Source organism: Impatiens glandulifera, chromosome 6, assembly GCF_907164915.1.
Source record: "Impatiens glandulifera chromosome 6, dImpGla2.1, whole genome shotgun sequence".
Taxonomy (NCBI): Eukaryota; Viridiplantae; Streptophyta; class Magnoliopsida; order Ericales; family Balsaminaceae; genus Impatiens; species Impatiens glandulifera.
In genome coordinates, this window is record NC_061867.1 from 53,186,837 (window position 1) to 53,240,883 (window position 54,047).

The following is a 54,047-nucleotide window of genomic DNA, read 5'->3' on the forward strand; positions in this document are numbered from 1 at the left end:
ATTTTCTTTATCATCTGTTTCTTGATCTTTAACCACATTTTACTATTTGATAATAAGTACCTCTGTTTCATTTTTTCTACATCTTTACTTTCTGGCCTTTATGAATTTTTTATCTTCTTCCTTAGCCAAATCACAATTTGGGCTCGCATGTTGGAAGGTATTGCAAAAAGTGCATTTGTATGGCCTTCACTCATAAGTGATTTCCATGATAGTAGGTTCTCCTTTTCTGTCTACTACTGTCATACTATTCGGTAGTGTGCTTCTAGGATGTACATCAATACAAATTATATCAAATGATATGTGCTCTCCTCCTTCAGTAATTGATTACATGTATAATGGCGTACCCAATAAACCTGCAAAACGACTAAGAGCTTCTACATTATATATGTGTGCAGGGATATTCCAAAGTTTGAATCATATATGAGTTATTTCTTTAGGCTTGCTTAATAGGTTCAAATCTTCATACCATCTTTCCAACTTCATGTAGTTGGATTCAAAATATGTATGCCCATTTTCCAGAATTTCATCTAGATTTGATCACTTCTTAAATTTCAGAAAGTAGAGATCATGTACATTCGCTGAAATTTTATCCAATCTCTTTTTCTCCCATTGCTTCATAAGTGCCTCTTTGGTGACTATGAAGGAAACTTTATTCTTTCCTATGTAGTTTCCCACCACTACATTTTCTCATTCTCAAACACAATTTTTTCTACTATAGCAGACAATTTAAATTCAAAAAGAGAATTTAGTACCTCCACTTTTGTCTATACATTGTCCAAGTAGATTTTTTCTTTGTATGCATGATCCCTGCATTATTTTCCAAAGGCTTTTGGGCAGCAATTGGGTCTTTGCTGATTTTATGCACTTTTTCGTTAATAACTTCTTCAGCTATTTTATTCATTTCCTTCTCTACAGTTTCTTTGACTCCTTTAATAACAAAGTCATGCACTTCTATGGCCTTGACTCCTTTAAGAACAAAATCCTCCACTTCTTTTGCCTTATTGTTTTTCCTTTTACCCATATTCCAATAAGACTTTAGAATAGGGAATTAAAGTTAGAACAACAATTTTGAAATAACCTTATTCAAACCCTAGTTTTTTCCGATGTGTCGAATGTTCCAAATGTACCTATCGTGCCGATCGTTCCAAACGTGCCGACGATCTTTACTCCGACCACGTTTCCCATAACCGACTACCAAATCAACTGAATCACGCGACCGGACAACTGTGTCGAACGTGTCGACCGTGCAGATTGTGCCGATTGTGCCAAACGTGCTGAAGATCTTGATTTTGACGTGATTCTTGATTGAATATGAGAATGTGCACGTATTTGGGGGGAAAATTCAAAATTCCATCGTTAGAAAATTCTCGCCGAAAATCTTCAAAACTTTTCTCTCACTTCTAGTGTGTAATTGCAAAAATGAGATTATAACATTTTTAGAGACTAAAAAAGATTAAAAACTAAATAAATAAAATAAGATATTATGGATAAACCTATAATATATTAAACTTACATTAGGTCTATTCTAAAATAAAAAATAAAAAAACAATTGTAGTGAAATTAAATTAGTTTCATATCTCGTAAAATAAAATATTATAAAATACATATATTAAATAATTTTACGTTATAATTATAATTTGATTTAATTTTTAAAATTTATATTTATATAATCGAATTAACATCAAATATGTTTAAAAGTAAAATAAAAAAATTTAATGTTAAAATGACATAATAAATAAGTTAAAAGTTAAGTCCCAAATATGTTTATAGAATAAAATAAATCAAATTTCTGAAATAAAAAAAATATTATTTATTATTTCAATCGTTAGTATTTATTATTTATAATTATTATTATTATTATTATATATATATATATAATTTATAAATATTATTTTGGTATTTAATATACACTGATATATCAAAATTTTCATATTTTACTGTATAGATCATTTCAATTTCAATACCATACCTTACTAATTTTTTTGTATACTAATATTTTTTCATCAAAATGACATTTACTCTACTAAAATGTGTTTCAATACATAGACAATAACAATTTAATTCAGATTTTAAAAAATATATATTAATTATCATAATTACTAATTCATCACATTACAATCATATTTATTATGAAATAAAAATCATAATAATTTTGTTTACATTTAATATAGACAGAGACACTAACAATAATTCTTTTCTTTTTAAATTAATATATTTTTAACATTTATTTTTATTAGCGTTATTATTTAGAAATGTTAATAAAAATAAATGTTGAAAATATATTAATTAAAATAAAGTAAATTATTGTTAATGCTTCTTAAAATATATAATTTATTTGATTAATACCTTTGAAAATGTAAATTAAGTTTCATTATTTAAAATAATGAATAAAAATAAAATAAAATTATAATATATATATATATATTATTTTTAAAAAATGACATGTCAATCATATGTGTCATCATTTAACGGAAAACTTAATGGATTTGGATGTTTTTGTTCAGCGGTGACATAGATGAACATTAAACTCAACTACAGTGGTATGAACGAACAAAAATTAGTTCAGTGATATCCATGAATATTCCGTTATAGTTCGATGGTAAATTGACATTATTCCCATATTTATTATGAATTAAAAATAATAATAATTTTGTTGACATTTAATATGAAATTTTTGATAAGTTTAGATAAAACTTTAATTAGTGTAAATGAAAAATAAAATAAAATAAATATATGAAAAAAGTATTCTTTTAATTTGTAAATTGTATAGTATTCTTTTACCAAATTTGTAGTATGCCCCTTTTAGATGATAAATTTCTTAACAAAACAATTTCCTTCTTTTATTAACTTTTGACAAAAAAGAATACTAAAATTAATAAAAATAAAATATACATATATAATGATGCTTAAATTTTAAAGTGTTCGGATTGTCGGGTCGAGAGTTATGGTTAATTTGGATATATATATATATATGTAAGAGTAAATGGATACTTAGGTCGGATTGTGGGTTGACCCGCTCATAAACTTAAAACGGTTAAAAATAAAATTAAAAATGTTATAGGTATGTTTTGAACTTGCAATCTAACAAAATAAGTACAACTCTTTAACCAACTAGACTAATAACACCAAATTAGAGAGTATATAATTTTTTTAAAGTAAAATAATATTGATATTTAGTATATTAGTAACCACTTTTTGTTATTTGAGCTAAACAAGTCATGCAAAGTAATAATTTCAATTTCTACATTTAGTTGGACTTATGAATTACTCGAACTCGCTCATTTAGATATCATAAAAAAACTTGTTTACAATTTAAAAGTTTTTATTTTTGTTGTGAACTCGATCTAGACTCGTTAAGACTAACTAATAATATTTTTAGTGAATCAATTTGCGATCAAGTTTGTTCATTTAGGGATTATAAATATTAGACATGGAGTACAACAATGTAACATAAACTCAACTACAATTCAAATATCAGTAAAATAACAGTTTCATTTGAAAAAATAACTCAAAAAGTAAAATTTTGATAGAGAGTTTCTCCTAACAGATTTTGATCTGAACAAATATGCACTTTATGAAATTTAAAAAAATAAAAAACAAAATTCCACTATAGAGGGATGAACGTTGGACCAGTTCCTAAACTAAACTCGTTCAACTTTCAAAAATAGCTTACTTTATTCATTTTCAAACTAACCTACTTTATTCATTCATTTTCAAACTAACCTGTTTTACTATTTAAACTAAGTTTAAGTAAACAAAGTGTTAGTTTGGGAATTCTTCAGTGTGTTGTTTGCAACTCTTAGGACCAAAATGCTCTGAACATTTCTTAACAATACTTTTGCACAAGAAACAATAATGATTCTGGCAAGCCCAACACAAAATATGATTGTTATTTCCATCCTGAAAAAAAAAATCATTAGCTTAAATCATATGTTAATATTTCTTTAACATTATCTAATCTAAATCAATATTCGAAATAAGTTATCTGCTTGTATTCAAGCTCGAAAGATTTCACTCACCTTTACATTTCGTTGACCACAAATAGGGCATACATGGTTACGAGTGGGAGCTTGAGCTAGTGTCGGGCCATGAGCAATTCTAACAAGGTTATTTATTTGACGGATATTCATTTGTCCCTCCCAATCATCAATCATCCTTTGCGGAGAAAGTTCGCATGAACCATATCGAAAGTGATCGTAACCATTGATTTTCTTGTTGCAGCGATAGCAAAAATAGCTCCCGCAATTAGAGCACACCATTTTGTTGCAGCCTCCTGTTCTTGAGATGGCCATTTGACAAACCGGACACTGTTTAGCGTGGCGAAGGATTTCCTTCACGCTAAGGAGTTGATTGATCCTGTCTCGTTCTCGACGCTTTTGTTTGTCATTCAAAACACATGAATCTTGTCTCTCCTATGGAAAAACAAAATCATTTAAATTTATCAGGATCAGATAGTGTTTTCAAATAAATTTATCGACAATTTCTCATTCAAACCAATCTCCAAATTCATTTAAGCATACCTGTAATATGCGGAGTTCCATTTCTGCAGACATACATTGGCCAGTAACGTGACGCTTGTCCCGACAAAGCGTGCAGAAACTAAAGAAACACTTCGAACATTGGGCATCGTTTCGAACCTCATCCAGTATGCAAGGTGTTTCGCATCTCGGACACTCCATTACATCAGACATAGCTTGGAGTGTTTTATATAGCAAGAGCGATTCCCATCGTTCGAATTCCCCGTCATCAAGAAGTTGTTTCAGCAGTCCAGGTTGAATAGCGTCTTTACATTTTGTATCGGGGCATATAAGATTGTTTAATGTTCCTTCCTTTACATGCATACTAGCATAAGTTTTCAAGCATTTCAAACAGAAGAAATGTTGACATGGCAACCTGACAAACTCCGAACCTAAAAAACAAAACAAAAAAACATAAATATTCATCCAAAAACCGATAATTTGTCAAATCATTAGACAAAATCGAAGTAAAACTACCCTCCAAGCATTTATTCAATACCAAAATCCAACAACAAACTACCATTAATCTTCATCCCTAAACCAACAATTTGTCAAATCATTAGAATAAAACAAAAGAAAACTACCTGCAAGTTGACTGAAACAAATATAGCAATCATGCAAGTTTCTATTGAAGATATGAAGAACTCGATCATCGTTGTATCTCTTCAATGCGGGTATATCCCTTTCAGGGGAAATAGAACCTGAAACAGCGCGTTTATCTCCTTCAACATATCCGCCATTATAAGGACCAAGAGTTAACTCTGAATCCAAACAAAGGTGGGAAAGAGTGGAGTTTTGCAGCCAGTCAACCCACTGATATACAATTTCTTGTCCTGCTTGTTCTTTCCATATTGAATCCAGCATTGAACAAAGTTCTGAAATTTTATTCGAGTTCAACCATTGAACAGAAATTATGAAATATGGAGGGTGATTGCTTGGATATGACTTTGGCAATAAGCATGTTAGTATAATCGGTGGAATGTATTCAACTTTGAACGTGTAAGACATATCGTTATTATTCCCAGAATTTGTTGTGAATGTAATTTTTTCAGGCGCTTCAACATGAACACGAATCTGTAGATATGGGTATTGAAAATTCAGGTAATTGATCAAACTGCTTTATATAGTAGTAGTTCTAAACTAATCAGAATCAACTGCTACAATGTGTTCTGAATAAAGATCATCCTAACCTGGAAAGACTTGAGACCACTCGCGCTTTCAAAGATGGAGAAATTGTCATCATAAATGGATTCCATGGCTAGTAGCTGAAGAAAGCATCAAGAAAAATTATAATAAATAAACTTGTGTAATGAGTTACGGATTTAAAATAGAATCCATGAAGTACAAACTTACTTCATCCTCCTGTAATTGATCATTTATACCCAACAATTCTTCTTGCAACTCTCGTTCTTCTACATCTTCAAGCTGCAATGTTCTCAATCTGTCTGCAATATCAACAACATTACTAGCCGAATTCGATCCTTCATCCCTCCCTCCATTAAAGCCTTCATCTGATGAGGGAACCCCCTCTTTCTCAGTATCATCCTTTCTTTCAATACTTGAAGAATTCAATTCACTTGTATCTCCATGTGAATTGATATTAGAACTCTCCCCTTCTTCTTCCACTAATAGTTCGCGATTACCTACCCCTTTCGATAAACCACCTCTGCCATACCGATGAGTATTCCCACGAGGGTGTTTAGAAGGTGAGCTCATGGATTGCGATATGGAATCAAATGCAGATGATGACGAATTGGAGTTTTTCACCTGTGTTGTTTCTAAGGGTTTTCAAACTGTGTTGTTCTTCATGAGATGAGTTAGGATGACAATGAAAATCTTGCTTTTTTCCTCCACTTCTCATTGTTTAGCTGTAATTTAAGAACTCAATTACTAAAGCCAGAAGCTTAAGTTCGAAACATCTTGCGAAAATTGAATCAAACAACACAGGGCATCGTAATACACAATTGACTTGAAACATCAAAAACTAACAGCGTAAAAGTAACCAAACAATCTCAAATCCAATTTATGCAGTATTTAGAACTAACAAAATATACCGTGAATCGAAGAAGTATATTGTTTAATCTTGCTTTTTCCGCCTGCAATAGATGAACAGAGCTGTAATTTAAGAACTCAATTACTAAACAGAAGCTCAATGTCTGTTTCTTCAAAGCCTATCAAACATTGTACAATCGTAATTCTCATGATAACCTTCGAAATTGAATCAAACAACACAGGAAATCGTTCCGAAATCCAATTTTTTCAGTATTTAGAACTAAGAAGATATTAAAACCGTGAAATTACCTTATATCTATCAACTGTGGGGAAGGAAGGAGAATAGATTGGTTTCCGGTTGTAGATCTTGCTGGTTTCTTCTCCAAAACTTCCTGTTGCAGTGTTTCAGAGAGAGAGAATCGAAGAAGTAGAGTTACTCGCCGGAGAAGAAAAGTAGTTCGCCGGAGAAGAAAAGTAGTGCGGAAGGAGTGTAAGGAGAGATCGGCTGATTATTGGGAAGAAGGCGCCAAAGAAATTGGACTGGAAATCTTTCTTTTGTAATAGGAAATAATATTAATTACAATAATATATTATGCTTAATTTAAGCAAATATTAAACTATACAATAATATATTATGCTTAATTTATTTTTAATAAGAAAAATCATTATTATTAATAGGGGTGGAAAAAATTATATGGAAAATATCGTATCGAAATATATCGAAAATATCGATTTTTAAGGTATACCGAAAAAATGTAAAATATGATATCGATTACGGTAAAGATACGAGATTTTTAAAATATTGGCTACGGTAAAGATACGAGATTTTTAAAATATTGGCGAGATATACCGAAATAATATTTATAAGTTAAAATATATATAATATATATATATATATATATATATAAAGAAATAATTAAATAAATTTGATATTAATTTAATTATAGAAATATATTTTTTTTTGAATAATATTCAAATATAATTATATTAAAATATTAATTACTGAAATATTAGTCCATATATGCAGATATAATTATACAGATGAGATTGTTTTTTTAAGTTAATATATTTTTTAGATATCAAAGATATAATACCGATACCGTATTAAAATTAAAGTATATATCGAAATTAAGGTAAGATAAAAGTATAAATTTTTTGTATACCGAAATTAAGGTATATCAAAATCAAGGTATACCAAAATCAAGTTAATGTAAATGTATACATTTTTTGCATACCAAAATTTTCGATAAGGTATAAATTATGAATAAAACATTAAGGTATACCGACTCACCCCTAATTATTACTTTTTTATAATTTATAATTTTGAAAAATAAGATGAACGGATAGCTATCAATAATTTAGGTAATTCATAAAATTAACTTTTTACGTGATTTTATTTTACCAAAATCTCGTTATACCTGCTATCCTGTTATCCGATAATATACTGTTAATATCAAAAAAAAAAAAAAAATAAAGTCATATCATTTCTTCTTAAATTCCCTCTCCAAAATTCTCTCTCAATCATTCTCCAAAAACAATTAACGTCATATATATATATATATACCGGATATATTAAGATTTTGAAAATCTCATATTTTTCCGTATCAATAATTTCAGTTTTAATATCATACCTTACTCATTTTTTTTATATTGAAAAAATCAATATTTTCCGTATACCAAAAACATTGAAAAAATTTCATCGTCCTCAAAATGACATTTACTTTCAATACATAGACAATAACAATTTAATTCAAATTTTAAAAAATATATATTATCATAATTACTAATTCATCACATTACAATCATATTTATTATGAATTAAAAATCATAATAATTTTGTTGACATTTAATATAAATTTTTTGATAAGTTTAAACAAAACTTTAATTAGTGTGAATGAAAAATAAAATAAATGTATGGAAAAAGTATTCTTTTACCAAATTTGTAGATGGTGTAATATTCTTTTACCAAATTTGTAGTATGTCCATTTTAGTTGATAAATTTCTTAACAAATAAATTTCCTTTTTTTTATTAACTTTTGACAAAAATGAATACTAAAATTAATAAAAATAAAAGATATTTATATATATAATGATGCTTAATTTTTAAATTGTTCGGATTGTCGGGTCGAGAGTTGTGGTTAATTTGGATATATATGTGAAAGTAAATGGATACTTTGGTCAGATTATGGGTTGACCCGCACATAAATTTAAAACGATTAAAAATAAAATTAAAAATACCATAGGTATGTTTCAAACTTGCAACATAACAAAATAAGTACAATCATTTAACCAATTAGACTAATAACACCAAATTATATGAACGTGGGACATTTTAACAATATAAATTCAACTTCTTAACTAACTAATATATATATATATATATATATATATATATATATATATATAATGATGTTTAATTTTCAAAGTGTCCGGATTGTCGGGTCGAGAGCTGTGGTTAATTTGGATATATATGTGAGAATAAATGGATACTTAGGTCGGATTGTGAGTTGACCCGCCCATAAACTTAAAATGATAAAAAATAAAATTAAAAATGTTATATGTATGTTTCGAACTTACAAGCTAACAAAATGAGTACAACCCTTTAACCAAGTGTGATTTACCGAGGGATAATAGGTCGGTATCAATTGAAAGTGATTAAAAAATATGAATCAAATATTTGATTGACCAAAGTGTGAGGTCACAATGTCACGATGTTAAATATTAAAAAATATGAATCAAATATTTCATTGACCAAAATGAAAGTGTAAAGTCACGAGATAAGAGGTTCATTCAGAAAAAAAATATTTGATGAGATATGTGAGAAGATAAGTTGTTTATCAAAGTGAATAAAATGTGAAATGAGAGCGTTTTATTTTTATTTTAATATATTATTTATAATTTATTAAAAAATTTAAACATTGAATACATATTATTATTAATTTTTTATTAAATTTATTTTATTTAGATTTTTATCTATGTGCATCGCGCATGAGAATCTCCCAGGTTAACTCAATAGACTAATTCATGTGTTAATCATTTTTAATTAAAAGACTAATCAACTTTGTCATGGAGGCCAGAGATCACTTTAGTAATTTAATTATTTTTTTTTTCTTTTCTTTTTTTACTATTAAATAGAAACGTGATGATTAAAAGATAACTTAAGAATTACTTTGTTTGTTATAAAATAATTCTTTCAAAACTGTAATAAATTTGGTTGAAATTAGGGATTGCTTCTATTAATGTTGCCCAAATATATTTATTGTTAAAGATGATTGATAACAAATTCTTTAAACTTTTCTCTTAATTCAATATAAAATGTTAATATATATACAAAAGAATAAAATATTTAATTATAATACATAAGAAAATTCAAAAAAAAAAATAGTTGACATAAAAGTTATAGTACCAAAAGTTTGACCAGATTTGACAATTTTGAGTTACTATTGAAACTTTATTTATTTATATATATATATATATATATATATATATAATAACTGGACAATTAAATTGATGTGTCATTTTTTTTTTATAATTTTAGTGTTTTATTAAATTTATATTTTACAAGCATTAATTGATTTTTTCTTTTCTAATAATAAATTGTCCTTTGTTTGCCGTTCAAGTAAATATTGCTTAAGAAAATAAGGACAAAGACAAAAATATTAACTAAACAGTTAAAAAAAACAGTTAAACATATTATTTAATCGGACTATACAGATTAGAAATAATTCCATATTACCTCTTATTACATATTAGTAGTATTGATATACTAAATTTGATTAGTTTATTTATTAAATTAATTAATTTTGATTAATTGGAATACTTATTTCAAATTATTATTTTATTGGTGTTATTTTTTAAACAGTATTTATAAAATAATTGAGTAGAAACGTGATGATAGAAAAACAACTTAAGAAACTTTGTTTGTTATAAAATAATTCTCTTTCCAAACTTCAATAATTGATGAATTTGGTTGAAATTATGGTATTAGTTTTAGGGAAGGATTTATGAGTTGGGGGTGGACTTGGAAATTTTTTTATAAATGTTTTAGAAGTTTTTTTGGATAGAAAGTAAGTATAAATGTAAATTTTATCATTTTTTAATAATTACATAAACAAATTATGAATTATATTAATTTTTTTTCATAAATATAAAATTTATTTTCATGATGGAATTCAGTCCACCCAAATCCCTTATAAGCTGTATTGATGTTGCCTTTTTATGATAAATTCTTTCAAACTTTATTGATAAGTAAAAAAAAATTAATATAAAATATGTAAGAAATAAAAAAAAAAATAGTTGACATAATAATACCAAAATTTGACTATATTTGACAATTTTAAGCTACTAATGAACTTTTTTTTATATATAATTACTCATCAATTCATTTGATATGTTTACCTTGTCATGTTTAATCTGTTTTGCTTTTGCTTAATCAAATTCTTATATTTTTTTATATAGATATATCATTTTTTTTAGTATTAATGTTTCTTTAATTTATATTTTATAAGTATTAATTGATTGTCTATTTTTTTTTTATAGAAATTATCCTTTTCATTGGCGTCCAAGTAAATATTGTTTAAAAAAATATTAAATATATTATTAATTGGAATATAGATATCTCCTCTTCTAACCTTTTAACCTAACGGCAACAAAAGTTGGATACTAACTCTAATGTTATCGAGCCCGTTCTACGGCCGTTATCACGTTTAAACGAAATATAGATTATAAATAATTCCATATTAATATATATTAGGGATCCGTTTGGTTGTAGGTATTAAGGGGTATAACACTATTGGTATAGTATAAACTATACCAATAATGTTTTAATATGGTATTTTGTTAAGATTTTAACATTGGTATAAATTATACCAATGTATAATTTATACCTCTATTTGGTATAAAATTGTAACTAGTCCCTTTATACCATACTTTTCTTATATCACTTAATTTTTAATTTATCATTATAATTTTGATTAATATTATATATATAACTTATTATTATATAATATATTAAATATATTTTATTTAGTTTTAATATTATTATTATATTTAATTATTTTTAATATATATATTTTTAAATAGTTTAATATTTTAATTAAAAAACATTTATTTATTTTTATAATGATAATTTTATTAATTATTAATTTATATATTTACTTATATTATTTATAAATAATAATTTTATTTTATTACAATTATTAATAATATTTAAATTAAATAAACATAATTTATAGTTATATTATAATTAATTTTTTATATGTTAATTAAATTTATATTAATTATTAAATAATAGTAAAATAATTTATAATAATAAATAATATTATTTATAATATAAATAAATATAAAATAATAATAATAATTAAAATTTTATATTAATATTTATACAACTTATACTACATTCTTATACTATATACCAAACACAAAACTATAAACTATATATCATTTATATCATTTCTTGTAATTCATACCAAACATTAATAACCTATACAATTTATATTACCCTATATTATTTATATCTTCTTACAATTTATATCTCTATACAACTTATACACTATATAACTTGTATCACGTACCAATTGATAGACTCAATTGTATTAGTTCATTTACTAAATTAATTCATTTTGATTAATTGGAATACTTATTTAAAATTATTATTTTATTACTGTCTTTTACTTAATTTATCTAATTATTTTGAAATTTATTCTCTTTACATTAAATATATGTTCAAGTCATTTAAATTTTAATGGATAAAAAGATATGAATATTAATTTATAAATATATAATATTGAATATTACAAAATATGAATCAACCAAATATTTGGTATCGAATAAGAAAGCTTAACGGGGAGTATAAATCAAAACTATTAAGGCGGGTTGATATTATATGATGCTTAATTTTGAAAGTGTCTGGATTGCCGGGTCGAGAACTGTGCTTAATTTGAATATATATCTGAGAGTAAATTGATATTTAGGTCGGATTCTGGGTTGACCCGCCCATAAATTTAAAACGGTTGAAAATAAAATTAAAATTCTATAGGTATGTTTTAAACTCGCAACCTAACAAAAACAAGTATAACTCTTTAACCAACTAGGCTAATAACACTTTATATTTTAAATTCAACACCAAATTTGATAAACGCGGGACGTTGTAACAATATATTTTTATCTATATGCATCGCACGGAGATCTTCATAGTTTAGTAAAATTCACAAGCCTGGTTTGAAGTAGATTATTTAGAAAAATAGTTAAATTTTTAAATAAAAATTATTTTATACAAAAGTAACTTATTTAAATAATTTAATATAACAAATAAAAAATCATTTTAAACATTATAAAAAATAAAAGTAAGTTAATTTAACTAATCTATATATATATATAATGATGCTTAATTTTTAAAGTGTCCGAATTGTCGGGTCGAGAGCTGTGGTTAATTTGGATACTTGGTTGGATTGTGGGTTGACCCGCCTTTAAATTTAAAACGGTTAAAAATAAAATTAAAAATGCTAGAGGTATGTTTCGAACTTGCAATCTAACAAAACGAGTATAACTCTTTAACCAACTAGGCTACAAAGACTTTATATTTTAAATTCAACACCAAATTTGATAAACGCAGGACATTTTAACATTAATATAAGTTCAACTTTTTAACTAACTAATCTCTCTATATATATATAATGATGCTTAATTTTTAAAATGTCCGGATTGTCGGGTCGAGAGCTGTGGTTAATTTGGATACTTGGGTCGGATTGTGAGTTGACTCGTTTTTAAATTTAAAACGGTTAAAAATAAAATTAAAAATGTAGAGGTATGTTTCGAACTTGCAACGTAACAAAACAAGTACAACTCTTTAACAACTAGGCTACAAAGACTTTATACTTTAAATTCAACACCAAATTTGATAAACGCGGGCCGTTTTAATATTAATATAAGTTCAACTTTTTAACTAACTAATCTATATATATAATGATGCTTAATTTTTAAAGTGTCCGGATTGCCGGGTCGAAAGTTGTGGTTAATTTGGATACTTGGGTCGGATTGTGGGTTGACCCGCTTTTAAATTTAAAACGGTTAAAAATAAAATCAAAAATGTTAGAGGTATGTTTCGATTTGCAACCTAACAAAACAAGTACAAATCTTTAATCAACTAGACTACTAAGACTTTATATTTTAAATTCAACACCAAATTTGATAAACGCGGGACGTTTTAATATTAATATAAGTTCAACTTTTTAACTAACTAATATATAATGATGTTGAGTAAATGGATAATTGGGTCGGATTGTGGGTTGACCCACCCATAAACTTAAAACGGTTAAAAATAAAATTAAAAATATTATCCGCAATTTTTTTTCACGGTTTTTATATTATTACTCGTGCAAATGCACGGGCTAAATGCTAGTTAAAATTAGAGTAATGATATATTGAACGACTCCTCCATTTGCCACTATGGAAATTAAAAAAAATCAATTTTTTTTACAAAAATAGCACATCTTCCTCTTCCTCTTCCTCTTCCTCTTCCTCTTCCTCTTCCTACCAAACCCTAGCCCCTTTATCTCCTTCCCTTTTTTGCCTTCTTTCTATCTCAACTCTTCTTCTTCTTTACCTTCCCCTTCACCACTGACTATCCTATCGTTCTGATTTTCTTCATCTCATCGTTGATTTTCTTGGCCGAATCAATCAAGGATAACTCTTCTTATATGGAGACATTGCCAATAAGAATAACTTCGTCTACCAAATCAGATAGATTGAGATGGAAGACTAGTTTTTTTTCCACATTCAGATCCTCCATTATTATGACATTATTTTCCTGTTTTTTACATAATACATGATTTTATTATCCTTGTCTTGTAAATTGTTTGAGTTTGGACCAATTATTTTATATTCAGGTTGTGGCAAAAATGCATAGAACAAAATGTTACTTACCAATCTTATTAAGAAGAATGCTAAACAAGTATATTTTGTCTCTTGATCAAACGTAAAAAAAAACTATTTTTATAGTTAAGTATATAGTAAAAATAAAACTAATAGGTTTTAGACTAAAATATCCACTTATGTTGTTGTATTGGTGTTAGAGAACTACATGCATACTATTGGTTTATTAACCTATGATATTGGTTAACTTTCTTTTGTTTTGATTTTCCATCTTAATTGTTTCTGTTGGGTGTGAATGCGATTGGAGTTTGGCTCATTCCTCTTGTTTATCGATTTCGTTGCACCACTATCTCACACAAAGGAAGGAATTTGACATCTGTCTCCCACAAAGAGAGTTACTAGAGATTGGACCACAATATTGGGCCAACCAATACCCAACAGTTTCAAACATATATTTTGTTTTGTTGATGATTTTTAAACTGTCATGTCTTATATGAACTAAACTGAAATGTTATATAAAGTGAATTGTAACGATTTTTTTTAAATAAACTATAATCTTATAAACTGAATTGTTTATAAATTGAATTGTAATTAATTATAAACTGAAATGTAAACTCATTTTTGTTGTTGGGTTGTCTCAAAAGAAAATAAAAAGTTTTTGTGAACTGAAAGTATTTTCTGATTCTAAAATTTATTTTTTATAAATTGCTTTAACTTTCAAACCAATGCTCCACATTTATGATTCAGGTTTCTATAGATCTATTGAATACTCTTTTGATTTTATTCTAGTTTCCTATTTCAACTTCAGCCTCAAAATTCGTTTCTTTATCATAGAAGCCTTAAAGATATTTTCGATATCTATTACCTTTAATTTATATGTTTAATTCATAAATGCTAGAGGTATTAAGGTTACATAAAGTCTAAGATTAATAAGGTAAGAAGTGGTATGATTTTGATAAAAACTAACTTTTTATTTAATTATTATGTTTATTTTCCTGAAATATACTAATATAGGTGATGGAGAAGTATTTAAAACAAAGTGTTGACTCATGTAAAAGTTAATGAAGAAATGAATAAAAAAAACATTATTGCGTTAAATTTAACTCGGATAATGTTATTAGTGATACAGCACTACGCAAACCAATTATTGAATTTATCTAAAAAAACTCATATTTTTATTGAAAACATACTAAGTTTAAATAAATATCATAAACTTTTATTAGGTCATAACAATTTATTTTTTTTACAATGTATCATATATATATTTTTTTAAGAGAACTAACATAATACTATCATGATTCATAAATGAAAGCACGAAATATTACATGGAATAACACAATGTAGCATATACTCAATGCTTTATATTTATAGAACAATTCAATATCAGATTTCATTTGAAAAAATAACTCACAAATTTAAATTTTAATAGACAGTTTCTCCAACAGATTTAGATCTGAATAAATATCCACTTTATGAAATTTAAAATAAATATATAAAAAAAAAAAACTAAATTCCACCATAAAGGAGTGAACTTATTCTTCTGTGTGCTGTTTGCAACTCTTAGGACCAAAATGCTCTGAACATCTCTTAACAATACTTTTGCACAAATAACAATAATGATTCTGACAAGCCCAACACAAAATATGATTGTTATTTCCAACCTGAAAAAAACAAAAATCATTTAAATCATATGTTTATATTTCTTTTAACATTATCTAATTTAAATTAATATTCGAATTTAAGCTCGATGTTACAAAAGGATTCACTCACCTTTACATTTCGTTGACCACAAATAGGGCATAGATGGTTAAGTGTGGGAGCTTGAGCTAGTGTCGGGCCATTAGCCATTCTACCACGGTTATTTATTTGACGGAAATTTATTTGACGGATATTCATTTGTCCCTCCCAATCATCAATCATCTCTTGCGGAAAAAGTTCGCATGAACCATCTCCAAAGTGATCGTAACCATCGATTTTCTTGTTGCAGCGATAGCAAAAATAGCTCCCGCAATTAGAGCACACCATTTTGTTGCAGCCTTCTGTTCTTGAGATGGCCAATTGACAAACCGGACACTGTTTAGCGTCGCGAAGGATTTCCTTCACGCTAAGGAGTTCATTGATCATGTCTTGTTCTCGACGCTTTTGTTGGTCCTTCAAAACACCCGAAACTTGTCTCTCCTATGGAAAAACAAAATCATTTGTATGAAATCATGATCATTAGGCTCTGTTTTAGTTTGGACGAGAAAACTTTATGATAATATGTATAACTAAATAACATTGTATCATCTAAATCAACATCAAGATGAAATTCCTCACAAAAAAAGTGTTTTCGAGGAAAATTGGCAATGAGTTGGAATGAGAAAACGTCAAGGAATACACGTATAATTAAGTTATGGTTCAGAACCTTATCTCGTCTAAATAAACATCCGGACGAGATATGTGAAAAAATAAATTCAGGGAAATTTATCGACATTTTCTCGTCCAAACCCTAATCCGGTTCTGTTGGAAACAGCAATTTGATGAATATATGTTTAGTTAAGTTACACAGTTATCTAAATCAATATCCGGATCAGATACTTACAATAGAGAGTGTTTTCAAATAAATTTATCGACGATTTCTCATTCAATCCCATCTCCAAATTCATTTTAAGCATACCTGTAAGATGCGGAGTTTCATTTCTGCAGACATACATTCGACAGCAACGTGACGCTTGTCCCGACAAAGCGTGCAGAAACTATAGAAACACTTCGAGCATTGGGCATCATTTCGAACCTCATCCAGTATGCAAGGTGTTTCGCATCTCGGACACTCCATTACATCAGACATGGCTTGGAGTGTTTTATATAGCAAGAGCGATTCCCATCGTTCGAATTCCCCGTCGTCAAGAAGTTGTTTCAGCAGTCCAGGTTGAATAGTGTCTTTACATTTTGTATCGGGGCATATAAGATTGCTTAATGTTCCTTCCTTTACATGCATACTAGCATAAGTTTTCAAGCATTTCAAACAGAAGAAATGTTGACATGGCAACCTGACAAACTCCGAACCTAAAAAACAAAAACAAAAAAACATAAATCTTCATCCAAATACCGACAATTTGTCAAATCATTAGACAAAATCGAAGTAAAACTACCCTCCAAGCATTTATTCAATACCAAAATCCAACAGCAAACTACCATTAATCTTCATCCCTAAACCAACAATTTGTCAAATCATTAGAATAAAACAAAAGAAAACTACCTGCAAGTTGACTGAAACATATATAGCAATCGTGCAAATTTCTATTGAAGATATGAAGAACTCGATCATCGTTGTATCTCTTCAATGCAGGTATATCCCTTTCAGGGGAAATAGAACCTGAAACAGCGCGTTTATCTCCTCCAACATATCCGCTGTTATAAGGACCAAGAGTTAACTCTGAATTCAAACAAAGGTGGGAAAGAGCGGAGTTTTGCAGCCAGTCAACCCACTGGTATACAATTTCTTGTCCTGCTTGTTCTTTCCATATTGAATCCAGCATTGAACAAAGTTCTGAAATTTTATTCGAGTTCAACCATTGAACAGAAATTATGAAATATGGAGGGTGATTGCTTGGGTATGACTTTGGCAATAAGCATGTTAGTATAATCGGTGGAATGTATTCAACTTTGAACGTGTAAGACATATCGTTATTATTCCCAGAATTTGTTGTGAATGTAATTTTTTCAGGTGCTTCAACATGAACACGAATCTGCAGATATGGGTATTGAAATTCAGGTAATTGATCAAACTGCTTTATATAGTAGTAGTTCTAAACTAATCAGAATCAACTGCTACAATGTGTTCTGAATAAAAAACATCCTAACCTGGAAAGACTTGAGGCCATTCGCGCTTTCAAAGATGGAGAAATTGTCATCATAAATGGATTCCATGGCTAGTAGCTGAAGAAAGCATCAAGAACAACTATAATAAATAAAAGTGTGTAATGAGTTATGGATTTAAAATAGAATACATGAAGTACAAACTTACTTCATCCTCCTGTAATTGATCATTTACACCCAACAATTCTTCTTGCATCTCTCGTTCTTCTTCATCTTCAAGCTGCAACGTTCTCAATCTGTCTGCTATATCAACAACATTACTAGCCGAATTCGATCCTTCAGCCCTCACTCCATTAAATCCCTCATCTGATGAGGGAACCCCCTCTTTCTCGGTATCATCCTTTCTTTCAATACTTGAAGAATTCAATTCACTTGTATCTCCATGTGAATTGATATTAGAACTCTCCCCTTCTTCTTCCACTAGTAGTTCGCGATCACCTACCCCTTTCGAGAAACCACCTCTGCCATACCTATGAGTATTCCCACGAGGGTGTTTAGAAGGTGAGCTCATGGATTGCGATATGGAATCGAAAGCAGATGAGCTTGAAGAAGCATGAGATCTTGATGACGAATTGGAGTTTTCCACCTGTGTTGTTTCTAAGGGTTTTTTAACCCATCTCTGTTCTTCATGAGATGAGCTACTACGATGACAATGAAAATCTTGCTTTCTTCCTCCCCTTCTCATTGTTCAGCTGTAATTTAAGAACTCAATTACTAAAGCAGAAGCTCAAGTTCGAAACATCTTGCGAAATTAAATCAAACAACACAGGCATCATAATACACAATTGACTTGAAACATCAAGAACTAACAGCGTAAAAGTAAGCAAACAGTCTCAAATCCAATTTATGCAGTATTAAGACCGTGAATATTACCTTCTCAGGTTGTAGATCTTGCTGGATTTTGTTTAATCTCTCTTCTCCAAAACTTCCTGTTGAAGATTCAGAGAGAGAGAATCGAAGAAGTAGATTGTTTAATCTTGCTTTTTCTGCCTGCAATGGATGAACAAAGCTGTAATTTAAGAACTCAATTACTAAACAGAAGCTCAATTTCAGTTTCTTCAAAGCCTTTCAAACATTGTGCAATCGTAATTCTCATCATAACTTGCGAAATTGAATCAAACAACACAGGACATCGTAATACACAATTGACTTGAAACATTAAGAATTAACAGCGTAAAAGTAAGCAAACAATCTCAAATCCAGTTTATGCAGTATTTAGAACCAACAAAATATTAATACCGTGAATCGAAGAAGTATATTGTTTAATCTTGCTTTTTCCGCCTGCAATAGATGAACAGAGCTGTAATTTAAGAACTCAATTACTAAACAGAAGCTCAATTTCGGTTTCTTCAAAGCCTATCAAACATTGTACAATCGTAATTCTCATGATAACTTGCAAAATTGAATCAAACAACACAGGACATCGTTCCGAAATCCAATTTTTGCAGTAATTAGAACTAAGAAGATATTAAGACCCTGAAATTACCTTATATCTATCAACTGTCGGGAAGGATGGAGAATAGATTGGTCTCCGGTTGTAGATCTTGCTGGTTTCTTCTCCAAAACTTCCAGTTGTAGAGTTTCTCGCCGGAGAAAGTAGTTCGCCGGAGAAGAAAAGTAGTTCGCCGGAGAAGAAAAGTAGTACGGAAGGAGTCTAAGGAGAGATCGGCTGATTATTGGGAAGAAGGCGCCTAAGAAATTGGACTGGAAATCTTCTTTTTGTAATAAGCAAATATTAAACGGAAATTTGATAATATGATAATAGGGTTATTTCTAAATTTAGCCCAAGACATATAATTTTTTGCAAATGTAATATTTTGTTCATGGAAATAATTTATTTTGCCCCCAAATAAAAACATAACCTTTCTTCCTTTCCTTCTCTTTTCGTTTTTCCTCTCTCTCCTCTTTTCATTTTTCAAAACCCCCAAACCCCTCTCTCCCTCGTATTCTCTCTTCTTCTTCTCTTTGATGACTATTCAAGCCGAGCAAACCAACAAACGAAGGAAGTCGATCGATCATTTCAAGTTTAGGGTGAGTTTTTCTCCGAGGCAACGCCGCATCATTTAAGGTGAGTTTTTCTCGTTTTTCCGTCGTTTACCTTGCATGAATGCTAAAATGAAAGAATGGTTCAGGATTTTAGCGTTTATAGTTTAGGGTTTTATGGGGTGACTGAATAGTTTTGGGTTTTAAATGCATCTGTTGTAGGCGTCGCAGGCGACAATGCATCTGTCGTAGGCGAAAATGCATTTGTCGAATGCGAATATGCATCTGTCGCAGACGAATATGTATTATTCTTCTGCGACATATGCATTTTCGCCTGCGACAGATGCATTTTCGCATGCGACAGATGCATTTTCTCCTGCGACAGATGCATTTTCAAATGCGACAAATGCATTTTCGCATGCGACAGATGTCTTATTTGCTTCTTTAAAAAAGTGGTATTTGTTTTAATTAGTCTGACATAATGTTTTTTTGTAGATGGCACCAACCAAAAGCAAAAGCAAAACAAAATCCATTATTGAGAACTTTCCTGATCGTGTTTCATGGAAATCCACTTGTACCTGTTTGTTAAAGACGAAAGACAAGTTTAATAACCTTGGTTTTATGGATAGGGCTTTGCAGACTCAATTCCAACATCTATTGAAAACCCCGACTGTAATTTTCTCAGGAACAATAATACATCAGATGTTGATGAGGAAAAACAGCTCCAATTCGAAGGGAATAAGTTTTCTGGTCAATAGTCAGGAGCTCTACTAGGGCATGAAGGAATATGCATTGGTGACAGGCCTAAACTTTGGAAGATTTCCTGTGGTCGAAAACTGGCACGTTGAAGAATGTTCATCCCTAGTCCGTAAATATTTTGGGGACAAAACGATTGTTAGAGTGAATGAGGTTCAAACAATTTTTCTTCGATGCTCTGATAAGGAGGATGCATGGAAGATTGAGCTTATAAACCTGATTTACCGGTGTCTTTTTGGATCTGATAATAGGAGGAGGGTAAATTTGAAAATCTTCAGCATGGTGGAGGACATGAAGATGTTCTTTCAATTTCCATGGGGAAAGGTGTCCTTCAGTTCAACCCTGAAAGGTATTGACAAAGACATGAAACATCTCCAGGAGCTATATCTGGCCAAGAAGGAAATCTGCAAGGGGAATTGTGATGTCGCTTATACTATTAGTGGGTTCGCAATAGCCTTCCAAGTTTGGACATATTTGGTTATCAAGACATTTGTTCCCAAATTTGCGGATATGACCGAGGAATAACTTATATGCCCAAGGATATTACTCTTAACATCCTTCATGAGCAACACCAACATTGTCCAAGAGGTATCCACTACCCTCCTAAAGTGCAATGTGTTTAACAAGATTGATGAGTCTGAGGAGGAGAAGAGGAACTACTGTGGGGAAGACTTTGAAGAAATGGGAGGATACATTTATGATGAATTATTTGAAGTGGATGGTAGTAAGAGAAAGAATGAAGATGATAGTACTCCCAAACCGGCGCCCAAGAGGAGAAGACCACTTAAAATCACACTAGCCAAGAAGACCGAGAGGTCATTTAGTGATGAATCTAGCCAAGACATCTCTCGGTCTACTACTCATGAATCTAGCCATGTCCTTCAGCAACGACTCCTCAAACTAACGAAGACAATTCTCCAACTAGCCAAGACAATCGAGTGACTCAAGCCCGGTATGATGTCAAATTTGATGAGATGAGAAAGGATATGAATGAGCTGACAAGGGATGTAAATGAGCTTAAAACTGAAATGAAGCTCATCAAAGAGGATCAACATGTTATGTTCAATCACATAATCAAATTATTGGGTGAAATAAAACAACAGAAGAATGTTGATTCAGATTCAGTGGAGAAGGAGTTGGAGTTCAACAAAGATATTGTTGATGGGTTGAACGATGATGGGTTGAAGTTAAACAAAGATCTTGTTGATGGGTTGGAGATGAACAAAGATGTTGTTGTTGTTGATGATGGGTTGGAGAAGAACATAAATGTTGTTGTTGTTGATGTTGATGATGGATTGAATGATGATGGGTTGAATGATGATGGGTTGAAGATGAATAAAGATGATGTTGATGATGGATTGAATGATGATGGGTTAAATGATGATGGGTTGGACATGAACAAAGATGTTGTTGATGGGTTGAATGATGATGGGTTGGAGATGAACAAAGATGTTGTTGATGGGTTGGATAAAAAAGAAGATATTGTTGTTGTTGATGTTGATGATGGGTTGGATAAGAAAAAAGATATTGCTGTTGTTGATGTTGATGATGGGTTGGATAAGAAAGAAGATATTGCTGTTGATGTTAATGTTGAGAAAGAAAACAAAGTTGCTGATGTTGATGTTGAGAAGGAAAACAAATATGTTGATGTTGATGTTGAGAAGGAAAACAAAGATGTTGATGTTCTGAATGAGTTGGAAAAGAAGGAGGCTGAGTTGAAGATGGACGACAAGGAAGATTTGGCCACGAAGAAGAATGAGTTCGCCACGAAAAGAAGGAGTTGGGAACGAAAAGGAAGGTGGAGTTGGCTAAGAAGAGAATGAGGAGTTGGCCAAGAATAGGAATGTGGAGCTGGAGAAGAAGAAGGATGGTGATCAGGAGTTGGAGAAGAATAAGGATGATGATGTATTAGAAATGACTCTAACACAATTTTTGGGAAAGTAGTTTCGGAGAAAGAAGAAGTCCACAAAATTGGGGAACTACACAGACCCTAATGGAAAAACGTTTAAACTCAATGATCCAATAACTGTCAATCCTCTTTTAGATTATGACATTGAACAGATGGATGAGCTGAACAAGTGGATGAAGCTGGAGGATGAAGACAAGAAAGATCTGGTTACTAGCTTTGCTGGTCGAGATTTGTTTAGTAGAATGTTGAAGCCTCAGAATTGGCTACATGATCCAGTAAGCTACATGATCCACCCTACGACAAATGCATGTTTTTCCTACGACAAATGCATTGTCGCCTGCGATAGATGCATTGTCGCATGCGATAGATGATGCATTGCATCTGTCGTAGTCGGAAAATGCAATTTTTTGCTTAATTCATTTTATGTTCGGTGCTTATTTCATTTTCTCGATTTGCGCAAGAGACAAATACAACATGTTACCTTCTTAGAAAAAGGATTTCCAATTTCCTTAAGACTTATCATCCGATGAATTTCTCAATATGTGACTGTCATATCGCTACGAAGTTTGCGTTTCATTATTTAAAGTTCGCCAAAAATCCACAAAAATACATCTTCGACATTACCTTCATGGAATATTTCATGGGTGATTTTGACAATTTCCTAACTTGTTAGAGCACTATAGATATTATATATATCCCTATGAAGTCAAATACCCTACAAGTACAAGTTCGTCCCTTGAAGTCAACTTGAAAATCAAATTCATCGTCATGCACATGGAACTGGAATCGGTTAAGTGGATAAACGTTGTAGAATCTAGCATTTTCGCCTTTCTCACATAAGAACTTTTCATAATATGGAGATAAATATTCGTTGTGGTTGATAGATTTTTCCCTTCTATGATGAAACCAATCTTATATTGTGAATCTTAAATAGTCAGCTAATGTTGTTATAAGATATTTCCTAGCTACCCTGCTCTGACTATTAAAACTCTCCGCGTAATTGCTTGTTATTTGATTGTATCGCGAACGGGGGAAAAAAGCACGACTCCATCTCTCCACTCCAATTTGTTCCAAATATTCAGCAATTCGAGGGTCTTTAGTTCTGATCCTGTCAAAATGCAGATGAAACATAGACTTGGTGTATGCGCGAGAAGCCAAATCAAACTCAACGTGGCAGTTATTAGTTTTAAATTTGGCCATAATATTCATTTTGATGTGGTATGTGCATTCACCGTGATGTGCTTCTAGAAAAACCGCGGACAAGGCGTTGACAATACTTGAGTGTCTATCGGATACGAAGACGAGATCTGGGACTGGTCCAATTGTCAACCTTAGTTGTTGCATGAAATATGTCCAAGAGTTATTATTTTCCGAATCAATGACGCCAAAAGCAACAGGATATAGTTGCTCATTCGCATCCAATGCTATCGCAACCAATAGTTGACCTCCAACTTTGTGCTTAAGGAAGCTGGTATCGACGCACAATACAGGACGACAACAGCCTATGAAACCCCTAATTGAGACCCTTAAGGACATGAACATATATCTGAAGTGTCCTTGCTCATCCGTCTGGATGTCAGTTATGATACATGGGTTCTTCTTTTGCAACATGAACAGGTATGATGACAATTTACCATGGGAATCCTCCACAGTTCCTCGCACCGCCATTAAAGCTTTTTCCCTAGACCTCCAAGCTTTATTATATGTCAGAGTTAACCCATAGCTTGTATGCATGTCTTCCATTATTTTCTTAGGCATGTGGTCATGGTGATGGTCCATGTATTTACGTTTGATGCACTCCCCAATTACCCATGATGGTGCTTGCCTCACATTCTCTTGTCTCGTCAAAATTGAGCATGTGTGTTCTTTTACAAATTTTCTGATCCCAAACATCTTCGAGAATTTTCCTTTTTTAGCACGCAATTTCCACTTGCAGTTCTCAGCCATACATTTTACAAACCAAAGATTTTTTGTTGACTTCACCACTTTGAGGATAAAATTATTAGACATCGCATGTCTATGCAACCTTAATTGTATTTCTTTTTTGTTATAAAAAACGTACCCACTTCAAATCTGTTTTCAATTAATTGAGCAGGTGTTTCAATCTCGAGTGGTTTATATGAGAAGTGTTTGGTTCCCTCAGTATGGATGAATGTTTTCCTAGCATGGGAAGTGCTTGGTTCCCGGGGTACTTCTTCTGCATGGTTTTGACTTGGGAAGACATCTTGCTGCTCAGATATATCTTGCTGCTCAAAAATATATTGCTGCTCAAAAACATCTTGCAGCTCAAATATGTCATTTTATGGTCTTTTGCTTTTTTGAGTTGAAGGCACAGTGGAGCGCGATGATTGGGCAGTGAAGACGAAATTAAAGTTCTTGAAAATATAATGCCACATCGCTATCTCGAATGATTGTTGTTGGAGGAGAATTCATCATAAACATATATACTTCACTTTAAACATTAAATCATATCTTAATTTGTCCACACCAATAGCATCATAGACAATGACAGCTAATTCGTCATATGTAGCATTTCGGGGTACATTCACACCACGACATGAACTTGAGACAAAAGAACTAACACCACCATCATCAGTTTTCCAATCACCGTCAAAGAGGAGAAAAACACTCACATATATGTGATTTACAATTGATAAAAAATCACAGAAGTCAGTGTTAATTGTGCAAAATGCATTTGACAAAGGCGAAGATGCATCTGTCGAAGGCGGAAAATGCATTTGTCGCAGGCGAAAAATGCATTTGTCGCATGCAAAAAATGTATTTGTCGTAGGCGGAAAATGCATTTGTCGCAAGAGGAAGATGCATATATCGTAGACGAATAATGCATATTTGCCTTGGCTTCCCAGTTTCCTTCGTTTTGTTGGTTCACCTGGAATGATGAAGGATGTTGGTTGCTGCGATCATGAAAGAGAATGGCAAATGGGAGGAAAGGAAAATTGAAACGAGGAGGTTGGGAGAGGGAAGGGAAAAAGAGAAAAGAAACTGAAAGGGACCCATTTTTTATTTTATTTTTATTTATGGGCAAAAGAGATTTTTTCTATGGGCAAAATGTTACCTTTACAAAAATTATATGTACTATGTTAAATTTGGAAATCACACTATTATTAGGGTTATTTGGTCAAATTTCCTTATTAAACTATATAATAATTTTCTTTAATACTTTTCCTTAATAAGAATAATCATTATTATTTACTATTTTTTTAATTTATAATTTTGAAAAATAAGATGCACCGATAATCATCAATAATTTAGATAATACTTTATAAAAAAAATTGGATATAGAAAAATTCATAATTTATCGTACTTGATTTTGTTTTATCGAAATCTCGTTATACTTTATATCGGTAATATACCGTTAATATTTGGTTAATACAAAAACATTAGACATAAGTAAAAATTATAGAATTCTATAATAAAACAAAATATTATTTTTAAGATTATAACATTTTTTTAAAGACTATGAAAGGTTAAAAACTAAATTTATATAAAAAATAATCTCTTAAATAATAAAATGTTTAAAATGAATATATTAAATAATATTACTGTAAAAGAAAATAAATTATATATATATATATAATTTATAAATATTATTTTTGTATTTCAATATATACCGATATACAAAAGTTTTAAAATATCATATTTGACTAACGATAATTTGTGTACCAATACCATTCCTTATCAAATTTTTGGTATATTCAAAAAATGGATATTTTCAATATTAAACACAGACAATAACCATTTAATCCAAATTTTTAAAAAATATATATTATCATAATTACTAATATATTACATTTACAATCATATTTATTATGAAATAAAAATCATAATAATTTTGTTGACATTTAATATGAAAATTTCGATAAGTTTAGACTAAACTTTAATAAGTGTGAATGAAAAATAAAATAAAATATATATGAAAAACTTTTTTTTTTAACCAAATTTGTAGACTGGATTGTAATATGCCCCTTTTAAATGATAAATTTCTTAAATAATAAATTTCCTTTTTTTTTACTTTTGACAAAATTGAATACAAAAATTAATACAATATTTAATAGTATGTAGACCATATAATTGATTTAGTTTATACAAAAAAAAAATACTCACTAGTATAATTTTTTAAGTGCCAATTTTTTTGTTAAAAGAACTTAAAATGCCTTAATTAAGAGTTTAAATGAAATCATGATTTCTTTCCAAATTCAAAAAATAAAATAAAATAAATGGTTGGATGAAAATTTCTTTCAGAATAATTACATTCTTTGTTATAAAATAATTCTTTTGAAACTTCTATTGATGTTGCCCAAATATATTCATTATTAAAGATGATTTTGATGACAGATTCTTTCAACTTTACTGGTAAGTCAATATATATATATAAAAGAAGAAAATATTTTAACTATAATAGGTAAGAAATTTCAACAAAAAAAATTAGTTGACATAATAGTACCAAAAGTTTGACCATATTTGACAATTCTGAACTACTAATGAACTTTTTTTTTTCTTCTTATAAATAAATAACTCATCAATTTATTTGATATGTTTTCATGTCATGTTATATATATCAATTCTTATATTTTTTAAATTATATATATATATATATATATCATTTTATTTTTTTGTATAGTATTAATGTTTTTTTAATTTATATTTTAAAAGCATTAATTGATTGTCTTTTTTCTTTTTTTTTTCTAATAATAAATTGTCCTTTCTTTGCTTGGCGCTCAAGTAAATATTGCTTAAGAAAATAAGGATAAGTCAAAAATATTAACAAAAGAGCTAAAAAGAACAATTAAACATATTATTAATCGGAATACCATATTATTATATATTAGTTGTATTGATAGACTGAATTTTATTATTTCATTTACTAAATGAATTAATTTTGATTAATTGGAATATTTATTTAAAATTATTATTTTATTGGTGTCTTTTACTTAATTTGTCTAATTATTTTGAATTTTATTCTCTTTAAAATTAAATATATGTTAAAATTAAATCAGAAGCAATTAAATTTTAATCGATAAAAATACGTGAATATTAATTTATGAAATATATAATATGGAATATTACAAAATGAATCAACCAAATATAGAGTATAATAAAAAACTATTAAGGCGGATTGATATTATTGATATTTAGTAAAAAATCAATCCAGCTTTGTTTAATGTAGGTTATTTGGAAATAGCTAAATTTTCAAATAAAAAATATTTGTTATTAAATAGTTTATTTAAATAATTTAAAATAAGGAATAAAAAATAATTTTAAACATTATAGAAAGTAAAAGTAAAGACATTTAAAGTTTAAACTACTTACCTCGTTATACCGACAACCCATAAATATTTCCTCGAATATATGATTTTTGTATAAAATAAAACTAGATATAGATATAGAGTATAAAAATAACCTAATAAAGTCAAGCACTCAAACTATATTCATTAAAATTATGATATATATATATTTTTATTTTATAAATGTATTAAATTAAATTTCTTTTGTTAATAAAAAAATTTGTTTAAAATTAATATAACAATTTTTTTATTTTAATATTGGAAGCTAGAAGACTGTATTCATTACCTTCAATTTTAAGTTAAAACATAAGGGTAGTCGAAGGTCTAAGAATGTATCTTTAAAGACCGTAAGGTTCGTCCACGGAGGCTGGGTGTCAAAGCCTAAAAGACGTAATCGAATATTTAAGAATGTCATCCTTGAAGATAATGTATGGTGAGAATTGACAATGGTAAAGGGTTCATCAACTGAGGGTGAGTCAGGAAATTATGCAGAAAGACGTAGTCGAATGTTTAAATATGTATTCTTGAAAACCGCAAAATTCGTCAACGGAGGGTGAGTGAGAGCCTACAATCATGCCAAAAGACATAATCAAATTTTTATGAATGTCATCTTTGAAGATAATGTATGGTGAGAATTAAGAATTGTGAGAAGTTCATCCATGAAGGGTAAGTCAGGACTTAAGATTATGGAGAAAGGCATAATCGAATGTATATGAATGTATTCTTCAAGATCGTCCACAGATGGTCAGTTATATCCTAAAATCATGCCAAAAAGCATAGATTAATAATGCATTTTATTTAGTATTAAAATTATTAATTATTTTTTTATATATATACATAAAAAAAACTATAAAATATAATAAATATGTAATATATATTCAAATAATAAAACCAAACAAAAAAACATTATATTTTGACATGTTTTAAGTAATTTATTAATATTTGTCATTTTAATTTATAATATTTTAAAAAATATTTAAATTAAAAAAGAATTTTAAAAATATAATTAACAAAATATGTTAAGTTTGAAAGTGTTTGTGAAATTATTTATATATAAATATTATATATTTGAAATAAATTATTTTTATATTGATTAAAAAATTAGGGTAAGAGATATAATTTTTTTATTATATATATATATATATATATATATTTGGAGAAAAAATATTTGTATTATATATATATATATATTTTTAGAAAGGTAGGGTCAATAAAAGCTACAAGGAGTTACATGAGTTTAAGGGAAAGCGGAAATAAAAAACTGAATAAAGGACAACAATAAGGAAACAAAACAAAAAATGAATGACAAATGACAATTGACAAGATGGTGACTTCTCGTAAGCGATGTTCTAATTTTGACAAAATAATCAATTCTTCTCGCATGTGGTAATACGCCTCCATGTTTGGATGTGGGAATTGTCGTCGGTCATAATATCGTTCAGACCGTATCCACATTGTTGTGGATTCTTGAAAAGGCTCTAGCGTTCCTCTCTATTCATTTGTGATAAACAATGTTGGCGAAGAAACACTTGAAAGTATTAGAGCTGAAGTCGTTGCCCTTGGTCTTGGTGATGGCGAAATCCTTGATATTAGTCAATTCCTTTGGAAATCTGAGGAGATCCATTGATGTGGAAAATATGCTCCAAAGTAAGGAGGCAAAAGGACAATTTCCAATGAGGTGTACAATGGAGTCCTCATTTCCAAGCAAAGGAAGCGATTAGGATCTGGGATGCTCATGTACTTATTGATTCGATCACGGGTGTTGAGCCTCTCGCGGAAGGCGAGTCATGAGATGAATTGGTGTATGGGGATAACTTTGGTAGACCACACTAAGTGAGACCATGGGACAACGTCTCCACGGTCACGAACGCAATCCCAACCAGCCTCCAAGTCAAATATTCCATTGTTCTCAACACTCCAAACACGAGAATCCTCATGATTATTCAGATGATATGATGAAAGCGCGTCGAAAACTCTTGCACCTTCTGGAATAGTACTCAAAAGGTTGTTTCAATCGCCGCTTTTGACTTGTTGAACTATGGTCAATTAACACTCCCGCCTTATTCAAGTGATACTTTATTATATATTAAGATTTATATATTTGTATAATATTATTTTATATGAGTATGAATAATTTATATAATATATAATTATTCAAATCTTATTTACTATATATATATATTTATTTATTTATAAATAAAATATAAAATTATTTCAACATTCTTAAGTGTTCTAATCGTTAAAATGTTTACATTTATTTAAAAGTGAGTATTATATGTAAGAAGCATCTCGCGAAAGTGAGGCATTTGAGACCTAAGAATTCAAATAGATATTTGGGTCGAATTGTGCATTGACCTGCCCATAAACTTAAAACGGTTAAAAATAAAATAAAAAATATTATATGTATGTTTCGAACTTGCCATCTAAAAAAAGAAGTTTAGTTAATTATAAAAGAAATTAAAATATTTCTCTATTTTTTATTTTAATAATAAAATTATTAATTTAAAATTTATTTAAAATAATAATAAAAAATCAACATATAATAATAATTCATTCATATATATATATATATATATATATATATATATATATATATATATATATATATATATATATATATATATATATATATATATATATATATATATATATATATATATATATATATATATAAAATTAATAAATTTTAAAAATAAATATTTAATTTAAATATATTAAAATAATAAATATTTTAAAAATACAAATATTATATATATATATATAAGTATTTTTTTAATTATTAGTCATATAATAAATTATATATGTATACACAAAATTATAAATATAAATTAAAAAATTTAAGTGGTCTAGTGTTAATGTTACATAATAGAGATCATGGTTCAAATTTTATTAGGCACAATTTTTAAACTATTAAAAAAATTGATAGTTAATATGTGAAATAAAAACAGTGGTTTAAGGAAATGAGGAGATGGTTGGATGCGATTAATATATGATTAAAATTTACGAAGAAATTGGTGTGTAAGTAAATGACATTCACAAAATTAGAGGTCGAAAGAGATAGATGGTTAAAATATGCAATGAAGTTGGCGGTTAGGTAAATGACATTCACAATATAGAAGAAAATGAGTTGTTGTTTGTTGATTTGAGCGAAGTGAAAGTGTAAGGTCACAAGATTAAAGGTCAATTGAGGTGGATAAAAATATGTGATGAGATAGTTTGAGTGTGTCACATGATGATGGTCGACTCGGTCAATTGAGGTGAATAAAAATATGGAATGTGATGGTTGGTTAATCAAAGTGAGTATGTCAGACGATTGGGGATTGGTGGGCCAAAGTGAGGGTAAAAGAAATTGGTAATGTACCAAAGTGAAAGTTTAAGGTCACGGTATGAGATGTTCGATTAGAATGGATAAATATGAAATGAGATGGTTTGTTGATTTGACCTAAGTGAAAGTGTAAGGTCACAAGATTAGAGGTCAATTGAGGTGGATAAAAATATGGAATAATTTGGTTGATTAGTCGAGTGAGTATGTCACACGATGAGAGGTCGACTAAGTCAATTGAGGTGGATAAAAATATGGAATGTTAGTCGAAGTGAGTATGACACACGATGAAAGGTCGATTGAGGATTGGGGATTGGTGGACGAAAGTGAGGGTAAAAGAGATTGATAATGTAGTAAAGTGAAAGTTTAAGGTCACAATATGAGATATCTGATTATGGTGGATAAATGTGAAATGAGATGGTTTGATCAGTCGAAGTGAGGATAAGTAAGTCGGGTTTTTTATTATAAAATATGTGAAAAGATGAATTGTTTGACCGAAATGAAAATAAAGTCTCAAGATGAGAGGTCGATTAAGATTAGTATGATAAAAAAATGTGGAATGAGATGGTTTTGGTTAATTGAAGTAGGTAAGGTCACGCTATGAGAGGATGGGTCAAACTGAGATAAGAGGTAAGTTGAGAATTAGTGACCAAAGTGAAGAGTAAAAGAGATTGGTAATGTTGGAGATGGTTGATTTGACCGAAGTGAAAGTGTAAGGTCACATATGAGAGGTCCATTATTGGGGTGGATAAATGTGGAATTAGATGGATACCGAATTGAGTATAAAGAAGGTTGGGTTGTATATTGTAAAAATATGTTAGGGGATGAGTTGTTTGACGAAGTGAAAGCAAAGTCTCGAGATGAGAGGTCAATTGTGAATTGGTGGATAAATCTTGAATGAGATGGTTAATTAGTCAAGATGAGATGTCAATTTAGGTGGATAAATATGGAATGAGATGATTTTTGATTAGTCGAAGTGAAAATAAGGTAAAGAAATAGAGGTTGATTGGGAAAGAAGTTGATATTGGTGGTTAAAATATGCGAGAAGATTCGTTGTTTGACCGAAGTAAAAGTTAAAGTCACGAGATGTGAAGTCTGATTTGAATTAGTATATAAATATGGAATGAGATAGTTGATCAGTATGATTGTTTTAAGGTTACGAGATGAGAGGTCGATTGAGTATTGATAGACTAAAGTGAAGGTAAAAAAAATGATAATGTTTGAGATTTTTTATTTGACCAAAATAAAAATGTAATATCAAAAGACGAGAGATTCAACGAAAGAACGTGGGATAGATATGTCTTTCCAAACTTGTAAAATAAAAAACTATCCTAAAAAAGAGTTTAAGTTTTTAAAATGATCAAAATATATAATTAAGCCTCAAACTATTTCATTTGGGCCAGCTTTCACTGCTGATTACATCTGCTATCCGTTTCCCTTAAACCCTAAATCTTTCTTTGTGCCCTAAAATCGGGTTTGCAACCTAAATTATTATACTTCAAGTTGGCTGCTTTGCTTCAGAAGGTAAACCCTCCTATGTCCGATCTGATTCACTCACTTACTCACTCTATATTTCTTCGCATTACTGATGATTCTAACTGAATATAGTATAACTTTTAACAGTTTCATTACATAGACAATTCTCAGTCTGTTCAGAATGATTCTTCGTCAATTTGGGACTAAAATCCATCTCTCAAGAAGGTTATTTAGCAGCAGCGGCGATCGTGATATCGTGAATGCCATAGCTGAGCTTAATAAGGTAAATAATTCATCTCCACCGGTTAGTTTGGTTGAATCTGAGTTCAAATTCAAGTTTGTATGAGATTCTCGCCTTCTATAGCTTACTTATTTGAAAATATTATTAATCTGATGATAGTGTATTGAGATGGATTATACCTGCAGTGTCTCCAGTGATAATAAGTGGCATGATAGGATTAGATTGATCCAATATGAATAACATTACAATTAACCATATTTTAGTTTTCTGTTGAAAGATTGAAGTTTTAGGACTTTTTCCAAATGGGTTTGATGAATCTAATGAGTAACAGAGTAAGAGAGTAGAATGGAATCAGTTGTATTTGGGATTTGATATGATTCCATTACGTAATCGGGTTAGGATTTGGTGAGTGACTTATTGTTATTAGTTTCAATTATGCAATACAATTATGAGTTTTGGTTATTTGTATTTATGTTATATTATGGATTCCTCTAGCATTTCATCCCATTCTTAGGTTTAGCCAATATGTTCTTGAACATAATGAAATAAACCAAATGTTTAAAATGCTCTTTTCCATGTGAGATCAATTATTGTCTCATAAAGAATATGATTACAGCAATCAAAAATGAAAAAATAAATGAAAATTAGAGACTGGAATGGAACATGTATGATGTATGTACGCCAAGGAAAATGAAATGTTTTTGCTATGATGATTATAAATTGATCCATCTCGTTGGATGAAAAACCTAAGGCTATGTTTGGTTAAAGCTGAATTGGAATTGGCATTGGAATTTGAGGCCCAATTCTTTAACCCAAATTCCAAGTTTTTTTTAAAAGAAAAAGCAAGGTTTATTCTCCATAGGAAACTAGCACGACCCCCCAACTTCAATCATGAGGGTTTTAGTGGGAATGAACCTGAGACTATTGGTCTTTCCATTTGAGCTACCTGGTGGGTTCCAATTATGTTGTTTGCTTAAGTATTTAAAAAGGAATTGAAATTAGAATTAGAATTTCGTTTTTTGTTGAGGTTCGCTTCCATTCTAGTAACCTCTGAATTTCAGTTTCAGTATACTCCTGCACGATTCAAGCCAAGGCCATCTTCCAACTATTTGTTAATTAGCTGAAAATGAGTTTATATACTGTTAGATGCTTCGAGGAAAAGAAAAGTAATACCAACAAAATAAACAAATATTTACCACACTAGTAGTCATGATCGTTTTGATTGTGTTGGTCATATTCTAATTTGGTGCAGGAAATGGAACATCTTTTTGGAGAATCTCCCGTCTCCGGTCCTACAAACCCTAGTTCAGAAAACCCTATATTCCAAGAAGATAGTTCTTTTCCATCTCCTTCAAAAACAATGAGTGAAACTAGATTGACCCATGTTGATACAAAGGGAGAAGCTCAAATGGTAGATGTCTCCTCAAAAGAAACCACTAAACGGGTAGCAATCGCAAGTTGCAAAGTGATTCTTGGTAAATCAACATTTGATCTAGTTTCATCGAACCAGATGGGTAAAGGTGATGCCATTAGTGTAGCTCGGTTAGCAGGCATAATTGGGGCAAAACAGACTAGCAATCTAATACCCTTATGCCATAACATCAATCTGAGTCACGTTCGTGTGGACTTAAATCTAAATCCTAGCGATTTTAGTATTGATATTGAAGGTGAAGCTTCTTCGAGTGGGAAAACTGGCGTGGAAATGGAGGCTATGATGGCTGTTAGTGTTGCTGGACTTACGGTTTATGATATGTGTAAGGCTGCTTCGAAGGGTATCGAGATTACGAATGTTAGGCTTGAGAGGAAGAGTGGGGGGAAAAGCGGGGATTGGTTTAGAGGGACAAAATGATAAACACAAAAAAGAATAAAAAAAGCTTCTTTGATTCTCATTTCTCATAAACATGATTGGATCATTATAATGGCTTTGTAGGGTTTAATCCATGTGAATGTGAGGTATGTTCTTTCATGCCTAAATGTTATCTATTAAAGAGTGTTGAAAATCGAGGAAAGTAGCAAAGATTTCGTGTTGGGTTGAGTCATTTTTGTGACTTTTCTAACTTTATATGTATCTAGATTAAATTTTGTTTAAATAAATTGTGTAATTTGTTTTTGTACTAAAATTAAGAATAACAAGGAACTTTTATTTTTATTTCATTTTAGTTTAATTTCCAGTAAAAAAATATCAATGTTTCTTATATTAAAAATATCATTTTGTACTAAAGTTAGCTTAGTTGTTTGATAAGGGTTTCAAATTTTTTTTATGTAGAATAATGTGATTTATTTATTTTATTTTAGTACTTTAAAATGTTATTAATAAAATTGATAGATGTTTCAGAAAAACAGAGTTTGTTTTATCTTTTTCTTAACTCTGTCAAATTATTCTAATTATTAAATTATTTAATTTATTAATTAAAATATTTTATTTTTTATTAAATTAAATTTTTTTATATATTAATAATAATAAATTATTAAAAATTGAACTAAAATGATATTTTTGTATTCCATTCTTAAAATATTAATAACTAACTTAAATAAAGAAAGAATATCTGCAACAAAATCGAGACCATGTATGTAAGTTGAGAGTAGACCTGACCACGGTTCGAATCGAATTTATTCGAATTTATCAAAACATTAAACCATATTCAATTCTTTATAAGTCGAATAGAATACGAATTATGAAAATTTCGAATTCGAATCGAATTCGAATCGAATTATTATCGAATTATAATCGAATCGAATTATAATCGAATTCGAATTAATTTTATAATTTTAATACTTAATTAAAAAATTCTAAAACTTCTAATTTATTAAACGGTAACAAAAAAAAGATTAATTTATTAATTTCTAAATTATAATCTAATTTATTAATTTTGACCGTTTAGAAAGATTTTGAATTAAAAATAAATAAATAAATAAAGTTTAAAAAACGGTAACAAAAAAAACGGTAATAATATGAAACGGTCAAAAGAATTTGATGCATCAAAAAAATACTATGGCCTTCCGTCTTCCTTCCTTTATCATTTTTTGTTCCAAATCTGACATATATAATTAACACTTTCAAGTCTCAAGTCACATTCACAGCAGTCATAGTCACGGTCCTTTATTATTTTTTGTTCCAAATCTGATATATGTAATTAACACTCTCAAGTCTCAAGTTACATTCACACTCACAAGTCACACCGTATAATCTATTATTATTATAATATTAAATTTAATAATAATTTGTGTCGAATTAGAATTCGAATCCGAATCGAATTCGAATCCGAATCGAATTCGAATCTGAATTCGAATTTTAAATATTGAAAACCGTATTCAATTCTTACTCTAACGAATTCGAATTCGAATTCTTGACGAATCGAATTCTTGACGAATCGAATTCTTGACGAATCGAATCGAATTTTTAACGAATCGAATCGAATCGAATCTCGAATAAAATTCTATTCGTGGCCAGGTCTAGTTGAGAGGTAAAGAAATTCTTGCTAGCGAAAATATTTTTTTTGTTTATCTTTTTATTTGACGATTGACTGCTTTATTTCATTTATCTCTTAATTCTCTCTGAAAAAATTATATTTTTGTTCATTTCTTCTTTTGGCGACTAACAACTCTCTTCTTCGGCGATTATTGAGAAAAGAATATAATCTTGTAAAATCATGGTCATGTTCACATGGCCACGGCTATGTTTTAAAATAAACAAACATGAACTTTGTTTTAAAAAAAATATATGTTTTTTTAATTTAAATAGCGCTGAATATGTAGTTTATATGTGCTGAACATGAAAAAATTGAAAAAAAAATTATTCTAACTGAAAAAAATACAATGAACATAAAGTTTATGGGCGCTGAATATAGAATATATATGGGCTGAAACTATCTTTTTTTTAACTGAAAAAGACGTTGAAAATGAAGTTTTTAAGCGCTAAACATGAAAAAAAAAATTATTTAACTGAAAAATGTGTTGAACATGGAATTCATATGGACTGAACATGGAGAACATGGAGTTTATAGACGCTGAACATAGAGTTCATAGGCACTAAACATGAAAAATAAGTTTTTTTTTATCTGAAAAGGACGTTAAACATTACCAAAAAAATTTAAAAAATAAAGTTTAAAATGAAACAATTTTTTTTATATGATAGTATAGGTTAAAATACACTCAAATTTTCTCTTTATTTTATCAAACAAATGTCTTTAAAAAAATCATAAAAATTCTTAAAAAAAATAATGATATATTTTTTTTAGAATTTTATCAACAAATCCCTAAAATATTTATTTCTCTTTTAACTTTATAATATTAAAGACTCTACGATTAAAGAGCAACACATTTAAGTCTCTTGGTTTTCATATTCCAACTATTAAGTGTATTTAAAATCTTTACATATTCTAATATTTTAATTTTTCTTATTTTTTTATAAATTTATACTCTTGTAAGTGTAATAACACACTGAAATACAATCTTAATCTACAGCAAATTAGTTTATTCTAACTTGGTATCAGAGCCATTATTCGGTTTTAACAAACATCTGTATACATGGCCTCTTTTTCATCTTTTTCCATTTCAACTACTCATCTCTTCCACAATCTCACATCCATTAAACTCGATCACAAAATCTTTCTTCTTTGGTAATCTCAAATCTTACATACCCTACAAGGTTATGGCATCTATCCATATATTGCTGGAACTAATTCTGCCACTGAAGCCTTTCTTCAAGCCGATGCTGCTGAAGGATCTAGTGTCCTCACTCCAAATATTGATTTTACCATCTAGGAGGAACAAGATTAGAGGATCATTTCATGGCTTCTCTCCACCCTTTTAGAATCCATCATAGCCCAAGTAGTAGGTGAATCTTGCACCACATCTAAAGCCCTTTGGTCTGCCTTAGAACGCACATTCGTCTCTCAATCTCAAACTCGTCTAATGCAGCTTCGTCTTCAGCTCTAGACGATAAAGAAGGGTTCATTCCCAATGGCCGAATATTTGTAGAAAATAAAATTAATCATCGATAGTCTCGCTGGTGATGGGCAAAACATATCTCAATAAGATTTCATCATTTATGCTTTGGGAGGACTCGATCCTAAATACGAATTTCTCATTACAGGGGTAACCACTCGCACCGACCACATCGCCATCGAAGACCTCCAAGAAATGCTTCTTACACATGAGATTTGTCTTGAATCACTCCACTCTAACTCTCCAACCACAAATCTTGCTTTTAGATTGAGAGAGATTTCGAAACCATCCCACTTCCAACGATCGCGACGTTCGGTCTCCTCTCTAAGTGATTATAGTGAAAAAAATGAAATTGTCAATAAATTGAGCTCCCATAATTCTAATGGATATTAAATAAATAGGTCTTCAAGTTCATCTAAATTTTTACACTCCGATCGGGTTTCTACAATCGAGTTAGCATGTCCTTCTACAAATGAGCCTTCTATTTTTGGGTCGTGGGCCTCGTGGGCCCAATAGAAATTAAATACAATGTCAATTATGTGATCGTTTTGGTCACACGGCTAATGTTTGTCGATCGGGTCTATTTTGTAAGATTTGCAACTTTATAGGTCATTCGATTGAAACTTGTCGACGTCGTCAGAACCAAAATTCAACGACACACTCTACTATGATGACTACATCTTCATATGTTTATGACTTGGCCTGGTATCCTGACTCTGGTGCTATAGACCATCTCACGACGAATCTTGACAACCTTAGCATCTCAACTCCTTCTAATGGTACAAAAACTATTATAATGGGCGACGGTAACCCTCTTCCTATTTCTAATATTGGACAATCATTCATTCCATGTTTCAATAAAAAGCTTCATCTACGTAATATACTACATGTCCCAATAATAACCAAAATTTTCTAAGTGTTTCAAATTTTTCTGTCGATAATAATATCTCTTTTTAATTTCATCCAAATTATTGTATCAAAGATCAGGTCACGAAGAGGGAACTCCTTCGCGGTACACTTAAAAATGGGCTATATCGCCTAAAGTCAAGCGTCAACCCTCCGCCCACTCACCAAGCTCTTATTGAAACTTGTTCATCTATCAACTCTTGATATCATCGTCTTGGATACCCTTCATCATCAACATCACCATTTATTATGTCTTCTTTTCATTTACCTATTATTGGCAACAAAAAATTAAGTTTTATGTGAATCTTGTCAATATGGAAAAGCACACAAAATTTCTTTTCCTGTTTCTCAATCTCGTTGTAAGTTTTCATTAGAATTAATACATTCTAATGTTTGGGGTCATGCTCCTATTTTCTCTACTAATGGTTTTTTATATTTTGTCCATTTTATCGATGACTACAGCCGCTTTATTTGGCTATATATTATCTACAGAAAATATGATGTCTTACCAACTTTTATAAAATTTAAGACACTTGATGAAAATCAATTCAACACATCTATCAAAACTCTACAATCTGATTGGGGAGGCAAATATAGGAGTCTGAAATATTATCTTGAAACTCATGGCATCCAACACCATCTATCATGCCCTCATACAAGTGAAAAAAATGGTGTCATTGAACGCAAGATTCGCCACCTTACAGAAATGAGTCTCACTCTACTTGCTCATGTTTTTATGCGTACGTATCTCATTAATCGTCTTCCTTCAAATGGTAAGCCTCGTCAATCTCCCTTTGAAATTCTTTTTAATCGTCCTCCTAATTATCTATTCCTTAAAACTTTTGGATGCTCTTATTTTCCGCTCACTCGATCATATAACTCTCACAAAATTGATCTTCGGACTCTAAAATGTATTTTTCTTGACTATAGTCCAAATCACAAAGGCTGTCATTGTCTACACATTCCTTCCGGCAGAATATATATCTCTCGTCACGTCACTTTTGATGAACAAACATTTCCATTTACAAGTACATTAACATAATCTACCAATTTTCTATACCATCAGTCTCTCAAACACCGCATTTTCCTTTTCTATCATGTTCATCACCTCCAATCTCCATAATTTTAACATCACAAATCCCTAAGCTATCATCTTCTCCAACATTTGAACATTCAGCATCATCATCAAACTCTAATCATCTATCTTCACCAACCAACTCGCCAACATCAAACTCCTATCCACCATCATTAGCAACCAACTCATCTTCAATCAATCCTCTTACTCTCATATGTGGACTATCCACCGTTATACATACTCCTGAAATTTCCACTCATCATATGATCACAAATGATAAAACTCGTACTCTTCACAAAGCCAACATTGCCATCATCTCCACTTCTCCACCTACATGTTTCTCCACTGCCAATAAAGATACTCAATGGCGTTCTGCCATGGAAAATTAGTTTAATGCTCTAATTCAAAACAAGACGTGGTCTCTTGTTCCTTAATCCTCGCAGAATATTGTGGGTTGCAAATGGGTTTTCAAAATCAAACAAAGAGTTGATGGTTCCATTGAACGTCACAAGGCTCGTTTAGTTGCAAAGGGATTTCATCAACAAGAAGGCATCGATTATATTGAAATATTCAGCCCAGTTATCAAACATACTACCATCTGAACCATCCTCTCACTTGTCGTCACTCGTCAATGGCCTATTCATCAAATCGATTTTAGCAATGTCTTTCTACATGGAACTCTACACAAGGAAGTTTTTATGTCTTAACCGCCTAGGTTCACTCATCTTGATTATCCTAATCATGTGTGCAAACTTCACAAAGCACTCTATGGACTCAAACAAGCTACTCATGAATGGTATACTACCTTGAAATCTGCTCTTCTTTTCATTGGTTTTCAAGAATCCAAAAATGATTCTTCTTTATTCACGTACCACTCTCCATAAATTACATCGTTATTTCTTGTCTACGTGGATGATATAATATAACTACCAATTCTTCCTGTCACATCTCCTCAATCATCTCTCAACTTAATCACATTTCTCCCTTAAAGATTTAGGTCCACTACACTATTTTCTCGGGATTGAAACTCATCGATCTACCTCTGGTAATTTTTCTCTCTCAATCAAAATATATCAATGACATTTTTATCAGAGCCAATATGATTGACTCAAAACCTCTTAATACTCAAATCTCTTCAAGGTCATCTTTATCTCGCCATGATGTTGACACTCTTCCTGAACCATTTCTGTATCGCAACATTATTGGTGCTCTCCAATATTTGATGCATACTCGACCTGAACTAGCATTTGCTATCAACTGTGCCTGCCAATTAATGCAGTCTCCTACCACCACTCATTGGTCTACAGTAAAAAGAACAGTATGCTACTTTCGTCATACTCCTAATCATGGACTTCTCATTCGGCCATCATCTTCTCTCAATATATCTGCCTTTTTTTACTCTGACTAGGCTGGTTGTCTTGACGATTGTCGCTCCACAACTGGCTACTGCATATTTCTTAGTGACAATCTTATCTCTTAGAATTCAAATAAACAACAAGTCTTGGCTCAGTCTAGTACCGAGTTTGAGTATCGAGCTCTAGGTCATGCCACTACTGAACTCATCTGGCTCCAATTTACTACGTGAACTTTGCATCACCCCCACTTCAACCTCCCACTTTATGGTGTGACAACATTGATTCTACATTTTTGTCGGCCAATCTAGTTTTTCATGCTCGTATGAAATATATAGAGATTGATTTTCACTTCGTTCGTGAACGTGTTGCTCATAAATCTATTTCATCCGATGCATACCTACTGATGATCAAATTGCCGACATCCTCACCAAAGGACTTGCGTCAAACAGATTTGCTTTATTATGTAACAAACTCATGGCGTGTGCCTCCCCGTTTCGTTTAAGGGAAGGTATTAAAGACTCTACAATTATAGAGCAACACACTTGAGTCTCTTAGTTTTCATATTTCAGCTATTAAGTGTATTTAAAATCTTTACATGTTTTAACATTTTAGTTTCTCTTATTTTTTATAAATTCATACTCTTGTAATTGTAATAACAAACTGAAATACATTCTTAATCTACAATAAATTCTTACTTACTTGTCTCTTCTAACTTATAATCACTATTAAAATTTAATTAGAAGAGATTATAATAATTAAAAAAGATCATCTGAAAACGTTTTAAGTTTAAGTGGAAGGAATATAACTATGGATTGTAATGCTATTTCTCCTTTAATTTAAAAAAAAAAATCATACCAATTAGAGTTTCTACATCCATATCATTTATAAAAATAAAAATTGGATTAATAAAATAATTTAAATTGATGGGGTACAATCTAATGTGGGACTTTTTTAAATTCTAAAATAATATATAAAAAAAATAATGAATTATATAAACACTTAAAATATTAAAAAATTATGAAGGAGAAAAGCCACATAAACATCCTAAATAAAGCTTTATAAGAGTTTAAGCCGCAATCAAAGGATTCTTATTTGCTACATTTGGTGTGAACCTCACTAGAAACCATTAAATCATTTAATAAATAAATTATTTTTTATTTTGTTGTATTTGCCTATTTGGTAGGTATAAAGATACTTAAATACATTTATTGATTGGTGCAGTTCCATTTACAAAATTAAATATATATATATATATATATATATATATATATATATATATATATATATATATATATTAAAATAAAGCAGTAATAATCATAAAAAAAATACTTTAAAATATTATTATTTATATAAGTTTTAAATATTGTTATACAATAGTTAATAAAACTTAAATATTAAGGTCTCGATTCGGTTTTTATTTTAAAAACCCAAAGTAATTATTATCAATAGTGCCGTACATATTATTTAATACTAAAATAATATTTTCCCTTTTTTCCTTATTTACTCTTTTTATTAATTATTAATTGTAGTTTTCTTTTCTTTATATTTTCATCTTCTTCCACACAAATTTATTGTTGCATTAATGAATCTTAACATTTATTTATAATATTGTTTCTTTACAATAAAAAAAAATAAATAATAAAATTTTGTTTTATTTTTAAGAATTTATTAAATATAATATAATAAATAAAAACAAGATACATTTATAATAATATTTTAAAATATAGTAAAATAAATGAAACTAGACCTTTGTAAAGAATATAATAAAAACAAGATGTATTTATTAAATTAATATAGTAAAAAATAAATAAAATGAAAAAAATAATTTTTTATTATAATTTAATATTAAAATATTTAGTATTTAAAATATAATTTTAAAATGAAAAGGGTATTTTAGTATTTTGGAAATTATTTTAAGTGATGTAATGGATAAAAAGGGATAAATTTAAAAAGTGATTTGATGGAAATTAAAAAAAAACTTTACACGAACAAGGCCTAAAATATATATCTTAGTTGCAACATAAATTGTGATTTATTTATTTTTGTAACTTTAATCCTGATAGGTAGGTTAGTTTAACATTTCGACTGTTACTAAATCGACAAATTGAACCTTTTGAATTTAGAATTTGGTTTTACGAATTTTAATGTTATGTTAACTGATTTTAATGTTAGGGTTAGACAAGTTGATTCAATTTTTCTAATATTCTATAAAACTAAACAAAGATGTTAAATTCTAATAAAAATACATTAGTACAATTAAGTTAAAGAAATTGGTGACCTAATGGAGAGGGTTGATTTAAAAGACTAAAAAGTCACTGATTCGATTTCTACCGCTTTAAATTACCCCTTTAAATTAAAATAAGTATTTTCTTGTCTTATCGTCTTTTTCGTCAATAGTCATTTATTATATCAAGTATTATATCGGTATTTCAAAATTTTAAAAATCTCATATATTTTGGTATAAGTATTCTACCTTATATTTTTCGGTATATCAAAAAAATCGATATTTTTAATATTTTGCAGTACGAAATTATTGATATAATTTTTTTTAAAGTTATATTATTAAGTTTTACGCTAATACTTTTTACTTTATTATAAATAAATTTAATAAATAAATATTAACATCTGGTTTGCATTTTTTTGAAAACAGACTCCACAACCTTATTTATAGATCTCCTCCTTTCCCATATTTCAAACCATAAAAAGCAGAATCTCTCCTCCGCCGCCACCCTAAAATGACTGTAATTCAAGTTAAACTTCTTCTTCCTCTCTACTTCCTTCTTCTTCCCGTCATCTTCTCCCATCATCTCCAATACAAAACTCTACTCATCAAATCCCCCGACCTATAATTCCCGACGCCGGAGACACCGCCGGCAAAATCCAATTACACCATATCGATTCTTTTATATCAATTGCATCTCTTTAAATTTATTTAAAACATTTTTTTTAATATCTAATTCTAATATTAATATTGATCTATACAACAAAAAAAAACAATATTATATATTAACAAATTTAATAACTTTTCAATTTAATAAATTTTTTTAAAATAAATTAGGTAATTTGTTTTTTTACCAAAGTTAAGAATAACAAGGAACTTTTATTTTTATAATTAACTACTTTTATTCAATTTAATTAACTAATTATTTTAAAGTAAAAAAAAAAAGACAAAACATACTTTATTCACTAGTTATATCTAAAATACCAAAATAATTGACACCAAACAAATCTATATATAAAGCTTTTTTATTTAATTGAGCTTAATTTACACAAATCAAATATAAATCTTTATCTTGAATTATTTTCACAATTACAAAAAATATGAAAATATTATTTTAAAATTTACATATTATGAACATATGAATTAAATTAACATTATTAAATTATATTTGTATAAATTAATATTTTTTTCTAATACTTTAAAATTGTGATTTTCAAATGAATTAAGATCAAGATTTTGTAAATCTAATATTTCTTCTTTATAATAATTAACTCCACTTTTTTTTATATCTACCTCTTAAAAATTTAGTAATATAATATATTTTTTGCTACATCAAAATATATAAGAAAACTTTAAATAAATTTATGTGAAAAAAAACAAAGACTTCTTATATTTGATTTTCACATTAAAAAAAAAGAGTGATTATATAATTATAGGGCGATCTATCTAAGGTATATATATTAAGGCATCCTAACCCAAAATAAATATGGTAGAAATATGACATAATTTACTAATTTTTTTCAATTTAATTAATTATTTTTTAACATACTTCAATCCCTTGTAATATCTAAAATATCAAAATAATTGACACCAAACCAATCGATATAATAAGATTGTTTGATTTAATTGAGCTTAATTTAAACAAATCAATCTTGAATTATTTTCATAATATTTACAAAATTATAGAAATATTAATTCAAAATTTAAATATTATGAATGAATAAATAATATATTTTTTTTTGTAAAATCAATATAAAATTTCCTGAAAATTACCAAAATAATTGATACCAAACCAATATATATAAAATTATAGGGTGATCTATTTATGGATCTATATTAGGGCATCCTAACAAATAAATAAATAAAATTATAATAAAAATATGACATGATTTACTAAGTTTTTTAAATTTAATTAACTATTTATTTTTTAAATTAAAAAAATAAAACAAAATATATCTCATTCACTCCTTATATCTAAAATACCAAAATAATTCACACCAAACCAATATATATATAATTATAGGGTGATCTATCTATATATCTATATTAGGGCATCTAAAAAAAAAAAGATAAAAATATGACATGATTTACTAATTTTTTGATTTTTTAAAATTTAATTAATTATTTATTTTTATAATTAAAAAGAAAAACACCACATATACTTCATTCATTCCTTATATCTAAAATACCAAAATAATTGACACCAAACCATATACATATATATATATATATTATATATTATAGCTTGTTTGATTTAATTGAGCTTAATTTAAACAAATCAAATATAAACCCTTATCTTCAATTAATTATTTTCATAATATTTTAAAAATTTTAATTATTAATTTAATTTATACCCGGCTGGATACGGCGACGGTTCATTCTCATCTGGAGATTTCGTCACAGAAACCCTAACATTTCATTCGACAAAAATTCCAAATATCGCCGTCGGCTGCGGCCACGATAATCAAGTTCTCTCCGCCGGCGAATCCGGTGCCGCCGGAGTATTAGGTCTCGGCGCCGGGGGTTTATCATTTCCATCTCAAGCCGGTCCAACAATCAATCACAAATTCTCATACTGTTTAGTCGACCGTTCTTCTTCCTCTTCAAAACCCTCATTTCTAATCTTCGGAAATTTCTCCATTTCTCGAACCGCAATTTTCACTCCTCTCCTCACAAACGATAAACAAAAATCATTTTATTACCTCGATTTAATCGGATTCAGCGTCGAAGGCAAACGCGTTGCCGGAATTTCACCTCAACTGTTCAAGTTAGATTCTTCCGGCGACGGTGGCGTTATCATCGATTCAGGTACGTTTGTGACTCGATTAACTAATAAAGCTTACGTTCAGTTTAGAAATGCGTTTAGATCTGCTACGTCCGATTTGAAACCTGCAAGAAAATATTTATTGTTTGATACTTGTTTTGATTTCTCTGGGATGAAATCGGTTAATGCTCCAAATGTTGTATTGCATTTTGCTAATGCGAATGTTTCTTTGCCGGCGGAGAATTATCTTATTCCGGTTGATTCCGCCGGGAAATTTTGTTTTGCTTTCATCGGCTCGCCGGGGAAGATGTCGATTATTGGGAATATACAACAACAGGGTTTTCGGGTTGTGTTTGATTTGAAGGGTTCACGGGTCGGGTTTTCTCCAGGTGGGTGTAAGTAAAGTTATGGTTATTATTATTAAGGGAGATGTAATAAAATTATTTGAAAAAAAATATTATGAAATGATATGAAATATAATTTAGAAGCTAGATAATTTATATTTATATGGTCTATTTCATAGTTTTAAAATCCGGGCACAGTCATCAACCGGGTGAATAAAATTATTTGAAAAAAATATTATGAATTAAATTGTTTATTCTTAATGGTTAATTTATTATATGTTTAAATTTCAGTAATTTAAGTAACTAAGTTGTAATATCAATATATATGTTGCAAAATGTAAAAATTATATATATTAAAACTAAGTTCTTTAATTTGGATTTTTTAAGAAAAAAATTATTACAAATATATATTTTTAACTTATAATATTGATTTATCATTTATGTAATATTATATTTTGAAATAATTTTTATATATATTAACAAATTTAATAATAATTTTTTTTATTTAAATTAGTAATATTAATATTATATTTATTATATAATAAGTTAACCGAATTAAAAAATGTTAAAATAAAATAACTATTTTGTATAATGAACCAAAATTGTAATTATGGGCTAGGATAATCGATGTAACAGTTCTACCAAATCTAAAGCATATCGGTTCCATCTTTTTAGGATTTCGTTTCTACTCATTTATATTTATAAATTTCCCCCCATAATAAGGTGACTCTTATAAATAAAATATAACAAAATGTTTAATAAATAAATTGAATAATCTATAACAAATAAGAATATAAAATAAAAGAATTAACTTATAACAATTAGGTCAATAAATAAACAAAATATTTATGTCACTAATACAAATTAATATTAATATAAAAAATATTTATTTATGTATACATATTTTAGAAAAAACTAATATTATTTAAAATTTTTATTTTTATTTTTATAAAAAGTAATTATAATATAAATTTAATGTTAATAAATTAAATATATAAAGTTATAAAAATTCATTTATAATAGGGCTTACAATTTTGGACAGACATAGGAGAACACCACCCGAATACAAAAATATTTAGGAATAACTCGTATATAAGTTTTTTTTTTTAGTTTTGTGTTATTCTTTCTTATTAAATCAGTTATTTAAAAAAAGTGTTAAATATATTTTTTTTATTAATTTGTTAAAGTTATTTTTGCTTTTTAAAATTTATTTTTATGAAAATTTATTTTATTTAATAATTTATTAAAAATATATAATTATTATTTTTTATTAAATAATAACATTAAAAATAATTTTATAGTATAATATTTTATGTAAAATTATACATATATAATAAGACCACTTTAAATTAAAATATATATTTTTTTTGTTAATAATTAAAATATGTCAAAATATATTTTTTTAAGTTATTACATATTTATTATATTTTCTGTATATATATATAAATAATTAATAATTTTAAAATATGAATATTAACAGAAAAAAAAATTTAAGTTTAATATATTTAAAGAAAAAAAATATTAATATTTAAATAAATATATTATTTAAAAATTGTTTTGGATTACAAGACACGTTGGGAAGATGGGGATGTCCATTGTTGGGAATATACAGCAACATGATTTGTGCGGTTATTAAGGGAGGTGTAATAAAATTATTTGAAAAAAGGTATTATGAATTGATATGAATAGTTTATATTTAGATTGTTTATTCTTAATGGTTAATTTATGATATGGTTAAATTTCAGTAATTTAACTTCAAATTTATGGAATTAAGTAATATCAATATATATGTTGCAAAAATGTAAAAATTTTATATATCAAAACTATGTTCTTCCATCTGGATTTTCTAAGAAATAAATAATTAAAAATATATATTATTCTAATATTGATTTACTATTTATGTAATATAATTTTTTGAAATAATTATTATATATATTAATAAATTTTTTTAACTAAATTAGGAACATAATATTTTATTTTTTCTATTATAATTGTCACGTATTAACTAAATTTGAAAACGATAAAATAAAACATAGTTTTGTATAAACAGCTCAAATTGTGAGATGAAATAATAAATTCTAAATTTTTGACAATTCAATCAATAAATAAACAATTTTTTATGTCACTAATCTGGATTTAGTAAGAAATGTTTTTTACAAATATATATTTTTAACTTCTAAATTTATCATTTATGTAATATAATGTTTTGAAATAATTTATATACTAACAAATTTAATAATAAAATTTTCAAACCAAATTAATTATATTAATATTTTATTTATTATATTATAAATGTCAAATATATAATAAATTAACTGAATTTAAAAATGTTAAAATAAAATATGAATTTTGTATAAAGAACTCAAAATTTGTGGGCTAGATAACAATTAGGCAAAGTATAACAGCTCTACTCTTAACTTTTAAAAGCATTTTGAGTATATCTTCAACCTCAAAAAAACCAACAATCTCAAAAAGTAAGAATCACAACAGAGATTTTGTTTCTGCTCATTTAAATTTAATATTTATGTTACTAATATAAACTAGCATTAATATAAACAATATTATTTATGTATACATATTTTAGAGAAAAATAATATTATTTAAATTTAATATATTTATTTTTATAAAAAGTAATTTTAAATATAAATTTAATATTAATATATATTTTAAATATATCAAATTTCTGAAATTATAAAAATTTATTTTTATTAGGGATACAATTTCAAACACAACACGAAAATACGACCCAAGTCAAACACAAAAAAAATCAAATTAAGAATAAATTGTTTACAAGTTTTTTATTGAGTTTTGTGTTATTATTTCTTATTAACTCAATTATTTTAAAATTTATAGTTAAATATATTTTTTATTAATTTATCTTAAAATTATTTTTTTTCTTTAATTTATTTTTATGAAATATTTTTTATTCTTTTTATTTAATAATTTATTAAAAATATATATAATTATTAGTATTTATTAAATAATAGCATTAATTGTTATTTTTATTTAATAATAATTTTATAGTATAATATTTTGTGTAAAATTATACCAATATAAATTAAAATAAGTTATTTTATTAACAATTTAAAATATGTCAAAATATATTTTTTTTCTGGTTATTACATATTTATTATATTATATATATTATAAATAATTAATAATTTCAAAATATGAATATTAAGAGAAAATAATAATAAGTTTAATTTATTCAATGAAAAATAATATTAATTATTTTAAAACATATATATTTTAATATTGTTTTGCTTTTTGCGGGCTCCCGGGAAGAGGTCAATTATTGGGAATATACGGTTTGTGGGGTTAATAAGGACAAACCAGATCTTCTACTACCGAATGCACCGAACCAATTAGGATGCAGTTCTATTATTTTATTATTAAATTAAGCAGTGAGTTGAAAGAAGAGATATCCAAAACCTATATTTATTTCCGGGTACATGAGAAGCGCAAAAGAGTGAAGTTTCGCTTCAATCCGTTTTACATTATCAAACTGAGAAGCATAATTTTGTTTTTATAGAATTTTATAATGTAAAACTGAATAAAACTTGTTTCATTTGACTCTTTAAATAAAATATATTAATTATTTTACTGTTTATATAAATATATATAATAATATAATTATAAATTTATTTGTGATATATTTAAATTAGTTTGTAAATTATTTTATAATTTATATAATTATATATATATATATATATATATAATATATTCAAAAAAAATTCATGTGTATGATATTTAAATAAATTTGTAAAATAAAATATTTTAAAATTTATTTATAAGATATTTAAATGAATATATATATATATATAAATATATATATATATATATATATATATATATATATATATATATTATATATAAACATATTCAAATATTTATGTAAGATATTTAAAGAAATTGGTAAAATAAAATATTTTAAAATTTATTTGTAAGATATTTAAATAAAATTATTTTAATTATTTTATATTTTATATAATTATATATTAAATATATATAAACGTTAATATAAAATCACTAACACATTTATGTAAAAATATTTTTACGTTCATGTAAAAGCATTTATGTCTTCATGAAAGTTTTACAAGAGATGAAAAAAAGATGAAACAAGCGCTACATGATGAGACTTGTTTCACTAGGTATTTACGGCACTCAAAAAGTTTAATTATTTTATATTTTATATATTAAATATATATAAACGTAGGGGTGTTCATCGGTTCGGTTTTCAGGTTATTCGAGTTTTCGATTTGGGTTATTCGAATTATTATTTTTTTAAGCAAATTCGAAAACCGAACTGGTTTGAATAAATTCGAATTCGGTTCAAATTCGGTCGGATATTCGATTTAGATCAAATATAGAACATCACCTACCCATAAGATAATTTTTTTTAAAAGAGTTAACAAAATAAATAAGTTGTTAAAGAGATCTTATCTACTTAAATTATAAAAAAATTATAAATCACGCAAACTTAGCTTAGTGACTAACACTAATATATATTCGACAATTAAACGACGAAAGTAAAACAGTGTCGACGACGACAATATATGGCGGTTGAGAGGTGTTGACAACTAGAAAAAAGAGAAAATGAATTAGGGGTTATGGATTTAATGTAGGGATCTAGTAGGAGACCCATGATAATTTAATATATAATATGTAATAAGTTATATAATATATAATAAAAATAAATAATAAAAATGAATTCGGTTTTCGGTTCAGTTTTCGGTTTGATTTTCGAGTTGAAACTTAAACTCGAAACCAAACCGAAAACCGTATTTGAATTCGAATCGGTTTAAAATTTGATTCGAAAACTGAAAATGTAATTCGAATTCGGTCGGATATTCGGTTTAGATCAAATATTGAACACCCCTAATAAACATTCTTATAAAACCACGAACACATTTATGTACAAACATTATACCTTCATGTAAAAACATTTATTCCTTCATTAAAGCTCAGCAAGAGAATAAAAAAAAGATGAAACAAGTGTTACCTGGTGAGACTTGTTTCACCAGATATTTATAACACTCAAAGGAGTGAAACAATCGCTACCTAATGATGTTTGCTTCCCTAGGTATTTACAACGCTCAAATGAGTGAAACAAACGCTACCTGGTGATGTTTGCTTCACTAGGTATTTATAACGCTCAAATGAGTGAAACAAGCACTACCTGATGAGGTTTGTTTCACTAAGTATTTATAGCGCTGATATGAGTGAAGCAAACTACTGAATGAAGTAAACTTCACTATGTATTTACATTAATCAATCATTCATTTGCGTTTACTTCACTTTTATTTACATTGTTATTAAAAGTGAAGTTAGGTTCACTGAAATAATAATTTAAATAAATATAATTTTTTCTGCTGCACTCCCATTATTTACTTTCTCTCTCATCGATTTTTCTAACCCTAGCACGAATTTTCTCCGCTATAATCTTCTCACAAAAATGGCATTTGATGGGGGTGGCGTTGAATGTTCTTTGTGGTCTTTGGGATGATTCTAATGCAACATTGATTCCTTGAAGTGTGTATCAATTTGTTTTATAAATCTGCGATTTCTCTGTTAGAAATCGTCCGTCGAGTTTTTGTCTTCTTTTTGCAGATTCGGGTTAACCAAATCTGCAAATGAGTGTTCATCTTCTTTTCTAATTTTAATCGTTTTCTCAAAGTATCCGGATGAAGTCGTCTGTTAATTAGATAAAACCCTAAAAGATCTTCTCGTATTTTTTAACAGGTACAATGTCGACTTTCTTTAACAACTATTACGACAAAAAGACATCATATCATTCATTATTTATCAATATTATTACTCTATAACTCATAAATTTGTTTTTTTTCTTATGAACAGGAGAATGATTATATATATTGTGAGATATGTGGGAATGAAGGGTATAATGAATGTTTGTTATTTGTTCTACTGCGATTCTCAGCGACATATGTAAGATAAGATCACTCTATCTGTCAGTCATTTTTATTAGACGTTCGTATTAAAAAAAACAAAAAAACGTGGACGAACAAAATATATAAAATTTGTAGTGACAACAACTATGCATGAAAACGAATATTAGAATCCACACTAAAAAAAATGATAAAAAACATTTATTTTCTATGTTATTATCTCATTTTTTGTTAGATGATTTGAGTAGCGAGGGATTCTAGTTAAAAGTATTGTTAGTAATTTTTTTAATATATTATTATTTTTATTTTTTGATAATTTGTGACACATTTTAATATAACTGTTTTTCATTCATCCAAATTTTAGTGGAGTAAAAAAAGAAAATACATAAAAAAATACACTATAAAAAGTTTGAAACTATCAAAGGACTAAGATTAGGTTAATCCATCAAAGATCACATAAGAAAGTCTAAATCCATACAAATATCAATATCAAGATATTGTATTGGACAAAATCTAATTAAAAAATTACTATATATCAAATCTATATATATCCTACAACTTTAAAAATAATAATGGTTATTTTAATTATACAATAGTTAATATGACAATATTTTTAAATTACATTCTAAATTATCCCAATAAATATTTTTTTTTTTATTTTTTCAAGTTTGTTCTAAAAAATTCTTCATTTTTTAAGTCCATGATAACTCCAATTTTCTCTAAATTTTGGATTCGTCTATCGATTGTCCGATTGCGTCTCATTCTCCTGTTTCATAGCGAGCACTATCACGAGTAAGTTTATTTTCACTTTTACATTTCTGTATGTGTCCTTTTGAAATTGTAAATTTTTTTTTGTCAACGCCTCCTCACACAACCGACTCCTCTCGTCACTATGGATCAATAAAAATAATTTCATTTTATATAAAAATTGCACAACCTAACCGTTCTAGTCTCACATTTTAATTTGTAAGTTTGAGAAATAACCAAACAAATAACCAGTGATATATATTGTACTTGTTGCTAATAGTTTATTTTCTAATCTATAAAAATATTAAAATAATATGTTAGTAAAAATATATTAATAATAAAATAAACAATCTCTTGTATTTTGCACATTAGCCAAATGATAGAACAATTATAATAATATACATCTGACCGGCCATCAAAATCATCAATATTCTGTTTGTCAAGTTAAGAAGAAGCTTGACTACTATTCAAACTGATCATATTTTTATATTCAAATATGTTCTTATATATTTTTAAATCCAAAATTATTATAAATAAATAAAAATAAATA

General features: G+C 28.4%; 6 protein-coding genes across 7 annotated transcripts; 4 read left to right on the top strand and 2 right to left on the bottom strand.

Moving 5' to 3' along the window:
* Nucleotides 1-3,758: 3,758 nt before the first annotated feature.
* Nucleotides 3,759-6,385, bottom strand: LOC124942233 (E3 ubiquitin-protein ligase RNF14-like). The gene is made up of 6 exons (XM_047482695.1): nucleotides 5,871-6,385; nucleotides 5,708-5,782; nucleotides 5,102-5,591; nucleotides 4,521-4,909; nucleotides 4,020-4,412; nucleotides 3,759-3,900 (listed from the first exon to the last, which is right to left on the bottom strand). Exons 1-6 carry the CDS (start codon nucleotides 6,231-6,233, stop codon nucleotides 3,763-3,765), a joined length of 1,848 nt encoding a protein of 615 aa, XP_047338651.1. The 5' UTR covers nucleotides 6,234-6,385; the 3' UTR covers nucleotides 3,759-3,762.
* A 9,517-nt stretch (nucleotides 6,386-15,902) lies between these two features.
* LOC124944108 (E3 ubiquitin-protein ligase RNF14-like) lies at nucleotides 15,903-19,918 on the bottom strand. The gene is made up of 9 exons (XM_047484575.1): nucleotides 19,726-19,918; nucleotides 19,479-19,520; nucleotides 19,113-19,229; nucleotides 18,388-18,931; nucleotides 18,225-18,299; nucleotides 17,620-18,109; nucleotides 17,038-17,426; nucleotides 16,152-16,559; nucleotides 15,903-16,042 (listed from the first exon to the last, which is right to left on the bottom strand). Exons 4-9 carry the CDS (start codon nucleotides 18,922-18,924, stop codon nucleotides 15,914-15,916), a joined length of 2,028 nt encoding a protein of 675 aa, XP_047340531.1. The 5' UTR covers nucleotides 18,925-18,931; nucleotides 19,113-19,229; nucleotides 19,479-19,520; nucleotides 19,726-19,918; the 3' UTR covers nucleotides 15,903-15,913.
* A 2,046-nt stretch (nucleotides 19,919-21,964) lies between these two features.
* Nucleotides 21,965-23,258, top strand: LOC124943876 (protein PFC0760c-like). The gene is made up of 3 exons (XM_047484331.1): nucleotides 21,965-22,776; nucleotides 22,820-22,883; nucleotides 23,040-23,258. The coding sequence occupies exons 1-3, from the start codon at nucleotides 21,965-21,967 to the stop codon at nucleotides 23,256-23,258; spliced, it is 1,095 nt and encodes a 364-aa protein (XP_047340287.1).
* A 9,658-nt stretch (nucleotides 23,259-32,916) lies between these two features.
* On the top strand, nucleotides 32,917-35,386 carry LOC124941986 (cyclic pyranopterin monophosphate synthase, mitochondrial). 2 transcript variants are annotated; one of them, XM_047482387.1, is made up of 3 exons: nucleotides 32,917-33,039; nucleotides 33,139-33,274; nucleotides 34,485-35,386. In XM_047482387.1, the coding sequence occupies exons 2-3, from the start codon at nucleotides 33,173-33,175 to the stop codon at nucleotides 35,079-35,081; spliced, it is 699 nt and encodes a 232-aa protein (XP_047338343.1). In that variant the 5' UTR covers nucleotides 32,917-33,039; nucleotides 33,139-33,172; the 3' UTR covers nucleotides 35,082-35,386. The 2 variants fall into 2 exon arrangements, with proteins under 2 accessions (XP_047338343.1, XP_047338344.1); XM_047482388.1 differs by having other exon boundaries at nucleotides 33,021-33,039; nucleotides 33,152-33,274.
* A 5,873-nt stretch (nucleotides 35,387-41,259) lies between these two features.
* LOC124943877 (uncharacterized mitochondrial protein AtMg00810-like) lies at nucleotides 41,260-41,640 on the top strand. Its single transcript, XM_047484332.1, has 2 exons — nucleotides 41,260-41,478; nucleotides 41,569-41,640. Exons 1-2 carry the CDS (start codon nucleotides 41,260-41,262, stop codon nucleotides 41,638-41,640), a joined length of 291 nt encoding a protein of 96 aa, XP_047340288.1.
* Nucleotides 41,641-46,084: 4,444 nt separating this feature from the next.
* Nucleotides 46,085-46,903, top strand: LOC124943878 (aspartyl protease family protein 2-like; the record flags this gene model as incomplete). Its single annotated transcript, XM_047484333.1, has 1 exon — nucleotides 46,085-46,903. A coding segment is annotated over one exon (819 nt), but the record flags the coding sequence as incomplete, so codon positions are not given.
* Between the last annotated feature and the right edge of the window lie 7,144 nt (nucleotides 46,904-54,047).

Coding starts and splice junctions, on each gene's coding strand:
- LOC124942233 (XM_047482695.1), bottom strand. CDS start 6,233: ATGAGCTCACCTTCTAAACACCCTCGTGGGAATACTCATCGGTATGGC. Junction 5,592..5,707: donor GTGGTCTCAAGTCTTTCCAG/GTTAGGATGATC, acceptor CCATATCTACAG/ATTCGTGTTCATGTTGAAGC. Junction 4,413..4,520: donor TGGAACTCCGCATATTACAG/GTATGCTTAAAT, acceptor GTTTTTCCATAG/GAGAGACAAGATTCATGTGT.
- LOC124944108 (XM_047484575.1), bottom strand. CDS start 18,924: ATGAGAAGGGGAGGAAGAAAGCAAGATTTTCATTGTCATCGTAGTAGC. Junction 18,300..18,387: donor ATCAATTACAGGAGGATGAA/GTAAGTTTGTAC, acceptor TGCTTTCTTCAG/CTACTAGCCATGGAATCCAT. Junction 16,560..17,037: donor TGAAACTCCGCATCTTACAG/GTATGCTTAAAA, acceptor GTTTTTCCATAG/GAGAGACAAGTTTCGGGTGT.
- LOC124943876 (XM_047484331.1), top strand. CDS start 21,965: ATGAATGAGCTGACAAGGGATGTAAATGAGCTTAAAACTGAAATGAAG. Junction 22,777..22,819: donor AGTTGGGAACGAAAAGGAAG/GTGGAGTTGGCT, acceptor GGCCAAGAATAG/GAATGTGGAGCTGGAGAAGA. Junction 22,884..23,039: donor AGAAGAATAAGGATGATGAT/GTATTAGAAATG, acceptor GACATTGAACAG/ATGGATGAGCTGAACAAGTG.
- LOC124941986 (XM_047482387.1), top strand. CDS start 33,173: ATGATTCTTCGTCAATTTGGGACTAAAATCCATCTCTCAAGAAGGTTA. Junction 33,275..34,484: donor CCATAGCTGAGCTTAATAAG/GTAAATAATTCA, acceptor AATTTGGTGCAG/GAAATGGAACATCTTTTTGG.
- LOC124943877 (XM_047484332.1), top strand. CDS start 41,260: ATGATTGACTCAAAACCTCTTAATACTCAAATCTCTTCAAGGTCATCT. Junction 41,479..41,568: donor GGTCTACAGTAAAAAGAACA/GTATGCTACTTT, acceptor TACTCTGACTAG/GCTGGTTGTCTTGACGATTG.